Source organism: Bos indicus x Bos taurus, chromosome 23, assembly GCF_003369695.1.
Source record: "Bos indicus x Bos taurus breed Angus x Brahman F1 hybrid chromosome 23, Bos_hybrid_MaternalHap_v2.0, whole genome shotgun sequence".
NCBI classification, from domain to species: domain Eukaryota; kingdom Metazoa; phylum Chordata; class Mammalia; order Artiodactyla; family Bovidae; genus Bos; species Bos indicus x Bos taurus.
The window spans coordinates 29,715,861-29,776,808 of record NC_040098.1 but is presented as its reverse complement, the minus strand read 5'-3'; the positions used below and the strand labels follow the sequence as shown (position 1 = coordinate 29,776,808).

General features: G+C 46.1%; 4 protein-coding genes across 7 annotated transcripts in view; 2 read left to right on the top strand and 2 right to left on the bottom strand.

Annotated features, from left to right (window-relative positions):
• The first annotated feature begins 764 nt into the window (after positions 1-764).
• Positions 765-13,540, top strand: TRIM40 (tripartite motif containing 40). Its single transcript, XM_027525266.1, has 5 exons — positions 765-1,120; positions 10,656-10,751; positions 11,402-11,620; positions 11,906-11,928; positions 12,109-13,540. The coding sequence occupies exons 1-5, from the start codon at positions 776-778 to the stop codon at positions 12,350-12,352; spliced, it is 927 nt and encodes a 308-aa protein (XP_027381067.1). The 5' UTR covers positions 765-775; the 3' UTR covers positions 12,353-13,540.
• A 1,630-nt stretch (positions 13,541-15,170) lies between these two features.
• TRIM10 (tripartite motif containing 10) lies at positions 15,171-25,045 on the bottom strand. 3 transcript variants are annotated; one of them, XM_027525017.1, is made up of 8 exons: positions 24,864-25,044; positions 24,101-24,590; positions 22,209-22,304; positions 21,473-21,703; positions 20,715-20,737; positions 20,264-20,379; positions 19,063-19,095; positions 15,171-17,306 (listed from the first exon to the last, which is right to left on the bottom strand). In XM_027525017.1, the coding sequence occupies exons 2-8, from the start codon at positions 24,527-24,529 to the stop codon at positions 16,765-16,767; spliced, it is 1,470 nt and encodes a 489-aa protein (XP_027380818.1). In that variant the 5' UTR covers positions 24,530-24,590; positions 24,864-25,044; the 3' UTR covers positions 15,171-16,764. The 3 variants fall into 3 exon arrangements, with proteins under 3 accessions (XP_027380818.1, XP_027380817.1, XP_027380819.1); XM_027525016.1 differs by having other exon boundaries at positions 24,101-25,044; XM_027525018.1 differs by lacking the exon at positions 22,209-22,304 and having other exon boundaries at positions 24,101-25,045.
• Positions 25,046-27,804: 2,759 nt separating this feature from the next.
• Positions 27,805-38,386, top strand: TRIM15 (tripartite motif containing 15). Its single transcript, XM_027525214.1, has 7 exons — positions 27,805-28,298; positions 30,198-30,293; positions 33,853-34,083; positions 34,829-34,851; positions 36,061-36,176; positions 36,560-36,592; positions 37,630-38,386. The coding sequence occupies exons 1-7, from the start codon at positions 27,930-27,932 to the stop codon at positions 38,145-38,147; spliced, it is 1,386 nt and encodes a 461-aa protein (XP_027381015.1). The 5' UTR covers positions 27,805-27,929; the 3' UTR covers positions 38,148-38,386.
• Positions 38,387-53,744: 15,358 nt separating this feature from the next.
• LOC113881222 (tripartite motif-containing protein 26) overlaps positions 53,745-60,948 on the bottom strand; it is a 17,820-nt gene continuing 10,616 nt past the window's right edge. For both annotated transcript variants that reach the window (XM_027524059.1, XM_027524060.1), the window contains 4 exons: positions 57,195-57,217; positions 56,605-56,720; positions 56,332-56,364; positions 53,745-55,803 (listed from right to left, as the gene is read on the bottom strand). In XM_027524059.1, the coding sequence (XP_027379860.1) occupies positions 55,121-55,803; positions 56,332-56,364; positions 56,605-56,720; positions 57,195-57,217 (855 nt within the window). In that variant the 3' untranslated portion in view covers positions 53,745-55,120. The remainder of the gene's footprint in view (positions 55,804-56,331; positions 56,365-56,604; positions 56,721-57,194; positions 57,218-60,948) is intronic.

Genomic DNA, 60,948 nt, shown 5'->3' with positions numbered 1-60,948 from the left:
CAAGAGGCTTGGGGATGAGGGGATGAGAGTTGAATGCAGTGTTTTAAGGGACATAGGGACAGGAGAGTACTTTCTTCCTTGGGTCTTTGGAGGTGGTTTGAAAAGAAGGGAAAAGGTCTCTGGACTTTTCTCTGTCCTTTTCTTCTTCTCTGTCCCTTTGATTGTGGAATTTGTATAACCCCGAAAGAGATGCTGGTTGACAGAGATGCTGACAGAGGTGCTGATGCAAATGTCAAGTCATAATTGACAGCAGTAGCTAAACTCTTAGAGTGTGACCACGAGCCTTCAAGTATCGCAGTGTGGTTCTCGACCAGTTCCTGCAGCTTCTCTCAACTGAGGGCAAATCAGAGACTTTCAACTTTGAAGTTTACGAAGCTCTGGCTTCTGACAGGGACATTCTGGCCTCTTAACTTTGAGCTGTAAAAATATTCACAGAAAATTCTGAAGAGGAAACATGGTCTTTGAATCACCTACTTCCTCCAGGTGTATGAAAAGAGTGATTTTATGTCTAGTAAAGACTAGGAAACCAGAGAGTAATGTGAAAGATGACGTATTTCTGGAACTTGTTGCAGAATGGTGATTTCCGTGGTCCATGCTACGCTCTGTTGATGAAGAGCAGGCGGTTGCTTGAAATTGGAGGGCTGAGTTGTGTCCTCTGAGCCTCTCCGGGGCTGCCTCCTCCTTAGCTGGACTGTCAAGGGTGGCAGGCCATCCGAAGTTCCTGTGGGGAAGAAGGCCCTAGTAGACAGGACGCTGGCAGCGTGCAGTGGAGGCCATGGGCCCCCTGCGGGAGGACCGCCAGGAAGGGGGCGTCTGCCCCATCTGCCAGGAGTGCCTGAAGGAGGCAGTGCGCACCGACTGCGGCCACCTCTTCTGCCGGGCCTGCCTGGCCCAGCACCTGGAGAAGGCCTCAGCCTCTGGAGTCCACAGCTGTCCCCTCTGCCGGAAGCCCTGTTCCGAGGGGGTCCTGGGGGCCGGCTATACCTGTGACAGCCACCAGAAGAAGGTGTGCTGGTTCTGTGAGGAGAGCAGACGTCTTCTGTGCATGGAATGCCGGGTGACCCCTGAACACAAGTCTCACTGTGAACTGCCCATTGAAAATGCCATCAGCCACTACAAGGTAACGCGAGGTCATCGTCGCTATCCCCCTGCCACCACCTCCCCAAGTTACTCCTTTCTACTCCCTGTCCTTGATCCCAGGCATGTCATAGAGGTTCAATAACTGACACTTGTCTTTGTTTCTTCTGCTTCATCCTGTTTTAGACCTTTGTCTTCATTTCCCTGTGTATATCTTGCTACTGATGTTAAAGTTTCAATGTATTAATACAAAGAATCCTCAGTGAGAGGAGACACTGTCACGTGACATCAGATTCCCAGGAAGCATGACCTCCTCACACTTCTCATCTGTAGTATGAAGGAGCTGGACTAAATAAGGCAAAACCCTTTTAATATTAAGACTATATGGTTCCCTTGATTGATAGTACTAGGATATTGGCCAGAAACATAATCAGGTTTTGTTGATGTTTATTCGCTAAGTCATAGTCCGACTTTTTTCCAACCCCATGGACTGTAGCTCTCCAGGCTCCTCTGTCCATGGGATTACCCAGGCAAGAACACGGGAGTGGGTTGCCATTTCCTTTTCCAGGAGATCTTCCCAACCCAGGGATCAAACTTACATCTCCTGCTTGGCAGGGGAATTCTTCACCACTGAGCCATATTTACATATGTTACCAATTATCCTGTAAATATATTGAAACTTGGAAATTAGTACATGATTCTCTCTTTTCCTTCTTCCTTTGTCTTTTTTTCCTTCCTTCCTACAGTAACTATTTTTATCTTATTTTTAAAAACTTTTATCATCAAAGTGGTACATTCAGATAACACTGTAATGTATAAAGTCAAAACTAAAAATCTTTCTTCCTGTTTTCCCCTATTCTCGGCGCCTAGAAGTAACCATTGTTAGATTTTTGTGTATAAATCTTTCAAAAAATTGTGTGTGTGTGAACACACTGTCTAAAACACAGACATATAAGGATTCTCTACATATCTTTCTGTGACTCATTTTTATCATCTAAAAATACATCTTGGACATTATTTCATTTTCCCACCAGTACCTTTAGATCTTATGAATTCAATAACTGCATGGTGTTCAGCTCTATGAATGTACCATAAATTGGCTGGTATTGAGTTATCTATACATTACTGTTTTGTTTTGAGATCACAAGAAATGTTGCAACGAGTATCCTTCAACATTTATTTTAAAGAACTTAGAATATCCAAGATATATTTTGATGAAATAATAAGATAGCTTCCAAATTATAATCAGTTTTCCTGTCATCATTTATTACTGAATAACCCATAGTCCCCCACTGATTTGAATCCCAACTTTGTAGTATGCCATGGTGCGTATAGACTTGCATATTTTCTTGACTCTATTCTATTCTATTCTATTTCTGCCTGGGTGTAAAACCATTCTTAAAACTGTCCTTTTCCAATGTATTTTAGTGTCAGGTAGGTCTTAGAACTGTCAGAATATTCTTATTTTTCAGAATTTTTGTGGATATTTATATATGCCTATTTTGCCAATTAGCTTTAGCATTTTTCAAACCAATCTTCCCCCTCTCCCACTCCCAATTTAGTTTCCCTTTGATTGGATGGAAAATTGACATATTTTCACCATGGTGTCTTTCTATCCAATAATGAAGGATGAATTTCCAAAGCTTTCTTTTAGATTCTTGACTTTTTGAACACATTTTGAAACAGAATGAGAAAGTGAGGAGTCCAGATCAAGGGTGACTATGGGAAGAGAGAGAAATAACTCAGAAAACCAAAGAGGCCAAGTTCTCTAGTTCTAACATCATCCCCTCTAAGTGTGGGGGATCACAGGAGGGCAGAGGGAGGCCTCCCACCTGCTGATGGGCCAGTGAATATATGGGAAAATCGATTCACTCACTCAATGATTTATTCAGGTCTGCTTTGCGTATGATGTCATGCCAGGCATTGTTGGAACTATAAAGATGATTCATAATCTCTGTCCTCAAGTCTACCTTTAAATTATGACAGGGAACCTGAAGTAAATAAAGAGCAATATTTGTTTAAGAAAGACTTGAGTAAGTTCCTGCAGTGTATCAGTAACTACCATGCATGCTAGGAATACAATGCTGAACAAGTCAGATGCCATCCCTCCTGCCAGGGATTTTCCAAAGAAAGACAGGCAAGAAATCAAACAAATGACAAGTCTTGTATGATCTAGGAAGAAAACAAACAGATGGAGAGTAACGGGTGACGCATGCGGTCAGTGAGGGCCTCACGGAGGAGGTGGCACTGGTGCTGAGACCAGGGAAAAGAGAAGGCGGCCAGTGGGAAGACTGGGCAGGAGGAGATTCAGATTGGGGAGCCCCAGATCTGGAAATGTCTTGTTGTACTTGAAGAGTTTATAATTAGAGTGTGAATTGACAGCATCTACTGACAGATTAGAAGTGGGGTGAGGGAATGAAGGGAATCAAAAGATGACTTCATGAGTTTCTAGTGTGAGAAACTAGATGGATGATGGAAAGATAAGGGCTGAGGAGAACAGGTTTGAACAAAACATCAAGTTTCATTTAAGACAAGTCTAGTCCAAGTTGAGACACATCAAAGCAGGATCTTAGATATGCAGCTGGCTAAGAAATCTGAATCTCCAAAGAGAGTCTGGGGTAGTATTCCCAGAACCTAGGACAGGGTGCCATCAAAATAAAGATAATATTTAAGGGAATTCCCTGGCAGTGCAATGGTTAGGACTCCATCCTAACCCTCCCTGGTCAGGGAACTAAAATCCCACAAGTCACGCAGAGCAGTCAAAAAAACAAATGAAAGTAAATAAAATAAATTTTAAAAGATAATATTTAAAACTAAGGGAATTGCTGCAATATCCCCAGGAGAGAGTCTAGGGAGAAAAGAGTTTCCAGGGCAAGGTCCTGAGAAAGGCCATCACTTAGACATAAGATGGAGGGGGACCCAGTAAGGGAGACTTGGACTGAGCCACTAGCAAGGCTTCAGAAAAGCTAGGGAAGTGGTGTTCCAGACGCTAAGAAAGAAGTGACTGCAGAGTACATTGAATGATGCTGAGCCATCTAGTTAGATGGGCGTTGGCAAAGAAGTGGATGCTGGGCTGGGAGGGGGCACACTCTTTCCATTGAAACAGTGGGGAATGAAAGAAGGCATCTGCAAGGGGAGGGAGTCTTGCAGTTTGGGAGGAGACTCACGTGTTGTGATTTGAGCCACTGAACTGAACTGAACTGAACTGAATATTTGAGAAAGAACACCAGCTGTGTGGTTAGAGGTGGGGATGTGAAAGGTTTGAAAAGAGTGAAGCTGTGGTAGGTCAAGTTTGGAAAAGTGAATCTATCTGTGAGTGAAACTGAGTGGGACTGGAATGCGGCATGGAGCACCAACTTGATTTTTGAAACTAGGGATTTAGTGTTTTCTGTTCGAAAGTTATTATGCAGTTTTGATACTTACTGCTTTTTGATTTATTTTTAAATGTAGTAGCATCTTCACCAAATAGTAATTTTTGTCCCTGATATTCTTGCTGTCTTTTCAGAAGGGTTTTCTTATGCAATGCTTCTAAGCATGATGGAGAAGTCCATGAAAGTTTAATTGGTATCACACTAAATTTGTTGCCTACATTAAGAATTATTACTTTTATGGGCCTACATGGTCTTGACCAATAGCGGGATATATTAATATCACTAAGTGTTTTCCTTTATGTCGGTGAATCAGATGTTACACTTCTTAATTTAAATCTCATATTGAGAGTAGCCACTCCAGTTCTCTTGCCTGGAAAATCCCATGGACAGAGGAGCCTGGTAGGCTGCAGTCCAAGGGGTCGCTGAGGGTCGGACACAATGGAGCGACTTCACTTTCACTTTTCACTTTCATGCATTGGAGAAGGAAATGGCAACCCACTCCAGTGTTCTTGCCTGGAGAATCCCAGGGACACCAGAGCCTGGTGGGCTGCCGTCTATGGGGTCGCACAGAGTCGGACACGACTGAAGCAACTTAGCAGCAGCAGCAGCATATATTTTATAAGAGTAATTTTTTTGGCAATTGGTACATTGTAGATCCAAATGAGAGTCTTTGCTGAATTCATATATCCTTTAACTTAATTTCCTGACATTTTCTATATGTATGATCATGTGGACATTGTCAGGTTTAGTCATCAACACCATTTTTCTTCATAAAATATAATAGACTATACCTTTCTTATCTATATTTTGGGACTTGTTCTGTAAGGAGCATGTTTTTTGAAAATTGGTCTTTTTGGTTTTTTGGTGACTGTATAGGGAAAGGTAACTTTTTGCCTTCTAACCACTTTTTGTTTGATGCATATTGTTAGTAAGTCATTTGAGAGGATTTTCAATGTTGCTAGGTTCTCATGTTTCATCACTACTTACTGCCCTTTTTGGTCAAAATTTTTTTATTGTGAAATCACATTTTAGGATCACAGACTTTAAAAAAGCATTTATTAATTCAAAACAGATCTTGAACCATTGCTTATCTTTCAATTTGTCTTTTTTCTCTCAAACTCCCTGAGGAATATTTTAGTAAGATAAAAGTTAGTAGAATTTTGCTTTTTAATTTTAATGAGTACCTTATTCACATAATATGCACACACTAAATATTATCTTACTGCAAAACTGGATGAATAAATATTTGTTTTTAAAAAGGACTTTACCTTATTCATTTTGAATACCATAAATGATAGATCTGAATTATCTTTGATTATTTCATGCATTTATCTTTATTGCTGCTATCTTTGCTTCCTTTTTTATTTACCCAATGTTCATAGTTGACTATAAACTCTTCATTAAAGCTACTCCAGAAGACAGGACTGTGATGTTTTGAACCAGATCTCAGGAACAGGCCTGACTTTGACAGGCAGAAACAGATAGCATTTCTGGCAGAGGGAAGTAAAAGAGAGGTGTGGCTATATGGGGCGTGTTCGGGAAACCACAAGCAACTCCATTTGGCTCCTGTGAAGAAAAGGGAGAAAGTAGGGAAAGGGAACACAGAAAACATAATTGGGTTATTGGGGAGAGGGGGATCTTGGATATTGGGTTAAGGAGTTTGGACTTATCTTTGAATAAGAAACTTTTGCAGACAGGAGTAAAACAGATAAAAGACAAAACATGACTAAGATTTCAAGTTGGATGACAGGCAGAATAGTGGGTCCAAGGACAGAAATATGGCAGTCAAGAGTAGTGGATTGTGAAAGAGGGTGGGGAATAGGAAGATAAGTTTGATTACTCCAGACTGAGTTTGATTATTCCAGACTGAGTTTGATTACTCCAGACTGAGCTTGAACTGCCAATAGAGCAGTGGGAGATACTTAGGTCTCAGCTAGAAATAGGATTGACTGTTAGGACAAACATCTTTCAGGAAATTATGATAAAATCTGAAGCCTGACATAGTTCAGCAAAAGAAACGGGTTAAAGAAACAACCTCGCAATGGTCAAGGAAGGACAGGGTGTGGGAGGTGGGTAGAATGGGGTGGGGAGAATCACATCAAAGAAGAGGAGCCTGAGAAGGCACCTCTGAAGTCTCTTTCCTGGAGTTCACTGGTGACCTTGGAGAGAGCAGTTTCCAAAGAGTGATAAGAAGCAAAGGCAGATGCTGGGAAGCAAAAGGCACGAGGATGTGAAGACAGTGAGAACCGCCTACTCCTTCAAGAAATGTAGTTGTGACACCAGAGAGAGTAAATGGAAGGGGTAACACGGTGAAGGTTAATTGCTTGTTTCAACTTTGTGAGACCTGAACTTTCATGCTTATACAATTCTCCACCCCACCTGAGCCTCCACCTTCACCAGCGAGGCCCCTGAGTGAAATTCACATGCCCTTCCTTCTGTTTTATTCCTTCTCTGCTGGGAAATGCATGCAGGTAACACCCAGTGATGTGACAAATTTTTAATAAATTCTGAGTGACATCACTGTCTCTTCTGTTTACTCTTTGTTTGCTTGAATGTTCTTGCTGATGTCTCACCCATAGCCCTTTGACTTTGGTTCTATCTTCTGAATCTCAGGTCCAGAAAGAACTTTCAAAGTCATCTTATCCAACTCCAGCCTCTACCTGTACCTCTCCAGTGATGCAGGACACTTCTTTTCCAAAGAGGAAGTGAAGCAAAATGACAGGGGAAAAAAAAATATCCCCCATGAACAGCCAACAACAACGAAATCCCCTCTCCCCCATTTTTTTTCCACCTGAGTTGAGACGGATTTACTTAGTGAAACACATACTCTTCAGTTAATTGCACACTCTTATCTTTAGTCCAGGCTTCCTTTGTGGCTCAGTTGGTAAAGGATCCACCCCCAATGGGTTCGATGCCTGGGTTGGGAAGATCTCCTGGAGAAGGGAATAGCTACCCAATCCAGTATTATGGCCTGGAGACTCCCATGGTCTGTACAGTATTCTGGCCTGGAGAATTCCATGGACTGTATAGTCCATGGGATCACAAAGAGTCGGACACAACTGAGCGACTTTCACTTTCTACCTTTAGTCCACAAATCCCGTATTTGTTTTGTTTGTTCCATTTAATTTAATCACTGTTCCTCTCTCCTCCATGGGTAACTGCTTAGTGTTTGTTATATTTTCATTTGTAGACTGTTTGCAAAACACACATCGCTGCACTGTGTGTTTATATATTGAATTAACAAAATTACATGATGGGACTCATCTATTTCTTTTTTCCCCCTCAACTGGGCCCCTTGTGGGATCTTAACTTCAGAGCAGATATTGAACCTATGCCCTCTGTGGTGGAAGCGTGGAGTCTTAACCACTGGACCACCAGGAAGTCCCTACTTCTTGCTTTCCATTCTACCATGATTTGAGATCAGTTCACATTTTGTGGGTCACACGGTCCATTGTTTCTGATAGCTGCCCAGTGTTCCACAGCAGACGCCTTCCTCATTTTACCCATCCATTTCACAGGAACGGACTCTACGTGATTCCAACTCTGTTACCACAAACAGTGCTGTAGCATACACAGTATCTTAGAACCTGAGTGAGGAATTCTCTGGGATTTTTACCCAGAAACGGGACCACCAGATCATAGAGGAAAGCACACCTCGGTGGCCAAGATCCTTAACAGAATGCTATGCTATGCACCTCTCACCAGCCCGCAGTGTGGTTCTCACACCCACGTACATCCCACCTTCCCCAGGTGTTATCCGTTGTCTAATTTTTTATTAATCTGATAAGGGTCAAGTAATATTCCTTTGTATTAATTTCCATTTCTCTAATCACTGATGAGTTTGGGCATCCCTTCTTCTGTAAATTAATTGTTCATATTCTTTCCCAATTTTTCTTTTGGTTTCCTGTCTTCTTATTTATTTCTAGGCTTTCCTTTTATTTATTTATTTATGTATTAATGGCTGCACTGTGCAACTTGTGGGATCTTAGTTCACCAACCAGGGATTGAATCCAGATCCACGGCAGTGAAAGCATTGAATCTCAACCACTGGGCTGCCAGGGAGGTCCCTAGGCTTTCCTCTGATGTCCTGTATATAATAAGTCTCTTGTTGGTTTTAGACATTGCAGATATTATCTCCTAGTCTGTCATTTCTCTGTTAGTTTTGTCCATAGTGTTGTTATTGAACAGAAATATTTAATTTTTAAGGTCATCAAATTAAATCATTGTCTCACGGTTTGTGCTTTGGGGATTTTATTTAAGCCAAATTTTCCTTACCCCCAGGCCACAAATTTATTCTTTAATATTATGTTCTATTAACTTTATAGTTTTCCTTTCATGCTGTCTTTAATCCATCTAGAGTTCTGGATAAGCATATGGCTTTATTTTTCTCTGTTGTTGTAAGCCAGTTTCTCAGCACCATCTCCTACAGATTTTGTCTCCTCTCTTACTGATCTATATACTACTTTTTATTTTCTTTTCTTTCAGTTATATTGAGATATGATTGACAAACAGTAGTATAAAAGTTTAAGATGTACAGTGTAATGATGTGATGTATATTCATAACAAAATGATTATTACAGTAAGTTTGGTGAACATCCATGATCTCTTATAGACATGAAATTAAAGGAATTAAAAAAAAACTTTCTTGTGATCAGAACTCTTAGGATTTACTCTCTTAACCACTTTCATATATAACATACAGCGGTGTTGATTATATTTATCGTGTTGCACATCCATCTCTAGTACTTATTTATCTTATAACTAGAAGCTTGTACCTTTTGACTGTCTTTATCCAATTCACCCTCTTCCTATTCTCTACCTCTGATAACCACAAATCTGATTTCTTTCTTCTGTTTGTTCATTTTGAAAGTACAATTGACCTGCAGTACTATGTTAGTTCCTCTTACACAACATGCTGCTGCTGCTAAGTCGCTTCGGTCGTGTCCGACTCTGTGAGACCCCAGAGACGGCAGCCCACCAGGCTCCCCCGTCCCTGGGATTCTCCAGGCAAGAACACTGGAGTGGGTTGCCATTTCCTTCTCCAATGCATGAAAGTGAAAAGTGAAAGTGAAGTCGCTCAGTCTTGTCCGACTCTTAGCGACCCCATGGACTCAGCCCACCAGGCTCCTCTGTCCGTGGGATTTTCCAGGCAAGAGGACTGGAGTGGGGTGCCATTGCCTTCTCTGCTTACACAACATAGTGATTCAATATTTTTATACATTTCAAAATGATCACCAGGACAAGTCTAGTTACAGTATGTCACTATACAAAGATATGACACAGTTACTGACTATATCCTCCACACTGTACATTTCATACCTGTGACTCATTTCTTTGTAGTTTTTCTTTTTAAAGTCTTTTGTAAACATGGGTCTCTCCCTGAGCTCTCTCTTCTTTCATTTTCTAAATGTTCTTGCCCCAGCACCATACTGTTTTATTGCTAAAGCTTTGTACGCCCTTTTATCTAGCAGGGCAAATACATTTTGTCACCAGTCTAAAAAGGGATGACAAGGAGATTGTTTCCAGAATCTTTCGCTGTCACCCCCACCCTGTACCTTTCTTCCATTTTGAGTGATTAAAGGCCTGTGTTGATATCTTTTTCAGCTTTATTTTTGCCTCCTACATAGTTTTTCAAAAACCTGAAAGTAAATTTTTTAGAAACTGAAATCATTCATTATATCCTTAGTTTCCCGGACACAATGACCCATCCAGACACTGATTTAAGATTTAGAGAGAGGTCCCATGCCTTCCTGGGCTACAGGTTTACCTCTAAGAGAGGATTCTTGTCCATCCCAGCCAGGGTGGGGGAGTGGTACCAGAGGCTTTGCATCTCCTAAGTCAGTTCTCACTAGATTGGCTTCACTTGTTCATGAGAAGTAGTAAGAGTTGCCAGTGATCAGCACAAAACTTTTAGGTGTTGGGAGAAAAACACCCTGAAGTCAGAGTAGAAACGATTCTGTTACTATCTGTTATTCCTGTATAGTTAAGGCTTAAAAAAACCCAAACTACCTCTTTTCACCATCATTATCCATTAAATAAACTCTTGTATTTCTTCCCCCAAGGATGACACATAGAAAGCTGCCTCTTTTTAGGCAGAATTTTCCTTTAGCCTCATCCTGGGATCAGGACACCCACCACTCCCCCAATGTGTTCCGTGGGCATCACCCTCCCCCGTGGTCTCATCATCAAGCATGTCTGTCTCCCTAGGAACGACTCAACCGCAGGATCAGGAGGCTCAGAAAGGACATCTGTGAACTCCAGCGGCTCAGAACTCAGGAGGAGGAGAGACTGCAGGAGATGCAGGTGGGTTTCTTAGAGTCTCAGGAAGGACTCCAGTCTGGCCATCTGTCTGTCTGGAGCAGTCTGCTGCAAGGGGAGTGCCTGGAGGCTGGAAACATGGGTGCTGGGCTCCGTCTTGGGGTTTGTTGGCTGAGTGGCCCGGGGCAAGTCAAACGCTCTGAACTTCATGTGGTTTATATGATCAATGAAAGCCAGTCCTGCTCCACCTGGTTCAAGGCAAGAATCAGAGACAAGCAGACTATCAATTGAAAATTACTCCGTAAACCGTAGGTTTCTTTGTCTCTGACCATCTACCCTTCTATCTCTCTTGCTCACTTCAGTGTGGGGTCTCTCCTCACGTTATGACCCGAGAGGGTTAAAAGGCAGTGGGAGGATATAGCAGAGTCTGTGCGTGTGTGTGTGTGGGGGGGGGGCGGTTTGGGGGTGTGTGTAACATGCATGTGTGGATGTTCACAAGGGTGTTAGGTGGGGAGACGGTGTCCCGGCATTTTTGAAGAACATGGCTGCCTCTTTAACACCCATGACAGGTAGAGTCAATGTTTCGAAGGGAGGAGGACTGAGAAATCAGCATTCTCACTCAATGCTCAGAGGCGGAGGGCTAGGCGGAGCCTTCTGACATCAGATCTTACAGAATTCCTTTTCTGGAGTTTCAGGCAGACCATGGGACCCACAGGCTAGAGGCTGAGCTGGAGCAGCAACCCCAAACCAGAAGACAGCTGGATGCCCCCGCTCAGCAGCGGCCAGACCAGCGGAGGGATGTGTCAGCAGAGCTGTCCAGAATCCCTGGCATCTCCAGGGCATTACTTCAGTTCAGCAGCCTGGTCACTGATCTGGAGGGGATGGCCAAGAAACTGGACACCAGCCTGCTGAAGGTGCGTGGGTGCCTTCCAAAGCCTGGAATTCTCCCCAAATACTGGGCAGCCTACCTGTAGTATCCCTCTGGGAGGTGTAAGAAGAGACTTCTCTGTGACATGTGGTGGTGGCCTGTCCAAGGCTGCCCAATGCTGCTGCAGCAGAGTGGGTACACAGAAGGGGTGCACCCCTCCAGTCCTCAAGGTGGCAGTCCCGAGTGCCATCCACTAGTGGGGTGGAGAGGGGACTTGGAGGGAACAGGAACCTGAGAACTGATGGTGACTCTCACTCATTCTCTCTCCTAGGATGCCAGTGACCTACTGAACAGGTATGAGCTGTCCCATCTCCCTTCCTACCTGTGCTTCCACACACAAACCCACATCAACCTAGATGTGTGTGGGGGCTTTCTCAAGGTCAAGGAGTTCCACTGTTCCTTTAACTTGCATCTTCATGCTACATGGACAGTGGAAGAGTCAACAGAATATACTGAAGGATTTTTTGTTTCTAGGAGTGCTCCAGAGCAATTAGAGGCTATTTATCCCAACTTAGAGAAAAGAATCAATGAGTCACTTGTCCAGCCATCCTCAGCGGCTCTGACCTGTTCATCCCTGGGCCATCTCATCTCAGACTCACCTCACCCTCCTGGCTCTCCTTCCCCTAACCTGTCCAGCCTCCCATTAGGTCTGCCCGATGGCCCCTCAGACCTGCCATCTCCTGAACATGACCTCCATTCCTCGTCGCCAGAGCTCTGACCTGATGCCTGACCCTCAGACCCCTGGACAATAGTCATAGCCTCTCTCCTGAACCAGGCTTGTTCTCTGGCTCCCGCTGCAGGGGTCAGGACCCAAGACCTCTGTTTTCCTGTGAACTGATGGTAGCACCCATCTCTCACCATCTCATATTGAAATGGGAGCATCATTTGAATGGTATGAGCTCACAATGGTGAGACCACATCTGCATGTGGAGCCTGCACATCTGTTGGAAGGAACATTTCTTCTGAGCTCCTGTAGCACCTGGTATCTATACCACTCATCTGGCACTTTTATTATTTTTGTGATGGACAGACTCTACAGTGACCTCTCGTGATTCTCCCTTCATGGTGTTCATACCCTTGTGTGATCCCCTCTCCCTGAGTGTGAGCAGAACCTGTGACTTGCTTCTAATCAATGGAATATGGCAAAGGGGATGGGCTGACACTGCACGGACTGCATTACACAAATGGGACGCCTCCTGTTAACACTCTCCCTCTTGAGATTCTCCTTGCTGAACGGATGATGTGAGTGACTCTGGGGCCAGCAGGCAGCTTCCAGGAGCTGAGAGCCGCCTCCAGCCTTCAGCCAACAGGAAGCAGAGGCCCTCAGTCTTGCAGCTGCCGAAAAATTAATCCTGCCAACTGCCTAAATGAACTTGGAAGTGGATTTTTCCCCAGTCGAGTCTCCAGAAGACAACCCAGCCCAGTTGACACCTTGATTGCAACCTCATGAGACCCTAAGCAGAGAACCCAAACTTCTGATCCACAGAAACTGTGAGGTAACAGATGTCATAGAAACTATGATATAATGAATACAGATCAATGAATAGTACCTTTGTATATTAATTATTTGTGCATCACTTCTTTGGGTGAGTAATAACAGTGACCCAACCCACATCCTTCTCACTTGTCTGATGTATAAAATGAGACTATTTTTTTAAATGGGACTATTAATAATACCTACCTCATAGGGTTGTTGTGATCATTAGATGAGTTAATATATTAAAAAATATTTATTTACAGTGACTGGTCAGAGTGAGCTCTATATGTGTTCGTTATTATTACTAACATTTTTTAAATCTTTAATTCTTTCTTTGAGAACTACTTGTGTCCCCTCCAGCACCCTCACCATAGCTTCCCATGAAGCTTGGTTAGTGGTGGAGAAGTCCCATTTTCCTTATTTACATGTCTGATCTTATAATAAACTTTTCTGTTATTTGAACTAACTTGAGTGAGTTGCCATTCCTTTTACTAGAAAGAGCTGCTACAGTGTAAGCTGTGAAAAAACCAAGTGTGCACAATCCTCTGAGGGTGTTGGAGAGGGTGATGGGGAGCTTGGGGCTCTGGACTCCAGCACTTCCTGGAGGAGGGAACCTTGAGACCAGACTGTGACAAGCAGAGTGTGGAGGCTCATGGAGCTACCTTATCTTGAAGTCACCGTGTTTTAGGATCAATCCACTTCCTCTGCACTGAGTCCACACTCCAAACAAATGAACTTCAATTACCCTGCAAGTGCTGATAGACCAACACGAGTATTTTCACTCACTAGCAGTTTTATTTCTTAGTGTAAGAAATATAAATTCTATTTCTGAATCCAAGTCCCTTGTTAGGAGCATGCCCAATAATAAAATATTCACACCTACCGGGGGACCCATTTCTGAACAAGGTAGCCTGGTGGCTAAGAGCTCTTGGGTCTGACATAGATCAAAATCCTGGGTGCATGATTTTGGCTGAGCAAGTGCCCAAAATTCACCAGACCTCAGCATTTTTAACTTTAAAATGTAGATAATAATAGGAGCTACCTGGCAGGGTCACTAAGATTAAGTGACATAATACATGTAAAGTCCTTCAACAGGCCAAGATCTCTCTTTAAGTTCTAATGTATTCTTTAAATATATATACATTTTTTTTTAATTGGAGGATAATTGCTTTACAATGCTATCTTGTTTAGGCTGGGATCTTCATACACATTTACCCTAGAGGCTAATCGTCATTTTTAAAAACACAACTAAAACCAGTGAAAAATAAACAGAAAAAGACAATCCATGTTTTGGTGGAATCCCAGGTCTGGGGACTTGGGGTGTGTTTTACCATTATATAAGGACTTACATGTGCCTTTTTCTTTTTCTATTTTTTTTTTTTTTGACTACACATTTTACATGAAATACTGAACATTCCCAGGAAAAGCAATTGTACCTTCATTTTCCAATTCCTCACTCCTGATCTCCGCATGTTTTCTACTTGCTAAACTGAGGGCTTCCCTCATAGTTCAGCCCATAAAGAATCTGCCTGCAATGCAGGAGACCTGGGTTCAATTCCTGGGTCAGGAAGATCCCTTGGAGAAGGAATGGCAACCTACTCCAGTAATCTTGCCTGGAGAATCCCAGGGACAGAAGAGCCTGGCAGGTTACAGCCCAGGCGGTTGCAAGAGTAGAACATAACTTAGTGACTAAACCACCACTAAACTGGGGATAAACAACAGGGAATTCCCTGGAAGTCCTGTGGTTAGGATGCCAGCTTCACTGCCATGGGCCTGGGTTCAATCCCCAGTTGGAGAACCAAGATCTTATAAGCCTTTTGGCCAAAAGAGGAAAAAAAGAAGAGGGTAAATAACAGAACTTTTGGGGTGACTTCTAAGTCTGGGCCTCAAGACACTGGGCCTATCTCCCCTTAGAGTTTGCACCTGGATGGTTTGCTCCTCCCAGAGGCCGCAATGGGGAGATGATAGAACGTTTTACTTTATGTCTGAGCAGATTCAACAGAGACAGTATTAAAGTGAAAGGTTATTTAAGCAGAATAAATGACACACCACCAAGAACTAAAAATAAAATATAAGACAATGCTTTTATTGTACATAGGATTTAAACTTCCTTGGAATGACAGAAATCATCTTACAAACTCAAGGCAGCCACGTGTTAGTTCTTATCCCTGAACCAGCACCAGGCAGGGTGGCTTCTGGAGTCATGAACACTCAGCTTCTTCACACCATGTGCAGCCACAACTTCTGCCAATACAACCTGCTCCCCTACAAGGTCTCTACCCAAAACCACACATCTTTACAAAGTCCTGATTCTCTCCCTTCTTCTGCCCAGTCCCCCAGATGACACTTCTTATCCAGCCCTGGAGCAGTCCCAGTGCTTTGGGCTACAAGTCACAGGTCCCCCTCTGTAACTCCATTTGGGCAATTCACCCCCTGCCTCTGTCTGAGATTCCTTCCCCAGTACAAACCTTATTACAGTGCTATCTCTGCTCCCACAGCTGAGCTATTTGGGACTCATTCCTGTTCACCATCTTATTCCTTTCGTCTCATTTCTCAATGTCAGATGGTGATCAACAGATCAAGAACAGGATTTTCCTGATTTTCCAGAGGATGAGTGTGGACCTCAGGTTGTGGCTTATGTCCACAACTTCCCTGACCCCTTCCTACCAAGGCCCTGCATTTTCATCGCAGCCAGAAGAAGGCATTGAGTGGTGTCAGGGGTGGGTGTCATGAGCAATCAGCTCATGAAGACAGTGCAAATGACCCAGTATCCCATGGGTCACAGATCATCCATCCATTTCTCTGCCACACCTTCTCCCTAAGATGCTTTTTCCCCTTTTTTCCTCATTCACTATAATCATCTTTTGGTTTTATTTCTTTATTTATTTTTGTCCACACTCTGAGGCATGTGGGATCTTAGTTTGCTGACCAGGGATCAAGCCCACACCCCCTGCATTGGAAGCATGGAGTCTTAACCACTGGACCACTATACCCATCTTTTAGACTCCCCTTTCTAGAAAGCCATCCCTGACTCACCTCCTGCCTCCTAATGGGTTATACCCTTCCTCTGGGCTGTTCTAGTGCCCAGATCAGACTCCCATCACAACACTGTGCTCTCATTTCCTCCTTAGGTCACTGTCTCTTCTCATGACCTCCTTCAGATACAGGACAAGTTTTGTGGGGGTTTTATTGTTTGTTCGTTTTTTTCTTTTCCCTTTCATGTCACCAGTGGCTACCAAACTGCTTGGCTCATAATTAGCACACAACAAATATTTCCTAAGGATATGAGTAGATGAACTCTAATATTTTAGGGGAGAAAACAAGATGAAGAGAGGTGAGATGCCTAGTTTAAGATCGTATAATTCATTGCAAGGCTGAGTCTAGAACCCAAGTCTTCCTCGCTCAAATCCAGTATTCCTTCCTCTTACACAGTGCTTCTGTGCCTGGTGGAGATGGTGGTGAGGAGGGCTAGCAGTAGTCTGAGTCCCATCCATCCAGCATTGAGGAAAGGGCTTGATTAGCAGACTGAAGTTCATCCCACCTTGTCCCTCTCCAAAGTCCCGACTCTTACCACATCATCTAAAGCAGTCATTTCAACTCTCAGGTGACCCAGCCAGGGTCAAGTCCTTAGGTCCCCTCTTTGAGCCCTGTGCTTAGGACAGGGTAGCTGCACCCTCTTGGGAGCTCAGGGAGAACTTGGACCCTCGGCCCCAGAGCCCAAAGAAAGGAAAGACCTTCTGGGTGAAGGACGCAGTGAAGGTGTAAATGGGTTCCTGGGTGACGGCGTTGGCAAAGGTCACCCAGCCCACCTCGTAGTCGATGGACACCCGCACCTGCTGGGGCTGCTCCTCCAGGGTCAGTCGGGTGGGGAAGGAGCTCAGGGCTGAGACGAAGCCCCAGGCCAGCCTCACCGCCCACACCCCCTCCTCTGGCCGCATCCGAAGCTCCCCCTTCCGGCGGATGTCCTTACTGACCACGCCCAGGGTGCAGCTGCCCCCGTGAGCCAAGTCCACACTCACCACCCACGTGTGTCTCCCCCCTGTGAAGCCACCATGGGCCAGGACACAGGTGGCACGGTCAAAACGCTGGGGGTTGTCCGGCGACTTCTGCCACTTGTAGGAGAAACGAGCCTGCTGGTAGTCCTCGGACAGCAGGAGCTTGGGGTGGGAAGTCCGGGGGTCTAGAGAGATGTGCGCTGTGGGGAAAACAAAAGGGATGCAGATGTCAGCAGACACACTATCACCTTCAAGAAAGGTCTAACCACTCCCCTTGGCATTCACGTTAGCATTACTCCCAACAACGTGTAGAGTGCCTACAAACACAGGAAGCATGGGTATCTCCTGGGAACTTGCTAGTGACACTCTCAAGCTCCACCCCAGACCACCTGAGACGGAATCTGCATTTTAGCACAATCCGTAAATGATTCCTGAACCTGTTAACACCTGCTTCAGAGGATGTGTCCAGTTCAGTCGCTCAGTTGTGTCCGACTCTTTTCTGCGACCCCATGGAGTGCAGCATGCCAGGCTTCCCTGTCCATAACCAACTTCCAGAGCCAACTCAAACTCATGTCCATCGCGTCAGTGATGCCATCCAACCATCTCATCCTCTGTCGTCCCCTTTTCCTCCTGCCCTCAATCTTTCCCAGCATCAGGGTGGTACTGATGCTGACTTTTCCAATGAGTCAGTTCTTTGCATCAGATGGCCAAAGTACTGGAGCTTCAGCTTCAGCATCAGTCCTTCCAATGAATATCCAGGACTGATTTCCTTTAGGATTGACTGGTTGGATTTCCTTGCAGTCCAAGGGACTCTCAAGAGTCTTCTCCAACATAGCTTTCTTGATAGTCCAACTCTCACATCCATACATGACCACTGGAAAAACCACAGCTTTGACTAGAAAGACCTTTGTTGATAAAGTAATGTCTCTGCTTTTTAATATGCTGTCTATGTTGGCCACAGCATTAGTCAGTTGGTTAGTGTGTTAGTTTGGACATGCAGGCTCTCATCTGGTTCTCTGCAGTCCCCTGAAAAGCACTTCTGCCGCCTGCAACTTGCTGACGCCCAGAGCTGTGTGTGCCTGCTCTCATTTCCTCTGCTGACACATCACGTCCTATCCCTCCTGTATCTCAGAGGGCGGGGACATCCCCCCACCCCCAGTCCAAACTTCATGATCACTCCCTGGGTGCATATGACTCATATACTCAGTCTTCTTCGCTCCTGTCAGGCTCCCTGACTCACCCACGGGGTATTCATTTTGCCTCAGGAATCTACAATCAGGCTGTCTGAGGGCCACTTTTTGACATCAAAACTTCTGCAGATCTCTGCATAGTGCTACTTTTAGTATCCATAAGTTGAGACAAATACGTGAATTCTGATATGTCCATGAATTAGAGTCGCTTCCAAGAACCCCACGACTTCCCAGTGTCTTTGGCTGATAGACTAGGAACAATGGCCTTGAGAGGGGTCCAGAATTTATTCCTTTCCTGCCCACAGGTTGCACGCCTATCATCCATGAAACAACACCCAAGAGAGAGTGGGGGGGTCCTGACAATTCTAAGAATGTTATTCTAAATCCAGATCAAATTTCCCCTCACCCAGGAAGCCCTTCCCGATAGACCTTGGCCCAGGCTCATTTAATCTTTCTATCTTGTCAAGTGCAGATCAGAACCTGAACTTCCTGTCAGGTACATGGTATGAGTGTGTGCGTCTTCCTTCTTCATGGTTCTCAGGCAGTCCTTATAAAGGCAGTGACATATATCACTGCCATGTGTGACATTATGTGTGTGTGTACATTTATATATATATATTATATATATATATATTATATATATATATATATGTATGATATATATGTATTTGACTAGTACATTTTCCAGTGTGGAACCCAGCAAAATTATCCGTCCTTTTCAACTTTAGATTCCTCACTCCCTCCCATACTGACAGAGGCAACTTACCTGGCTCATAATCCAACTCAAAGCTGAGTTTTTCTGTAAAGAGGAAGTAAAACAAGATGCGGTTTCATTAGTCTTACAAAACCACAGAACATTTACTGATGAAGAAACTGAGGCCCCAGGAAGGGAAGGGACAAAGAGAAGAATGGCAGGTGGAACCCTCTAGACCAGTGGTTCTGAACTTGAACTTGCATCAGAGCCCCCGGAGCACTTGTTTTTGATTCAAGTGGCCCAGGGTGGGGCCGAGATTTGCATTTCTGGCAAGTTCCCAGGGCATGTTGATGCAAGCTGGGACTTCATGTTGAGCCTCACTGTCTAGCTCTGAGCAGGCAGAGACCATGTTTACGTTCAATGCCTCACACAGAGCCCAGGACATAGTAAATGCTCAAGAAACATCTACTTAATGAACAGATAAGTGGGTTAATTTGTTTCTCATTCTGCTTGGAAATAATTTAGGGGAGAGTCAAAGGTCAGCCTTTGACGAGAGTAAAATTTCCTTCTCTGCTAGGCCACTTACTTGCAGGAAGTGGACTTAGGGGAAAACTCTTCTAAGGTGACTTTTTTTGTGGGCAGGTCATTTAGAACTAGGTGGCATCATACATGATGTCATATGGGATGAGGGGGAGGTGTTGGCAGCAAGCCACTTTTCTGACTCTCATTTCAAACCCTCCATTCCCTCACCTATCACCACTCCCTGTCTCGGAAAAGGGGGTCATGGTCCCCACATGGGCAGTTCAACTCTGAGAACCAGCCTAATGGGGTGGAGGATGGGGGAAAGCCAGGGAAAGGAGGAAGGGAAGTCAGCTACCACAGGGCACAGAAAAATACTCTCAGTGGCTATTAATTAACAATTATAAAAAAAACTCATTATATATTACAAATGCCCCTATGGCTTTTTTAAATTATTGACGGTGACTAATTTTGTTAATCATTATCTTGCATGTCACTTCATGACAAGTGGTTAGATCAGTTTCATTATTTTTCAAAATAGTTAAATTTTTCTGGAAAGCTTCAGCTTTCTTATCTCACTTCCTTGTCACATTATTCTGAAAGCAGATTTTATAAAGATTGGCAAATAAGGAAAACAAGGCACTGGAAAGGCTTGAGCCTTGTCAAAGGTCACACAAGCGTAGGGAAGCAGGGCATGGAGGCCACTCGTAAGCCCAGGCTTCATGGCCACCTGTGCTCCATGGGGTCCTCTTACCCAGAAACATCTTCATCTCCCTCTGCAGCGGGAAGGCTTGCTGGGGGAAGTCCCGAATCCTCTGGCCCAGCTCCGGAGATATAGCCACTGGTTTCCGGCACCTCCTGGTTTCACATCTAGGGGCACAGAAATGGCGGGGTCTGGGATTTATCCTCCTTAGCGATGCCCCCAGACTCAGTTGGTCATCTTCTTCTAACTGAGCTTGGAGGTGCTAGTCCCCATGGGCAGACATCATTCCTCTAGGATGGACCCCCTTCCTCTCCTCACTGCCCACTCTCGGGCAGTGCCATGCTGGGTGTGTACCTATGGTTATACGTGGAAATGCAATTGAGGATGTGAAAGTTTACATGTGAGTTTTATCTGTAATGTGAGAACGTATGTTTGTTTGGCAATAACCAGGCGTGTAGTGCCTGTTTGTTTATGTATGTGGGGAAAGAAGAAACAAACTTACCTTATTAGAGTGCTTCTGATATCCTAGGAAAAAGAGAGAAAGCAGAGACTTGGTTTCCACTTCTCCTTCCCACAAGAAAAGACAAAAATACTGTATTCTCAGCCCTAGATAGAAAAGGACACCAGATCCATGGAGTCACAGCATTTTAGGGTTTATGAGGCTTCAGGGATCTTGGAGCCCAACTCCTTTATTTTATAAGATGCAGACAGTGAAGTGACCTGGCTCTCAGAGGCAAAGACAAGTTCCATCCCAAGGTCACCTGCTTCTCAGTCCCAAGTGTGTCCCCCTAAGTCATGCTGCCTTTGTGATGCCATACTGGGACCCCAGTATCTCTCCTCCAGCAAGACAAAGTGAAATAGACTAGAAAGAACTTCCTGACTGGGGGGTGGTGACACAGAGAATGGTTTGCCTTGAAAACAGCACCTGACATTTGTTTGCTTAGTGCCTGATGCTTTTCAAAGTGCTACTTTCACTTGCATTTTACTGTAGGATCCTCACAAATAAATAAAGTATTTGTGAGATAAATAAAGCATCTTCCCTATCTGAATGGATGGTAGGATGAAGAGACCACAATCAGAGCAAAGTGACCTGGGAGCTCTAGGGGAAGCAAGGATTCTTAGAATTCAGAACTTGTGGTCCTGTGACCCATCTTCCACTTGGGGTACAAAGATCTGTGAGTGAAGAAGAGATGGCTCAGGTGCTAAAGATGCCACAAAGCCTAGGCCAGCACGGTGGGTGGGGCGGAGCTCAGCTCTCACCGTCAGGAGCTCCCTCGCCGGCCTCTCCTTCTTCTCCTCCAGTTCCTCAATGAGGGTGTTGAACCGGCCGATCTCCCCAGTGACCAGGACATCAAACTCATCCCGATGCTTCAGGATGTCCTCATCCAGCTTCTCCAGCTGGTCTAATAGGATGTTCTGCTGCTCTTCCAGGAACTGGCTCAGATGTGCAAACTCAGAAATCACCTTTTGTTTCTTGGTGGCCACCTGAGTCTGAGAGGGCAGGAGAAGAAAGAGGCCAGGAAGTTATTCCTCCTCTTTTTCCCCTTCCTTTTCCTTCTTTTTCCTTGATTCACTCCCGTCTCCCTCCTGGCCCAGATCCACATCTTCCAAGGTTTGGTGGTAAAGTCAGAGCCCCCTAGTCTCCAGGTCCCCGGACAGACTTGGTTTCCTTTCCACCTGCCCTGCCACTTCCGGGAGGAGATATAAGGAAGGGGTGAGGACACCCTACTTCCTGCCGTTTACCAAGTGCACACAATGTGCATGTCACTAAGGGACAGTCGTTACAGAAATTCAATGAGATAGTAACAATTTTTAATCTTCACTTCACAGAAAAATAAACTGAGCATAGAGAGCTGTTTGAGGTCATAGAGCTAATTTGTTTCAGGATTCAAACTCAGAAGGACTTCAAAGCCCCTATATGTGATGTTTCCTTGATTTCAGATAGGCACTGGAGCCAGAGGAAGGCAAGAGGGCTAAGGAAGGGATGATGACCTACCAGGAGGACTTGTATCCTTCGATTTTCCCTCGACTGAATTTCTTGAATCTCCTCTCTCTCTTTTCTTAGACATTCAAGACACTTTTGTATTTGTTCCTGGAAAGAAGGGGCATAAAATATCTAAGATGGAGGTGGGGGAGGGATAAATTAGAAGTTTGGGATTAGCAGATACAAGCTACCATATGTAAAACAGATAAACAACAAGGACCTACCGTACAGCACAGTGAACCAAATTCAATACCTTGAAATAAATTATAATGGAAAAGAGTCTGAAAAAAATATGAATCACTTTGCTGTACACTAGAAACTAATACAAAGCTGTAAATCAACTATACTTCAATTAATTTTTAAAAAATATTTAAGATGGAAACAATGATTTGTTAAGAAGTGTCATCTCTGTCTCCTGGAATAGAGTGACCCAACGGAAGGAGTTGGGTCTCAGCTGACAAAGCTTGGGCTGTTATTGTCCTTAACAGCTGACTCTCTTTGGGTCTTTTTCCTCTTGTTTGGCTCTCCAAGAATTTTGATCAGGGCTTTCCCCCTTTAATCTGTGCCATTATAGGCTATGATTCCATGTTCCCACCTGAGCCTTCCTGTTATCAAGCTGTGTGAATGTGCTTAGTTGTTTCAGTCTTGTCTGACTCTTTGCAAATTAACGGACGGTAGCCCTCCAGGGTCCTCAGTACATGGGATTCTCCAGGCAAGAATACTGGAGTAGGTTGCCATGCCCTCCTCCAGGGGATCTTCCCAACTCTGGGATCGAACCCTCATCTCCTGTGTCTCCTGCATTCAGGCAGATTGTTTACTGCTGAGCCACCGGGGAAACCCTGTCATCAGGCTAAACACACTCTAAATTATTTTGCCTTGAATAAATGGTATCTAGGGTCTGTCCTGAATTTGATATGCCCTTCTTTGAAATTATCCTAACTTTTTCACATCTCCCAAAAGGAATACCTCCGAACAACTTCTGTTATGAATGGAATCAACTTTCTGAGTACGATCTGGAGGGAACAAGAAACATGGATGATGCAAAAAATAATCAATGATTTGTTTTAAAAACTGCTTGCTCTTGGGGACTTCCCTGGTGGTCCAGCAGTTAAGACTTTGTACTTCCACTGCAGGGGGCACAGGTTCGATCCCTGGTTGGTGAACTATTAATAAGATCCCACAGGCCACATGATGTGGCCAAAACACCCTCCCAAAACAAACAAACAAAAAATTTCTTGCTTTAGAGAAGAGTTAGGAACAGTTATACACATATAAATGGCCATAAAAATACACTGCAAAATATATTTAGAACTCTTACCAATACATGCTAATTAACTAGCTGACACATGAACACAGACACCTACTTGTAATAAAACAAGATGCATAAACAACTAAAAGCAGCATACACTCATTTAATGACGGAGAAAATTACACACTATATGTATCTACCCAACCTGCATATATGTAAACACTCATGTACTCACAAACATGAGCACTCAGTTACACATACACACTCAAATTGTCAGATCCCCCCAAACACACTGTACCCACTGGGAAACGTGCAAACATTAATACTAATACACACTATGCAATCACTTCCTCAAGTGCAAACCCAGACATCCTCAGACACACCTGACTGATCCAGGGCCCAGACACACATGCTCGTGTTTTGGTGACTCATTCACTCAACAGGTATTTGTTGAACTACTATTCTGTGTTGGCCATAAGGAAACAATATAGGACATACTTAAAACACAAACACATGACCTTGCATACCTGGGTCTATTGCCTGGCTGATGATAAAATAGAGAGTGGCCCAAATTATCCACCCCTCCGCTCTGCTTCTTTCAGTCTAGTCCCATTCGAGACACACCCCCGGAAAGCCCGCAGTTTCCCCTTCATACCCGGTAGGGCCCCGCTGCATCCTCCAGGAAGCGCACAGTGTGGGCGCGGTGCTCCCAGGCCTCCCGGCACACCACGCACAGCTGCATCTCATCGTCCTCGCAGAAGAAGTAGACCTTCTCCCCGTGCTCTGGGCAGACATCCTCCTCGTCTAAGTCCATCTGGGACACCAGCTTGAGACGCTCGATGTTTTCCACCACGTTGGCCAGCTGCCAGTTGGGCCGGAAGTTCCCTGGGCGGAAAGGCTCCTTGCAGAGTGGGCAGGTCGGGGGCTCCTCGGGGTCCGGGCTGGTGATCTCCAGGTAGCGGGTGAGGCACACTCGGCAGAAGTTGTGGCCACAGTCGATGGTGACCGGTTCTCTGAGGGTCCCTTGGCAGACGGGGCAGTTGACTTCATCTGCCAGGCTGGTCACGGAAGCAGCTGAGGCCATGGTGCTGCTGCTGCTTGTGATCTCTTCAAGGTCACCTTCTCTGCTCAGCTTGGGGGCAGGGCTGGGAGAAGAATGAGGACGCACAGCGCTCACTCACACACCCACATGCACACACGGCCAGACACAGGGGCATCCTACATACCCAGTGACAGCCTCATGGTCACACACATACACACCTGCACTTGCACACAAGAGCAAGGCACCCACTTGCACGCCTGGCAGCCAGGGTTCTGCTTTCCCCCTCCCAAAGGAACAGACACACACCTCCAGTGGCAGAAACAGAGAAATAGCAGAGGAGGGGAAGAAGAAGGGGTGACAGCCTCCCAGAGATGACCTCAGTTACTGTCTGAGTTGGTGCCCATGACCAGCAGGTTGCTGCCTCGTCCCGTCCATCCAGAGACGCTCACGGTAGAAGTATCTTAACCACCCATGGGTAGAAGAGACTGTTCTTTTGGGAGCAGGAGGGAGACTGGGTCACAGAGCAGTGATGCCACCCAGCCTCCCTGCAGTATGACCAGCTGTCTCCAGGGAGATTGAAGGTATCAGCCAACCCAGGGGAGTGTGGGGACTCAGATAAGGGTGTTGTGCCCGGGGCGGGGGCGGTGGATCAGGGCACAAGCAACTTCACCAGTGATGCTCCAACCGGCCTGCCTTTGGCTGCGCAAGGGGTTGGAATGTACTCTGCGTGGGGGAGGAGAAAGAAAAATAACACCAGCCAGAGTTTATTTACGATAACCATATTCCTCATACTGACATAAGCGGTTTAAACACGCCATCTTATTTATTTCTCTAGTCTGCTCTGTGACGTCAGTGCTGTTACGATATTAGCTGAGCTCAGCCAGTTTACTTAGCTTGCTCAAGGCACACAGAAAGGGAGGTGAGAGGCCATAATTTTCACTCAGATTTGTGAGTCTCAGAGCCATGCTGTCCAACAGAAATACCATGTGAGCCACATATGCAATTTTAAGTTCCAGTAGCCATATTTTTTTATAAGTGAAACTAATTATTGTTGTTGTTTCGTCACTCAGTCGTGTCCGACTCTTAGACTGCAGCACGCCAGGCCTCCCTGTCCTTCACCATCTCCTGGAGTTTGCCCAAGTTCATGTTCATTGCATCAGTGATGCCGGCCAGCCATCTCATCCTCTGACACCTTCTTCTCCTTCTGCCCTCGATCTTTCCCAGCACTAGGGACTTTTCTAATGAGTCGCCTGGTCACGTCAGATGACCAAAATACTAGAGCTTCCGCTTCAGTATCAGTTCTTTCAGTGAGTATTCAGGGTTGATCTCCGTTAAGATTGACTGGTTTGATCTCCTTGCTGTCCAAGGGACTTAAAGGAGTCTTGTCTAGCACCACAGTTGAAAGGCATCAATTCTTTGGCGTTCTGCCTTTATTACGGTCCAACTCTCACAACTGTACATGACCACTGGAAAGACCGCAGCTTTGACTATACAGACCTTTGTCTGCAGAGTAATGCCTCTGCTTTTCAACACACTGACTAGGTTTGTCATCACGTTCCTGCCAAGAAGCAGTCATCTTCTGATGTCAAGGCTGCAGTCACCATCCACAGTGATTTTGAAGCCCGAGAGGATATCTGTCACTCACTACTTCCACCTTTTCCCTTTCCATCTGCCATGCAGTAATGGTGCTGGATGCCATGATCTTTTTTTGACATTTAGTCTTAAGCCAGCTCTTCCACTCTTCTCCTTCATCCTCATCAAGAGACTCTTTAGTTCCCCTTCACTTTCTGCCGTTAGAGTGTTGTCATCCGCATATCTGAGGTTGTTGATGTTTCTCCTGCCTATCTTGATTCCATTGCTTGTAATTCATCCAGCCTAGCGGTTCTCATGATGTGCTCAGCATATAGATTAAACAAGCAGGGTGACAGGAAACTAATATTTAGCCCCAAATAGTACCAATGTGTGTAATCGGTAGAAAAAATTAGTCATAGACATTTTACATTCTTCTTATATGGTGCTAAAGTCTTTGAAGGGGCTTCGCTGGTGGCTCAGTGGTAAAGAATCCACCTGCCAATGCATGGGTTCCATCCCTGGGTCGTGAAGATCCCCTGGAGAAGGGCATGGCAGTCCACTCTAGTGTTCTTGCCTGGAGAATTCCATGGACAGAGGAGCCTGGAGGCTTACAGCCCGTGGGGCTGCAAAGAGTTGGACACGACTGAGCAAGTAAACAACAAGAAAGTCTGGAATCAGGGCGTATTTTACACATACGGCATTTTTCAGTTGGGACCGGCCACATTCAATGCCCAGCAGCCTCGGGCATTTAGAGGCTCTTGTGCTGGACACTGCAGCTCCAGGGACTGCACTCTTGGGGGCAGAGGGTGTAGGTGGGGGGAAGGGAAGTCGATACACAAAGTAGCTGGAGTGGAAAGGGAGTGAGACAGGGTGGAGGACTGATCTCCAGTGGGGTTATGGGAGGTGTTTTCCTTGGTTTTATACACAGATGCATGTGAGCGGATGAAGACCCATGACTGTCTGATCCCCTTGTCCTGGCTGGGAGTTCAGGAAGGGCACGCAGCTAGAAGCCAGGAGACTTGAGTAGACTGCAGCCTTGCAGCTTTCTAGCTCTGTGACTCAGGAAAGGTCACTTTACCTTTCGCTTTACATTTCCTATAATCATCACCTGCTCTCAAGGGCTGTTATCAGATTGGATGTAACAATACGAAAATACTAAGCCTTAGATAAATGTGGTTGAACCTGTTTATCTTTTTTTTTTATTGACTTTTCTAAATTGTATCAACACAGATCACTTTTATTATGCTTTTTTGCCTTCTCCTTGCTGCAGTTGAAAGCTAAAATGGAAGTGCAGAGGAGGGGTCCTGGTGGGCGATCATCACACCTGCAGCATTGAGCAAAGCCCCCAGAACAATCTCCCGGAAGTGAGCACTCCCACTCCAGCTGGACTTTGCCGCTGTGTGCACACCTGTGCACACCTCAGGGCCTGAAGTTTATGGCTCCCACCTGCTCAGCCAGACAGGAAGCAAGGTCTCCTCCCCAAATCTCCCCACCCGCCAGTGGTCAAGGGAAGGATTCCAGGAAACCCCATCTCCCTGTGACCTCATGGTGTGCTCTGTTCCCCACCCCAGGGGCCGGAAGGACTAGGACGAGGGGAGAACGGGCTGCCAGGGCCACTGTTGGGGAATGCTGGGTAATTCGAGATGCCCTGGAGTTTGAACCCACTCAGCTGATAAGTGGTAGCCGGGACTCTGGGAAGCACAAGAGGTGGAGCCAGGTGGCTTTTCTGTCCGGACACCCCTGCCTTCCCCTCTCTCAGCCTCCCATTCCTTTCCTCTGTGATTCATGTAAAGTGATTCCATTTCAGGGAAAGAGGGTTCATGGGGACTGAGGCAGAGGCCTGAGAGGACGGGCTGGGGAAGACACCGTGATGCCCGCGACCCCCTCCCACAAAGGGGCTACCTGTTCCAAGTGCAAAGGGCCCCTGGAGGATGCAGTGACCACCGCCTGCGGACACGCCTTCTGCCGGCTGTGCCTTCCTCCACCCTCCCAGATGGGGGCCCAGCCCTCCGGCAGGGTCCTTCTCTGTGCCCTCTGCGAGGAGAAGGAGCCGAGAGAAACCCTCCTGGTCCCTGTGCCCCTGGGCCCTCTCGGGGAGACTTACTGTGAGGAGCACGGCGAGAAGATCTACTTCTTCTGCAAGAATGACGCTGAGTTCCTCTGTGTGTTCTGCCGGGAGGGTCCCTCCCACCAGGCCCACGTCGTGGGCTTCCTGGACGAGGCCATCCAGCCTTACCGGGTAAGAGGCATGGGATCAGCTCGGGCCATCTAGGGCAGGACAGTGTCCCGAGGTGGTGAAGGGGATGGAGCGGAGAGCTCCAGGAAGAGCCATGGCTGGATATGGCCATGGTCCATATCAGGAGACCAACCCCAGGCTGCTGGGACCTGGGGCAGCCCCAGGCTGAGTGAGACATGGTTCCTTCCATTTGGATGTGTGGCCATTCACAGTCTTGGAGAACTTCAGCTCCAGCCCTGAAGGGACCCCACAGTGATGGAGCACAGAGCATTCTAGCCACGGCTTCACTGGGAAGGAGAGAGAGCAGCTGTCCTCCTGCAGGTCATGGGCAGGGTGGCCTTGGTCTCCCCGGATCCAGACTGGGTATGGGACCTAGCAAGGCCCCGACGGCTGGGGCTCAGAGGGGAGGCAGGATGGGGAGGTCATCCTACAAGAGCTGCTCTTCTTTTCAAGAAGTGGGGTGTGGCAGTACAGTAGTTCCTCTGGTCCTGGGGACACTATCCACTCCTATCTGCCCCTCAGGTCCCTCTTGTCACCCAGTCACCAGGTCTGGAAGTGGCTTCCCTGGAACCATCTCTCATCTTTCCCTCGGCATTATCCCCACAACCACCATGGAATCCAGGCTGTCCCCGTCTGTCACAGAGGCTCCATCAAGGGCCCTGTCTGCACTCTCACCTTTCCGGTCACCCTCCAGTCTGCTGCGAGGCAGAGCCTCCCAAATCACAAAGCCCATCATGTCGCTCCCCTGCTCACAACCATCCTGTGGATCCTGACTCTGTGTCTGAAGAAAGCCCATGCCTTTAGCATTCAAGGCCACTTGGATTCAGGATCCTGCCTTTATCTGTCAGCCACCTTCTCCAGGCACGTCCAGACAGACTGACCGTTATATACCTGCTGTTTGCTGAATTAACACTCTTTCCTGCTTCTAATACTTTTTAGTAGTTTCTTCTTCTTGGAAAGCTTTCCACTCCCCTCACTCTTTTTTTCCCCCCCCTTAGTGTTTTCTTTTTTTTGTATTGGGGTATAGCCAACTAACAATGTTGTGATAATTTCAGGTGAACAGTGAAGGGACTCAGCCATCCATATACATGCATCCATTCTTCCCCGAACTCCCCTCCCATCCAGGCTGCCACATAACATTGAGCAGAGTTCCATGTGCTATACAGCAGGACCTTGTTGGTTACCCATTTTAAATATAGCAGTGTGTACTATATATATTTAACTATTTTATATATATAAAAATATATATACTATACATATTTAAATATATCAGTATTGATCCCCAAATCCCTGACTATCCCTTCACCCCACCCTTCCCCCTGCCAGCAACTGTAAATTCACTAAGTCTGCTTCACTATTTTTTTTTTTTAAGCCATTTTACCAAATTTTAAGTGTACAGTTCAGAGGCATTAACTACCTTCCTCCCCTTCTCTTACCCAACTGGAAATTTGTCTTTCATGGCCCATTGTAACTGGTAGCTGCTTTCTACAACCTTCCCTTGCCCCTGCAGGCAGAATTGCCCCCTCTGCTGTGCACCCATCTCACTGTGTACACACCTCAATTGTTGCATTTGTCTGTATGTCATTCACTTGTGACAGACTCCATCTCTACATGGTGGTCTTTTTTTTTTTTTCTTCTTCAATTTTTGAGCTGAGCAGCATGGCTTATGGGATCTTAGTTGCCCAATCGGGGATCAAACTCTGGGCCCAGGCAGTGAGAGAGCCAAGTCCCAACCACTAGACCACCAAGAAAGTCCTGATAGTGGTCTTTTATAGACAAGAAGTGGGTCTTTTTTTTAACCTTTGACTTCTTCAGCACATGACGATGTGCCGGGAACATGGTAGACAATTGAGTCAAATCATGAACTAAGCTACCTCCTTCTGCCTATTCTTCTATCCACAGGACCGTCTCAGGAGTCGGCTGGAAGCTCTGAGCACGGAGAGAGATGAGATTGACGACATGAAGAGCCGGGAAGACCAGAAGCTCCAAGTGCTCCTGGTAAAGGCCACATCCCCATAGGCCGTCTTCTCCTTTGGGGATTTTCTTTTCTCATTTTTTGTTAATTTTCAACTCTGTTCATTTTCATCTCAGTTTTCACAGAGCTTTCTATTTGGTTGTTTTCCAAATACAGTTTTGCAGTTCTTTTTTTTTCTCCTTCAAATTAAGCTTTTTCCTGTTTTTTCCATGTCTTTAAACCTTATTGTTGGAGAAGGCAATGGCACCCCACTCCAGTACCATTGCCCGGAAAATCCCATGGATGGAGGATCCTGGTAGGCTGCAGTCCATGGGGTCACAAAGAGTCGGACACGACTGAGCGACTTCACTTTCACTTTCCACTTTCATGCATTGGAGAAGGAAATGGTAACCCACTCCAGTGTTCTTGCCTGGAGAATCCCATGGACGGAGAAACCTGGTGGGCTGCAGTCCATGGTGTCGCACAGAGTCAGACGTGACTGAAGCGACTTAGCAGCAGCAGCAGCAAACCTTATTGTTAGTATCTGAAGGTTACGTGATGTTTAATTTCTTTTAACCCTTCATCTTGGTAACTTATTTTCTTGTGCGCTTTTCTGTGGGTCTCACATTTCGGGTCCCGGTCTCACATTTCGGGTCCCACATCTGGGGTGGCTCCAGTCAGCACCTTTCTTTGTTTATTCCGAGGGGGCAGGGTGGGGACGATCCACACGGGAGTGAGGGCCATGTGATCAGTCAAGTATCTGGATGGAGCCCTGGCCTCTCAGTTTGATCGCTCTTCTGGATCCTGCTCTTAATAACTTCTGGTCCTGAGACATTCCCCAAGCTTCCCATCAGCTCCGTCGGACATTTTAAGGATTCTTGTAAACTTTGAGAATTTTTGGTTGTCTGCATTAGACAGCTTTTGGGAATAAGTATAATTTTGTTCTAAATCATCAAATATCCACCTAGCATCCACGAATAAAATGTCTCACAGAGACACTCGTGGCAGAACAGAGTCTCATAAGAAATCCTGATTTTCTTCATTTAGAACACCCCACCCCACATATCATATAATAACATTACTTGTAGAGTGTAATTATTTTCTATATATTTATTTTTGGCTGCACTGGGTCTTCGTTGCTGTGCACGGGTTTTCTCTAGTTGTGGGGGGCTCTCTAGTTTCAGTGTGTGGACTTCTCTTTGCAGTGGCTTCCCTTGTTGTAGAGCGTGGGCTTAGTTGCACTGTGGCATGTAGGATCCTCCCCGACCAGGGACTGAACCCATGTCCCCTGCATTGGCAGGCAGACTTCCAACCACTAGACCACTAGGGAAGCCCTATAATTATTTTCCTAATACTTGAAAGTGTTTTTATGGTTTGCACAAATTTCTGATGTGATAATCCTCCACTTTAATGAATAAGGCATGTACATGGCCAGAATTACTATTTTTCTTTTCTTTCTTTTAAGGGTGCATTTTCTCCTTCCACCCCAGCTTTTATTAAGGTATACTTGAGAAATAAATATGCAACATGATGTTTTGACAAATGTATACATTGTTTCGGAAAAGGCAATGGCACCCCACTCCAGTACTCTTGCCTGGAAAATCCCATGGATGGAGGAGCCTGGTAGGCTGCAGTCCATGGGGTTTCGAAGAGTCGGACACGACTGAGCAACTTCACTTTCACTTTTCACTTTCATATATTGGAGAAGGAAATGGCAACCCACTCCAGTGTTCTTGCCTGGAGAATCCCAGGGACCGGGGAGCCTGGTGGGCTGCCGTCTATGGGGTCACACAGAATCGGACACGACTGAAGCGACTTAGCAGCAGCAGCATACATTGTTTCCTGTGACCTTAAGGTAGTTTTGGTAGAATTAGGTGAATTTAGTCTTTTATCTCTAGTCTCAATGCTTCCTCCTTAGCACTCCTTTGACTCTGCAAAAGTAATATCAGTTTGGATTTGCTATTTAATCCAGTAGCTATTTAAAATGATCCTAAATTCAATTTTCTTACAGCTATATAGTACTTATTAGTTATATCTTAACTAATATTTTTATTGTCATTCCCAGTGCTGAGAAAATATGACCTATAGGATTTCTGCTGTAGGATTTCGTAAAGTAAATGATACATTTTTAGGCCTAAAACCTTGCAATATTAAAATAATATTCTGTAGTATTTGAAAGTTATGTCCATATTCTGATAAGTGCTCAAAAGTGCTTTTCATAAGTCTACCTGACTAGTCAAACTTTAGAATAAAGTTATTTAACACATTGTGTTTATTTGTTTTTAAAACTCACTTTATTTAAACAAAAATTTTACCCATTTCTCCCACTTGGAAATCCCCATTTAGGGGTTTTCTTAGCAGACTCTGGGGCAGCTTGTTATCTGGTGTCCATTGCCTGGCTGGGAAGAATGGGCAGACTGTTCTTATTCACCTCCCTGACTTGCTTCTGCCGCTGTCTCTGCAGAAGGGCATTTGGGGTCAAGTTGAGGAATCCCAGAATATCAGAGCTGGAAGTGGTTCTGGCATCTTCTAATCCAAGACCCATTTTGCCAGCCATTATTTTTCAGAGCAGAAACTTCATGTCCAGAAAAGTGATGCTCCCAAGGCCACATGGAAAAGTCCAAGCTCATGATGAAATGACTAAAGCCTGGTTCTCTTAACCCTTAATCCATTGCTCTTCCCATTACAGTCTGTCTACCTGAAAGCATTGCCTTCACATAGGAAGCCTGGGGCCAGAAAATGTATGCCAGTGTCTGCATGCTAGGACTGATCACAAGGCTGACCCCGAGGACAGTGGGCTGATGGTGTGGCAGTATCTGGCTCCCTCCCATCTCTTTTCTTGTGCTACAAAGTTCTCCAGGAGGAAATCCACACTGTGGAATCTCTGACCAAGGAGAGAGAGTCTGGGGACAGGAAGATCTCCAGCATCCCTGAATGCCCATCAAAACATGCCCTGTAGATGGCAACCTCGGTGGCTAAGACCAACACCACACCATTCTCTCACACAGTGCATGCATGTTCAGTCATGGACACGACCCCATGAACTGTAGCCCACCAGGCTTCTCTGTCTGTGGAATTTTCACAGCAAGAATACTGGATTGGGTTGCCATTTCCTTCTCCAAGGGATCTTCCCGACCCAAGGATCGAACATGTGTCTCCTGTGTCTCCTGCATTGCAGGTGGATTCTTTACCACTTGAGCCAGTAGGGAAGCCCTCTCTTCTCATAAGTTGTGCTCTAATCACAGCCTCCTCTAGCTTCAGTTGCTCTCTAAGAGATCATCTCCACCTGACTCTAGAGATGGTATGGGAGGGTTAGGATGGTATTGCAGATGTGGAAGTATGTTTGAAAATCCAGGCTCTGAGAGCATGATGTGCATTATTATTAGAATCTCTAGGCGAGATGAGAGCATGACTCTCATCCTTGGTAAGTTTATCCTGACACCTACCTACTTGTATTAATACCATAATATTATTTGGGAGGATGAATCTTGGAACTGCTTACTCCCTGACCCTTTTAATCAACAGTAAGGATATAAACGAGGCTCCGGGAACCCAGCTCTGTGAGTTTCTCCCTAACCATGCCTGTCTTTCTACCCCTTGCAGACTCAGATAGAAAGCAAGAAGCAGCAGGTGGAAGCGGCTTTTGAGAGGCTGCAGCAGGAGCTGGGGAAACAGCAGCGCCTCCTCCTGGCCAGGCTGACGGAGCTGGAGCGGCAGATATGGAAGGAGAGGGATGAGTATCTCTCCAAACTCTCTGAGGAAGTGGCCCGGCTGGGTGCCCAGGTCAAGGAGCTGGAGGAGAAGTGTCAGCAGCCAGCAAGTGAGCTTCTGCAAGTGAGAGACACCCCACCAGCTCATGGGATAGGAGAGGGAGCCCACAGGAAGGGGACACCATGCTGGGGGCTGGAAGATGCTGGAGAGAGACAGGAAAGGGAAGCGGAGATGATGTGTAATGAGAGGGACTGATGGTTATTGGGTTCCTTTGGCCCAGGGAGGTTACAGAGATGAAGTCTCAGAAGAGCTGGATGACTTTCCCATGTCACATACAGTGGTCATGCCAAAGGCTTTGGAGTCTGATGGTCTTGGGCTTCAGTGTCAGTCAGCTCTGCCAGCTGTGACACTGGCAAATCTCATAACCTCTCTAAACATGGGGAGATAATTTTGTTGCAAAGACCATAAAAAAAAATTTCATGCAAAATGCTTACCATAGTCCCTGGCTCACTGAAAGGACTCGGAAAACAGTGCCTGTTGTGATTATCACTACATTATCCTGTTTCATATCTTCTGGCTGGTAACTCAAGGCCTGGTCCCTGCTCTCCACCATCTCCTAATGGTTGGAGGCAGAACACACTCCTAGGATGAGGCTGAGACAGAGGAACCAGCTAATGAACTGACAACACAGTCCCACGTGAGTAAGGAAGCATGATGTAAATGAGCAGTCTATGAGTAGGTGATTAAACAGATCAGCTCTCTGGAGGGGAGAGTTTTGAGCTGATATGAAAAGGAAGAAAGGATGTACAGAAGCCCTGATGGGAAGGATGTATAGAAACTAAGTGCATTTTTTTTTTCCCTTTTGTAGGATATCAGAGTCAACCAGAGCAGGTAGGCCCCACTCTCCCAGACTGAAGCGGGGGAGGCATGCATTGTGGGACTGAAGGTGCAGGCTCCTACACCTCGCACCTACATGTGGTTACCCAGAGAAGCAAAAGCACTTCGACAGACACTCTGTCATCCTCTCACACACAAACAGCCCCAGTTTACTCAGGTCTGTATGCTAAGGCTCCTTTTTAAACTGGTACTGGGGACACATTTTCTTCCCCTTAGAAGTGAAGTTATAAATAATAATCATGGGGAATTCCCTGGCATAGAACTCCATGCTCTCACTGTCTAGGGCCTGGGTTCAATGGCTGATAGGGAAACTAAAACCCCACAAGCCATGTGGCACGGCCAAAATAGTAATAATTTTAAAAATTAAATAATAATTATGTTGAACTGATCCAGGAACATCTTATTTAATTCCTGAATTATTAGTGTTTGAGTCAGTATTTAACACCATGTAAAATGTCAGTCAAAGGGGAAATATTTAGTACAGAATATGAGAAGCACAAAACAGAAAGACCAGTCTATTCTTTCAATCATTTTTCCCACTCAACTTGAGACACAGTGACTAGGGAAGAGTCCTCATGTATTGTTGCCCATGTGTGTGTAGGGGGGCTGAAGTCAGGTGCCCATGAATCAGGAAGTTCTCTAAACATACTTCCAAAGAGTGTCAGAGATCTAGATCTAGAAGAGTTTTTCTGAGGTCTTCATGTCTGATGAAGAGGAGAAGTGCTTGTCAGTCACACAGAGACTGATAAGCAAAGACTGAACCGGAACCAGCATTGAGGTCTTTCTCACTGCGGTGTAGGATTTCTTTCATCTCCTTTTTTCATCCCTCTTCAACCCCTTTCCCTTTGTACCAAACATCATGCAAATTAGATTGTTTAAGGCTGTTTTTCAAATGGCACTGTACCGCCCTCTAGAGGCTAATAGGGGTGGTGATCTTTTCTCTTTTGGTCCCCAGGGGTACATTCTCTTAAAGCACCTGTATCTAATTCCTGAGAAGTGGTTACCTAGTTCCTCTTAGGTCTAGCTGAAAGGCTTCTTGCTTTAGTAACTCCACATTACCAGCAAAGATAAGAGATGTCACTCAATCTAATTATTCACCACAGATGCCAAGATTCTTGAGTCAGATTTTAGCCTCATTGGGTCTGAATGACCCGAACATTATTTTTGGAATTAGAACCTAACTGGTTACCACCTTGTCTGCAGGTGTGAGATGAAGACTTTTGTGAGTCCAGAGGCCATTTCTCCTGACCTTGTCAAAAAGATCCACGATCTCCACAGGAAAATACTCACCCTCCCAGAGATGATGAGGGCGTTCTCTGGTAAGTGAAAGGGGACAGCAACTTCCCCCATTCCCATCAGTTTCCCATCTGCCTTCCATGAAGCTCCATCTTCACCTTCCCAACCTGGCTCAAGGCGTCTCCCATCCCTTAAGCCTTCCCTTAGTGATCCTACTCTGCCCAGAGAGACCATTCCTTTGAGCATCCCCTCTCCCCAAGGATGGGAACGGCAGAGTCAGGAAGGTGAGGACATCATCTCTCTCACAGCAGAAGCCCCCTTTCTTCTGTCCTTGTCCTCACATTGTTCCCAGGACACACTGTGCTTATTTATTTGAAATAAGAACTAATAAGTCCTATAAATCTAATAATAATAAGGCCTATAAGAAGTAATAAGTCGCAGGTCTTTCTATTTTTGCTTCCCTCAGAAAATCTGGTGCATCATCTGGAAACAGAATCAGGTAAACACTTGGGGGCCTTGGGAGCCATTTTTTCATTTATCCCTTCGTGCACTCATCCATCCACTCCAAGACAGAAGGACAGAACAATTAAACATACAAACTCTGGAGCCTGGTTGCTTGGGTTCTCTGTTCTAGCTTTTGCTAGTTATGAGACACTGGCAAGTCATTAAGCTTCTTTGTCCCTCTTTGTACTATTATAATTAATATAATAGTACCCATCCCATAAGTAGTTGAAGGTAAATGAATTCATGTATTAGTAAACTTAGTATAATACCTGGCACATAGTAAGTGCTCAATTAATATTAGATTACACATACATATTATTTATTTAAAATACTTATCAAATGCTTGGTCTTTTTGCCCAAATTTGTCCTAGACTCTTTATTGACCTGGACAAATACTGTACAATTCTTTAAATAGCATTTACTTTTAAGCTTCCCTGGTGATCCAGATGGCAAAGAGTTCACCTGCAATGCAGGAGACCCAGGTTCAATCCCTGGGATGGGAAGATCCCCTGGAGAAAGGAATGGCAACCCATTCCAGTATTCTTGCCTGGAGAATTCCATGGACAGAGGAGCCTGGTAGACTACAATCCATGGGGTCACGAAGAGTCAGACACAACTTTTAAATTGGTGCTTAACTGAGAAACTATTTCCAAAAGCATCACCTTATTCTGCTTCTCAAATTTAACTTGTAGAAAACTCAACTGTGGGGGGTGGGGGGGGTCTTACTAAAATGCAGATTCTGATGCAGTAGGTCTGGGTTAGGGCCCAAGATTCTGCATTTCTAACAAGCTCCCAGGCAAGTGATGGTCCTGATTCATGGACCCCACTTTGAGAAGCAAAGCCTTGCAGCACCCCTTGCCGGTCAGGTATAGATGTCATCCTCTGCCTCCTGGAACAAAACTGAGGTTCTGAGAAGCGGGACAATGACAGGCTGCACAAGGCGGATGCTCTTTGTACCTCCCACTCACAGTGCTCCCTCTAGGGGCATTTTCGGAGCCGCCAGTTCTGATGTACACGCCTTCCTCCCAATAGGGGTCGTCACTCTGGACCCTCAGACCGCTAGCCGGAGCCTGGTCCTCTCCGAGGACAGGAAGTCTGTGAGGTACACCCGGCAGAAGCAGAACCTGCCCGACAGCCCCCTGCGCTTCGAGGGTCTCCCGGTGGTGCTGGGGTCCCCCGGCTTCTCCTCGGGACGCCATCGCTGGCAGGTGGAGGTGCAGCTGGGGGACGGCGGCGGATGCACGGTGGGGGTGGTCGGGGAGGAGGTGAGGAGGAAGGGGGAGCAGGGCCTGAGCACCGAGGAGGGCGTCTGGGCGGTGGTCCTCTCCCACCAGCAGTGCTGGGCCAGCACCTCCCCGGGGACCGACCTGCCGCTGAGCGACATCCCGCGCCACGTGGGCGTCGCCCTGGACTACGAGGCGGGGCGCGTGGCCCTGCTGGACGCCGACACCCAGGCGCCCATCTTCACCTTCACCGCCTCCTTCTCCGGCAAAGTCTTTCCCTTCTTCGCTGTCTGGAAAAAGGGTTCCTGCCTTACTTTAAAAGGCTGAAGCAGGCCTTCCGATGGGCAGTGAGGCGCCCGGGGGATCCAGCGCCGACCCTTGGACGATTCGTTAGGACATGGGATCTCCAAGTCCCTATAGTTTTGTAATTTTTTTCATTTTATTTATCGTATGTCTTTCAACTCTCGAAAGTCCCTGGTCACCCTGCTGAGGCTCCTGCCTTCTGTGCACTCCCTAGGGAAGAACCAGAGACAGGCAGGTTGCCACCAGGACACCAAAGTTGAGTAGTCAGTGGTGTTTTTTTTTTTTGGTTTGGGGGGGACTAAAATAAAACTTCTTAAAGTTTCGAAATAACTATCATGGGAAAAGCCAGAACTGTGTGGAGCTTGCATTAATGTATCAAGTTGACTGTTTTTTTTTTTTTGGACATACACATGGAGATGCTTTCGTCTCTCTGATCTTAGAGTCTCTTCATCCAGCCCCAAGTGGACCCAGGTCCCCTTTCTTTCTGGTCCTTTCTCTTGTAGAGTATGTCCTAATAAAGTGTGCAACCCACCCAGACTCCTGCGTCCCGTGTGTCTAATCGGTGCTGCTGGGGTGGACAGAAAGGCCAGTGGAATCTCTGTGACCAATACATATCCTGTCCTTTTTACTCAGGACTTGCCTGAGGGCAGGCTAGCCAGACCTTACTTTTCAATAAGAGGAGGCTTGTGTTCAGTTCCAACTCACCTCTTAAACATTTATTATTGTTACTGTTGTTATTGGACACAGAATCTGACTACACATTCAAGTAAGTTCACAAAGTATGAATCTCTGTAAGAATGATGACGATTCACACACTACCACCATCACCACCTCGACTATACTTTCTGATTCTAGCTCTCTCCTTTCAAGTTTAACACTTATATTCCCATCCTCCCATCCCAACCCTGGAAAAAAAATCTACCTTCTTCCCCTATCAGGGTCTCTCTAGTAGAAATCTATGTACAAAATTACCTTTTGTATCCTATGAGCCCTGTTCCTGAACTATGGGGTCAGATGTTTTCAAGATACTCCAAGTGCTTGTACCCTGTGTGAACCGCATTACTAAACTGTAATATGAATCATTGTGATGTGAATAATTACCGCCAATTTCAGTAGATTAATATAAGTCCTTGATACAAAAGAAGCGAATCCGAGGCTCTTCTGTCATCACAGGCAGAACCACTCTGTGTCTAACCCAGAAAAAAATCAAATTGTTTGATTGTCCAACCTAGTACTAGTAGTAGTGAAACATGAAACCTGAGTTCTGTTCACAGAGCTGAAGAATAAATTCTGCTAACTCTCGAACACTCACACAGGCAAAGTTTATTTTAGAAGATAGAGATACAAAGCCTTCAGTATAGACACTGAGAGGGGGTGAAGAGGCCCCAAAAGGCAGGGATTACAGCAGTTTTGTATCTTTACTAGTATTGATCTGTACATTTTTGGTTGGCTCATGACTTTAATATATGTCATTTTTTGACCAACTAGTTTAAATGTCTCAATGTCCAGTTTGTCAGTTTATGGTTTTCTTGGATCCCCCAGTTTCTCAGTTTCTCCAGACATTGCGACGCCATCCCTTGACCCTTTCTCAAGACCCCAGCTCATTAGTTAGGAGCTAGATGTCTGTTTAGGAGCTAATTGTAGCTAATTGTCTACCTGGAGTTTTTCTCCTTGATAAACTGGACAGCAGTTAATGATTGTCTTTTCCTGGGTCTGAATGTTTTATGATCCTCCAGACCAGGGAAGCATTCCTCTGAATGCCTGAAAATTGAGTGAGATGCTTACTTAAGAAGAGAAAAATTGAATTTAATAAAAATGAATTGAGGTCTCAAAGTCTTATACTGTCTAGCAATTTCTGCTTCAGCTGTATTACCTAATGTTTATTATAAAAGCTGTATCAATATATACTCCTGGTTTTTAAAAGATTCGAACATTTTCAGAGTGAAAAGTCCCACTCTCCTTACTTCCTCTTATCACATCTCATAAAACCCTGGTTAAACATTTTGTGTATACTGCCAGTTTTGTAGACAAGTGTATTTAACCTTTTTTTTTTAACGAACTTATGAGATTATTCCATAAATACTCTTTGCAATCCCCCTCTCATGATACGCAACACATGCCTCATTGTAACATTTGTCAAATATTACCCAAATCAAAAGTTATTTTTCAAAAATACATATCTTCCTTTGAACATTTTGACAAACCTGCGAAATACAGAGGACTTACTTTGTTTTTCTCATCCCGTGGCTGAGAAAACTGGCACAAGTTAAAGGAACTGTCTGACAGGCTTCTCAGCTGGTCTTTGTAACCTGCGGGAAGTGGAATCCTCAGGCCGGTGACCTGATGAAGAAGCTCAGACTTGCCAGACAGGTCGATGGGGCTTTGTTTCTTTTCCTCTGTCCTGAACTACTGTTTTAGACAGACAAGACTTTTTCAGTTGAGTATGAAATAGAAAAAAACAAATGAACGACTTACACTGTATTTCCAGGCCTCTAGTACTTCTCCTTTTAGGGTGGACCAGCAGACAGAGGGCTGTGGATATGCACATGTGGAGGCTCTGGGCCAAAATAAAATTGCCCTGAATGAAGAAAAGATTCAGAAGCCTGAAGTGGAGGCTTAGGAGTACATAAGCCCCAAGGATGAGGACTGGGAGCTATCTGGAGGAAAGGCAGAGGAAAATAATCCATTTGATGGCCCCACTGGAAAGTTGGAGAATATCTGTGTTGCAGTGTTTGTGCTGTAAAGCCATCCTTTATCTTCTCTGTGGGATCTTTGGCACAATCTCCATTGATCTCGATATTTCTGTCAGCACTGCAGTTTCCTGGGAACAAGAGAGTGTTGAGTTTTGTCCACTACTGAGAGTGTGCTCAGTTGCTCTGTCATGTTCGACTCACTGCAAGTCCGTGGACTGTAGCCCACCAGGCTTCTCTGTCCATGGAATTTTCCATGGCAAAATTATTGGAGCAGGTTGCCATTTCCTACTCCAGGGCATTTTCCTAACCCAGAGATCGAACCTGCGTCTCGCATCTCCTGCATTGGCAGGTGGATTCTTTACTACTACTACCACCTGGGAAGCCCGTCCCCTACTGGGCAGGAGGCAAAAAGAGATCTCACAACTTCCTTACCCATTCCTCTGTTGATGGATGTTTAGGTTGCCTCCGTGTTCCGGCTATTGTAAATAGTGCTGCAATGAACATTGGGGTGTGTGTATCTTTTTGAACCGTGATTTTCTTTCCTGGGTATATGCCCAGGAGTAGGATTGCTGGATCATATGGTAGTTCTATTTTTAGTTCTTAAAGGAAACTCCATACTGTTCTCCATAATGGCTGTATCAATTTATATTCCCACCAACAGTGTACAAGCATTCCCTTTCTCCACCTCTTCTCCGGCATTCATTGTCTGTAGATTTTTTTTTTGATGATGGTCATTCTGCAGATGTGGTGCATATATTCAATGGAATATTCAGTTCAGTTCAGTTCAGTCGTTCAGTCGTGTCCGACTCTTTGAGACCCCATGAATCACAGCACGCCAGGCCTCCCTGTCCATCACCAACTCCCGGAGTTCACTCAGACTCACGTCCATCCAGTCAGTGATGCCATCCAGCCATCTCATCCTCTGTCGTCCCCTTCTCCTCCTGCCCCCAATCCCTCCCAGCATCAGAGTCTTTTCCAATGAGTCAACTCTTCGCGTGAGGTGGCCAAAGTACTGGAGTTTCAGCTTTAGCATCATTCCTTCCAAAGAAATCCCAGGGCTGATCTCCTTCAGAATGGATTGGTTGGATCTCCTTGAAGTCCAAGGGACTCTCAAGAGTCTTCTCCAACACCACAGTTCCAAAGCATCAATTCTTCGGCACTCAGCTTTCTTCACAGTCCAACTCTCACATCCATACATGACCACCAGAAAAACCATAGCTTTGACTAGATGGACCTTTGTTGGCAAAGTAATATCTCTGCTTTTCAACATGTTATCTAGGTTGGTCATAACTTTTCTTCCAAGGAGTAAGGGTCTTTTAATTTCATGGCTGCAGTCACCATCTGCAGTGATTTAGGAGCCCCCAAAAATAAAGTTTTTTTTTTTGTTTTGACACTTTATTAATGGAATATTACTCGACCATAAAAAGGAACGAAATTGTGTAGTTTGAAGAAACATGAATGGACCTAGAGACTGTCATACAGAGTGAAATAGATCAGAAAAACCATATATTTACACTTATATGTGGAATCTAGAAAAGGGGTAGAGATGATCTAATTTGCAAAGCAGAAATAGAGACACAGACCTAGAGAACAAATGTATGGATACCAAGGGAGCAGAGGGTGGCATGGGATAATTGAGAGACTGGGCTAAAGAAAAAAAAGAGAGAGAGACAAAGATATCCCACGAAAGAGTTGCCAGGCTGCTGGATTACATACACTCAAGGTGCCTTAGTGAACTAGAGGGGTGATTATAGGGAACCTGAAGCCCAAGAATGGTGATTACGCTGGGCTGGTTGTGATGGGAACAGGAGCCATGGCAGTGCATTGTCTCTGATTCTTGCCTTGCTCTCCGTGCAGGGCCCATTTTTGAGCCTACCAGTGGGGCTTGCTGTCCTTACTCATGTCCTTTATTTTCCTGCTCATTTCAGTCCTTTCCTTTTTTCTGGCTTTCAGTGCAGAGTTAACGCAATCATATTCCTTCATTCTAGGAACATGATCATCAGCCCATGCAAGGTCTTCTTGTTTTATTTATATTTTCTCCTGTATCTCCGTTCTCACATTGTCCTCACCCCTGCAGGCAGTTACTCTTTAATGTTTTCCATGTATCCTTGGATACAGAACAATCTTTGAATATATTAATAGTACTGTACTAGACCTGTTTCTTACTTTTTAAAACCCAGTACTATGATTTTTAAAGTTTAATCATGTTGCTGTTTATACATCTAATTTATAGGTTCTAATTGCAGAATAGTATTCTACAATACACAGTACCATATTTTATCATATTTTATTTTGGCAAAGGGTTTCTGGGTTACCTCCATCTGCCTTTGGCAATAAGCAACGTGTGATGAACTTCCCTGGCGGTCCAGAGGTTCAGTCTCCGTGCTTCCATAGATCACTGGTCAGGGAACCAAGATCCCACATGCCACAGTGTGGAGAAGGGTGGGGAAGCAATACTGGGATGAAGAGCCTAGTACTCCTCCCTGCATAAGAGGCCTCAGATACAGCCCAGAAGAGGATGGCTGCTAATGCCCTCTTAATTTCTCAAGCACCACCAAATTGCTCCCTAGAACTATATCTATTACAAGGAAGAACAAATCTGACTCCATGTTGGATCTGCTTCTTTTCACTTTAACCTTTGTTCTCCATTGCTTTTGTTATTATAACCACTAAAAGGATGCTGTCTATAGCTGTAAACATACATTATGGCCTGTTTTGGGAAACCCAGCCCTTCTGCCTGAATGTTAAGCTAAGGTGCCCTTGTTCAGCTCCAAGGGAGACATTCAGACCCTGTCCACCTGTGAATGGTTGCAGAAAAGAAGAAATCAACACATTCCCTCCTTGATGCTGGTCTGGCCAGGAGATATTTTGTAAGATTTATGGCCTTTATACTATATTTCCTCACCTCTCCCAGCTCTGTTCTATAAAAGAGACTGGTGTCCAGACCCTGATAAGATGGTACTCTAGGACATTAACCTCCTGGGACACCCAGATTTCCAATAAAGTTGATATTCCTTGCCTCAACACATCATCTCCCGATTACTGGCCTGTCTTGCGGCAAGCAGACCAAGCTTCAATTTGGTAACATACCCGTTTACATTTCCACCAGAGGACCTCTGAGATTCTTGCTCCCCCATCCCCACCCCAAAAACAGGTGCTATCAAACTTGCTAATTTCTGAAAATCTCCTGACTGTAAAGTGATCTCTCACTATTGTTTTATTTTTCTCATTTTCTGACTACATGTGAGGGTGCCTATCTCTTCTGGAATTTTCTCTCAGGTCTTCTTCTCATTTTTCAGTTTTCCATCTTTTCTTTATTGATTTCCAGAATTCCTTGCGTATTTGAGACATTCATCTCCTGCTCATTTTAGACTTGAAACTGACTCATTAGCTCTGATAATGGTGTTATTCATTAGGTTAAAATCTTGAGTTTTGGTAATACATTTCATAAATTTTCACTTTGCTATTTATGTTTTTAAGGTCTTTATCATCACCACAAGATCACAACTCTTACTCTTCAGGTCCTACCTGAGCTATTCAAACTCCAAATTCCAGAGAAAGGCTTTTTTGATTGGCTCAGTGCTGATTTTTGTGCCAGATTGCAGGTCACTAGAGAGTGTGTCTGGATGACCCTTGATAATGTTAGGGGAAGCACAGTGACTGAAACCACCTACCCTGGCCAGACTCTCTAGTAACCATTCGCATGAGATGTTTTACAACAGGAGGTCCTGGTAAGGAATACAGAACTAATAAGCCACCACCAACCAGAAGAGTTCCGGAAAGGTCAAAAGGAGACACCACGTGTCCGACCACTTCCCAGAATCCCTCTCGCTAGCATCCATCTTGACTGAGCGATGCGTGAGCCACCAGGAAGGACTCTGAGTCAGAATGATTGGCCAAAGACAACCCAGAAACTAATCCCATCACCATAAAACCCGAGCCACATGGCAGAGCAGTTCTCCTGGGTTCCCTTACCCTACTGCTTTCTGCTCGGGTGCCTTCTTCCAATAAAGTCTCTTGCTTTGTCAACATGTCTCCTCGGACAATTCTTTTCTGAGTGTTAGACAAGAGCCCGCTCTTGGGGCCCTGGAGGGCTCCACCATCCCCGCCCCCGCCTTCCTACAACAATAAGGTAGCCATCTCAGGGCCAATCATTGTAGCCAGGTCCCTGGTACAGTTCAAAGCCCTTTGGCTTCATTATTAAGAAAGTCCAAACTCTCATCCTGCCAGAGGCAAGTTACATAAGGCCTCTGAATCTTAGTCTCTTTAAGTGAAAAAGATTTTATTTAAAAATGGATTAACAATATAATATGATTCTGGAACCTTATTCCAATGTGAAGTAGCAGCAGGGAGTTCAACACATCAACAATTCTCTGGACACCAGCTGGGTGTCCTACAAGTTGGCTCAGTTCTGACACTATCTACCTGGAAATAGCATTGAAGGAGGAAACAGACAGAACAGGGCCCCATCTTGAAAGCAGGACTCCATCTTGGGCCGGACTGTGGACTTTGAGCTATATGCCCATTATCTATGGAAATGACATACCAATTGGAAAATCAGACCCCAGGTTGGAAGAGCCCCAGGGCTTGTACCTAGACTCTCCATTGCCTAAAAGAATACCCTAATTATCTGTGTAACTGAATAGAATCATAAATTCTAGTTTGCTTATTGGGGTATGACCACAGGCCTATTGATAATTGTCCACTGTTAACTACCTAGGATTAAGTCATACAAATCACAGGTTAACTTGGATTGTATCTTTCTTTTCCTTTGTTCAGACTAGTTTCAGAGAATTTGGGGAGGTGGGTTTGAGCACGTACACTTAGGGTATATAAGGTTTTCACGAAAACTGGTCAGGGTCCTTGGCTAAGAGGACACTCTGCCTTGGGCCTGCCAGTGTAATAAACTGCACTCCACCATCTGCATTGTCCTGAGTGAGTTTGTTTCCCGGAACGCGTGGCTACAACATTGCAAGACTGAAGACCGTTTTGCTTTACTTCCCCACTGCATCTCCCTCTCTATCCTGCCTCTTAACTTTAGTTCCTCTCTGATCTATAAAAGCACGTGGCATCCAGACCCCAATAAGATGGTTATTTTGAGGCGCTAGCCTGTCCTCTTCTTGGTCTGCCAGCTCCCCGATTAAAGTCTCTTCCTTGCCTCAACACCTCGTCTCTTGGATTCAATGGCCTGTCGTGTGGCAAGCAGAGCGAGTTTGGACTCAGTAACATCACCAGTGAATATTATTTTTGTAAATTCTCTCCCTCCCACCCCTCATTAGAAAGAAGACACAAGAGCTAATTATCCTTATGATGACAATAAAGCCATTGCCACCAGCATCATCCCCTCATAGCAGTCTCTTTGTATAGGGATTCTGAGACGGGGTGAATGGCCCCAAGAGAAGAAACAGTTAATGCAAATAAGTCAAGGTACCCACCCTGGGAATGTGAAGGCTTCCTGTCCTGGTCTTGGTTCAGCCAATGACTTTGACCTTGGAAAAATCAACCGATTTCCCCAGGGCCTAAAGAGTAATAGGATCCCTTCCAAGACCTCATGACTTACCTCCTATCCCCAGGGAGCTGTCAATCTGAGGGACTGAAGAGTGAGTGCTGATTCTACCCCTTGTTTCTCATAGGAATGGGGACAGATTGCAGATTCTTCCTTCTAAGTCTCCTGGGAAAGCAATGACCTCATACCTTTGTGCTCAGTGAAAACCATGGGTTCTAGAAACAGGGACACCCCGATTCAGATCCTAACTCAGATTTTAGTTGTGTGACCTCAGGGAGGTTTACTTTATCTCCTTGAGCTTGTAGACTCCTGGTCTGAAAACTGGGAACAAGAACCTGATTTCAGAGGTAGGCAACAGCAAGCAGCAGTGAGCAGTAGCTGAAAGCAAGACCTTCGTTCCCTGGACCGCAAGTCCTTACCACTGGACCACAGGGGTCAGCAGTTACGTCTGAGTCTCTAGTTCTTGCCTGCTTTGTCAAAAACAAATGCAGGTGAAGAGGCAGAAGGTAAAAGTAGAAAGTTTATCAAAAAGAAAATTATATTGCAGAAAGACAGGCGAACTCAGAGAGAGAGAGAGAGAGAGAGAGACACCTTTGGGAAGTTTAAATCTATTAGGAGGCAGTCTTCCACGTATTTGTCTTCTTTTGGCCAACTGTATTTTTTTGACCCCATGGTTAATTTGCCTCTGGACCCTTCCCTGGATACTCACGCATCCTTCAGTTAAGATGGATCCCCTGGTTGGGCCAGTGGGGGCTACTCTTTAGTTGCAATACACAGGCTTCTCATTGTGGTGGCTTCTCTTCCTGTGGAGCACGGGCTCCAAGGAGTGGGGGCTTCAGTAGTTGCGGCTTCTGGGCTCCAGAGCACAGGCTCAATAGTTGTGTTGCACGAGCTTAGTTGCCCCATGGGATGTGGGGTCTTTGCAGACCGGGAATTGAACCCACTCTCCTGCCTTGACAGGCAGATTCTGTACCACTGAGCCACCAGGGAAGGCCCTGTTGCTGGTTTTTATACTGAGGTGTAGCTTGTGGAACCCTGCACCAAGGTCACAGGATAAAAATCTCTGGAACTGACCAAGCCCCAAAAGCAATAGTTGCCATGAGCCTCCAGATCAAAACCAGCCAGTTCCCTGACCCCATATTATGTAAAATACCCACGCTACCATCCACCCTATAGCATCCTAACTAATCACCTAATGCCACCATTTCAGTAGAAATTTTCTCTGTCTTAAGGCTATAAAAATTGACTGCAAGTCTTTGAAAGTGTTAGCTCTCCTTTGAGCCGGGGTGCTGTTCTAACAGCCTCTCCCACTCTGCTGCTAGGTCGCTTCAGTCGTGTCCGACTCTGTGAGACCCCAGAGACGGCAGCCCACTAGCCTCCCCCATCCCTGGGACTCTCCAGGCTGGAGTGGGTTGCCATTTCCTTCTCCAATGCATGAAAGTGAAAAGTGAAAGTGAAGTCACTCAGTCGTGTCTGACTCTTAGTGACACCATGGACTGCAGCCCACCAGGCTTCTCCGTCCATGGGATTTTCCAGGCAAGAGTACTGGAGTGGGGTTCCATTGCCTTCTCCGTCTCCCACTCTAGTAAACTTTATTCTCCTCTCATTGTGCCTCACATCTGGAAATTCTTTTCCAACCCCCACACAGACCACAACATAGATCTCAAAATATAGACAGGAGTTCAGTCATAAACATACAGTCCTAGGGCCCATTTGAAGCAGGAGTGCTTCAGGATTTGTAACAGGGGCTGCTGATGAATGGACAGCCTGGGGCTCATCATCTCACCCCAGGTGTGAACAGGCAGCCAGTTGTAAATACCTAGCTTGGAGCCCATCTATCTCCTACCTCAAATCCACTCTAGGATTACTATCAGAAATCAATACATGTAAAAGTGCTGGGCACATTGCCTGGTGCAGTGTAAGTGTCAACAACGCTGCTGTGTGTGCTCAGTCGCTCAGTCATGTCCAACTCTTTGCAACCCCATGGACTTAGCCTACTAGTCTCCTCTGTCCATGGGATATTCCAGGCAGGAATACTAGAGTGGTCACTATTTCCTACTCCAGGGGATCTCCCCAACCCCAGGGATTCTAACATCTCCTGCATTGGTCTGGAAAGCCCTGCTGCTGCTAACAATGACTTAAAATCTTAGAGCTGGGAAGAGCCTCAAGGGATGATCAGATCCAGGCTTCTATCTTCAGCCAGAATCTGATGTCCATTTTACAGATAAGGCAATTGAAATAAAGAAAATTTAAGTACTGAGAAAATAGGTATTCCTCCAATAAACAAGACCCGGGCTTCTATCTTCAGCCAGAATCTGATGTCCATTTTACAGATAAGGCAATTGAAATAAAGAAAATTTAAGTATTGAGAAAATAGGTATTTCCTCCAATAAACAAGAGCTGTTTAAATAAAAGACCTTTTTTTCCCCCCTAAGGAAGTCAAGAACTATCGGGGCTGTGTTCCTCAAAGGCCCCATTCTCTCCCCACTGAAGCACACACCATGATCATAGAGGCACTGTGGACTTGCTACAGGAGTTTTTGAAATTTTCATCTTAAATTTACAGCTGATGAGTAGAACTCATCCTGAGCTTCACCATATTGTAAGCTAACCATTGTGTTATAAAAACAAAAATAACATTTCTTCCAGTTGCACTGTGAGTTAAGTGGTCAGTTAGAACTGTTCTTTCAGTTTCACAAGAAAACAGATGAGTATACTGACATGCTCAAAGAATTTTCATTTTGCTCTTTAAATCCTTGGTGGCTGTGAGAAATGGAATATTTCCTACCACATCAGTAGATAAGAATGTCACAGTCACCGGTGACTACAGCCCTCAGATGTGAGCTGGTGAGCCCTAAAGGAACTCAGGAAGGAGAATACCTGCTATCTAGCAGCCACCAGATTACAGTCGCTCCCTGCAGTGAGCCCTGAGAAAAGGAAGCTTAGGATGTGAAAACGGGATAATGGCCCCAGACAGCTGAGGTGTCTATCAAAGGAATGATTTCAGTGAGTCTAGACTTTTGCATCTTCCCTTACTTTAGAAAAGTGCTAAATTCCTTAACTAGGGACATCTGGTTTTCTTTAATTAACAATAATCTTTTGATGGTCAGACTACTTGCCCTTTGCTATAAAACTTATCTACATAACCTGGCTCCTCCCCTCGCCTTTCTGGAGCAGTCTTCTCAGGGTTACCTGAGATCCTGTCTCCCGGGCTTGGAGTCCTAAAAATTTCCATAGAATAAAATGTAACTCTCAACTTTTAGGTTTTGGAAAACTCACACTTAATGCCTCTTAAAATATTACTTCTCTCAATTTCTCTCTTCTCTCCTCCCGGAACTCTTGTAAGTTGTCGACATCTATGTCGACATCTCTGGGAGGAATGAAGAGAGAAATTGAGAGAAGTAATATTTTAAGAGACATTAAGTGTGAGTTTTTCAGAACTGATAAAAGCTACCAAGCATAGATTCAAGAAACACAGGTGCTGAACAGGATAAAGACAAGCCTACCCCTAGAACAGAACGTGAACAAAAGACAGACAGGGAAATCTGAAAAGTAGTGAGAAGGAGAACATATCCCAAGGAGCAAGCAAGTCAAACATCAGCAGACTTCTCAACAGCAACAAGGGAGTTTGTGGAAGAGTCCCTGACCTTCTGATAGAAATGCCATTAAACTAAACGACCACTCAGTTAAACTCTAGCTCCAAAATGAGAAAAGAAAATGTAGTTTACCACAAACCTTTGCTGAGAGATCTCCTAACATTTTCCTCTCAGGAAGAGCAAAGTTAAACCCAGGAGGAAGAGGGAGGTGATGCAAGAGGCAGCCATAAGCAGAGACAGAAGCAGAATGACATAGTGACTAATTGGGGGTATATTACAACAAAGTGTGTACAAGATTGTCTTCAGACATCAAAGTGTAATTTCAGACATCAAAATATTAAAGAAAAGCTATATGGGAAGCGAAAGTATTCATAGTTTACCTTATGACTCAGGTATAGAATCGCTTGGACATAACATGATAAAGAACATATTTAGTACTTATCTAACTGATGCTAGGCCTACACTGAAGGGATGGGAATAGGTGGTGAGTTTGTGTGTGTGTGTGTGATAAGGAACAGGGAGAACAGAGCTAAATCTTCCTTCTCCACAGTGCAAAGCTAGATAGAGCCCCAAATCCATGCTGTTTACAAAAAATGAAGGTGAACAGTGAAGCAGTCTGCCAAAAAGGATGAACTGGGTAACTGGGGAGAGGAATAGGGCAAGGCACTGTTTAAAAAACAAACAAACTTAAAAGAATACACAAAATTTAAAAATTCAAAACATCTGTTGAGTAAATCTTGCTGGCAACTTTCTGTGCTAAGATGGCATCATACATTTTTATTATCACACATTTTTATTATTTTGCAAGGGTCTTATATGCTGACAATTTATCTTCTATAGTTTATTTTAGACATATGACACTCATAACTCATTAAAACAATGACCTGAAGGCATTAACATTTTGCTCAAATGGAAATATTCCCTATTTAGTAAGTATTAGCTTTTATATCAGAGAAGGCAATAGCACCCCACTCCAGTACTCTTGCCTGGAGAACCCCAGGGACAGAGGAGCCTGGTAGGCTGCAGTCCATGGGGTCGCTAGGAGTCAGAAACCACAGAGCGACTTCACTTTCACTTTTCACTTTCATGCATTGGAGAAGGAAATAGCAACCCACTCCAGTGTTCTTGCCTGGAGAATCCCAGGGACGGGGGAGCCTGGTGGGCTGCCGTCTATGGGGTTGTACAGAGTCAGACATGAGTGAAGCGACTTAGCAGCAGCAGCTTTTATATAGTAATCACTTTAGAAAGTTAAAAAAGTCTCTCATTGTATAAAAGCTCTTTTTAAGAAAGGATAAAAGGCATTTTGAGAATGATGAAATTATTTTATAAATAATTAGTAGTGTATTTTAGGGTACAGCTCATATTAACCAACAAAATAAATTTAAATTTTCAAGGATATGCTAGTAATCAGAGAAGACAAATATCATAAGATATCATTTATATGTGGAATCAGTTCAGTTCAGTCTCTCAGTTGTGTCCGACTCTTTGCAACCCCATGAATCGCAGCACACCAGGCCTCCCTGTCCATCACCAACTCCCAGAGTTTACTCAAACTCATGTCCATCGAGTCGGTGATGCCATCCAGCCATCTCATCCTTTGTTGTCCCCTTTTCCTCCTGCCCCCAATCCCTCCCAGCATCAGGGTCTTTTCAGTAAGTCAGCTCTTCGCATCAGGTGGCCAAAGTATTAGACTTTCAGCTTTAGCATCTGTCCTTCCAATGAACACCCAGGACTGATCTCCTTTAGAATGGACTAGTTGGATCTCCTTGCAGTCCAAGGGACTCTCAAGAGTCTTCTCCAACAGCACAGTTCAAAAGCATCAATTCTTCGGTGCTCAGCTTTCTTTATAGTCCAACTCTCACACCCATACATGACCGCTGGAAAAACCACAGCCTTGACTAGACAGACCTTTGTTGACAAAGTAATGTCTTTGCTTTTTAATGTGCTATCCAGGTTGGTCATAACCTTCCTTCCAAGAAATAAGAGCCTTTTAATTTCATGACTGCAATCACCATCTTCAGTGATTTTGGAGCCCCCAAAAATAAAGTCTGACACTGTTTCCACTGTTTCCCCATCTATTTGCCATAAAGTGATGGGACCAGATGCCATGATCTTAATTTTCTGAATGTTGAGCTTTAAGCCAACTTTTTCACTCTCCACTTTCACTTTCATCAAGAGGCTTTTTAGTTCCTCTTCACTTTCTGCCATAAGGGTGGTGTCATCTGCATATCTGAGGTTATTGATACTTCTCCCAGCAATCTTGATTCCAGCTTGTGCTTCTTTCAGCCCAGCGTTTCTCATGAAAGTGACTCAGTTATACATAAATCTGTTTTTCAGATTGTTTTCTCATGTTATCATAGAATATTGAGTAGAGCTCAATATTACTAAAGAGCCTCTTGAGAAAAGTGAAAGAGAAGAGTGAAAAAGTTGGCTTAAAGCTCAACATTCAGAAAATTAAGATCATGGCATCTGGTCCCATCACTTCATGGCAAATAGATGGGAAAACAGTGGCTAACTTTATTTTGGGGGGCTCCAAAATCACTGCAGATAATGACTGCAGTCATGAAATTAAAAGACACTTATTCCTTGGAAGGAAAGTTATGACCAACCTAGACAGCACATTAAAAAGCAGAGGTATTTGCCAACAAAGGTCAGTCTAGTCAAGGCTATGGTTTTTCCAGTAGTCATGTATGGATGTGAGAGTTAAGACTATAAAGAAAGCTGAGCACCAAAGAATTGAAGCTTTTGAACTGTGGTGTTGGAGAAGACGTGAGAGACCCTTGGACTGCAAGGAGATCCAACCAGTCAATCCTAAAGATCATCAGTCCTGGGTGTTGATTGGAAGGACTGAAGCTGAAACCAATACTTTGGCCACCTGATGCGAAGAGCTGACTGACCCTGAAAAGACCCTGATGCTGGTAAAGATTGAAGGCAGGAGAAGGGGACAACAGAGGATGAGGTGGTTGGATGGCATCACTGACTCAATAGACATGAGTTTGGGTAAACTCTGGGAGTTGGTGATGGACAGGGAGGCATGGTGTGCTGTGGTCCATGGGGTCGCAAAGAGTCGGACATGACTGAGCGACTAAACTGAACTGAACTGAATCACTTTACTGCACACCTGAAACTAACATTCTCTCAAGATTCAAATGTGAATTAAGACCTTACTATAATTAATGCATAACATTTCTAGGAATCAACACATTTTGCATATATGTATTTAGAAAGAAAAAATAAAATCTTTTAAAAAGGAAAAACATTAATGAGCCCACATGTGAGTTCAAGGAGGAAATATGGTCTTTGCCATTTAGTATAATCTTAGAGGTACTTTCTGTAATCCTTTCCTACCTTTAGATGACAATTTAAAAAAATCAAAAAAGAGCAGACAAGAAATGGTCAAACAACTGAATGTAAGGAGGGAGAATTGGCTCTGTAGGTTATATCTCCGTTGGGGCACTCTTATTTTTCAGGGAAGGATTGTGGGGGTGCTGTACAGATGTCACCCTTCTCATGGGAGCCCCTGCTCTACAGAAGCTAGATTTCAGCACTGGGTCACCACTGCAGGAGAGGAAGAACAAGCTGGAACCTTGGCATTGGCTGGTCTGTGCCCCAGGTGAAGCTCTTCTTTGGGGACTTCCAGCAATGACAGCATGTGTGTGCAGGCTGAGGGCAGTGAGCAAAGCTGCAGTTTTAAAGGACCCAGAAGAGGCACTGTAGAAAAACCTTGGCCTACTGCCAAGGTTCCTATCAATGGAACCTTTGTGTGGCCACAGACTGTGAAGGTCTGGTGATATCTGAGTCACAATTAAATATATATGAATCCAGGCTGTTCATTCAGCAAGTTTTTATTGAGCACCTACTCTGTGCGCAGCACTGAACTAGGTGTCATGGAGAATACAAGAGAAGTAGAAGACATGGTATCCGTCCTCGATGAGCTTACAAAACTAGAGGCAGAAATCAGAATGTACACGTGACTCAGGCAGCATGTGAAATATACAAAGAGCGCAACTTCAGACAATGAGGCAGCTAAGAGACCCCGAGATCCACAGCAGCTGGGAACAGTCTCCTAGAGCAGGGGAGGGGTTAAAATTAGTCAGCGGGAGATTGGCAGAATGCCTGGAATGGATAAGAATAAAGGCTGCGAGGTAATCTGGTAATTCAGCACAAGCTTGTGCTAAACTGTGGGCATGAGCGGAGCCTGGACAGAGGCTGGGACTGGGGGCTGGGCCCATGGGCAACGAGGATACGCTGTGATCCCTCTCGACAGGCAGACCTGGGGCGTTGCTGGGGACCCTTGCTGCCCTTCTCACAGCCTCACTCCTAGGAAAATCTGGATATTGAGGAAAGCTAGTGACAGAAACTTAATATTCCGCTGTAGCACCCACAAGGGCTTCCAAGGCAGGGGAGGTTTTGACTGAGTATTTGCCTTGGTGCTTCTATATGAACCAACCAAGAGCAGGATATTCTGGATTCTTTTAGAGACTCTCTTCACAAGGACCAACTCAGATAATTTACTGACCACTGACCACAACTGTTACCCTAAAGACATATATGTATCTAGATTAATTCCCCTGAAACCACAGATGGCTTCAGGGAGCCCCGCCTCCTAGTGATGGAAACCTCAGCCCTGGTCTCAGAGAAGCATGGACTCTGCCCTGTACCTTAAAAGGAGATGCTTTCTACTTGCACTCCAGGCGGCTTAACTGACCTGGGACATTTTCATGTACATTTAACTCTGAGTTGGGGTGGCGGGAGGCGTGCTCAAAGTGCTACGGAGGCAGGCAGCAGAAGGGGATTTGGGCAAAGGGGAAGCCATAGGATTGGAGGGCAGTAAAATGGCCTTGGGGGTAATAGTCAACTGGTCTTTCCCAAGAACAGCTGGTACGGGATGCCATTTGGGACGAGGGAGGGCAGAGCTGGGTCAAAGGCAGTGGGGAGGAGGAGGGTGGAGCCCTCGTGGACTTCAGAGTCGGAAGTCAGCACAGGAACCCCAGGGGCAGGGAGAAGAGCCCCAGGGCAGGATGGATAGAAGAGCGCTGAAGAGGTCCCGAAGGGGCCACAGCCACAGGGAGGGAACGGCAACGGACATGGGGCCCCTTCTCTCGCCTGCTCCAGGTGCTCTGGCCAGACCCGCCTCTCCTGTCACAGAGCCCAGGATTCCAGAGAAGAGAAGCGTCGGTGGGTGTGGGCCTGGAGCTGGGGCTCAGGGTCTCAGCAGGAGGCGTGTTCCCGGCCACTTGAGCCACAGGAAGGGGAGCAGGCGCCGGGTGAAGGTGGCAGTGAAGGTGTAGATGAGTTCTTGTGACTCCGCGTTGGTGAAAGTCACGGTGCCCCCTTCGTAATCCAGGGCGATGCCCACTCTCCGGGGCCGCAGTGCTGGGAAGAGCTCAGCCTCAGGGCTGGTGTTGGCCCAGATGCCGGCGGAGGAGAGGCGCAGCGCCCACACACCATCCTCCGGCCGCAGGGAGAGGTCTCCCTTCCTCTTCACCGAGTCTCTGGCCACCCCTACCAAGCAGCTTTCCAGAACTTCCTCCTCCTCCTCCTCCGCTTCTTCCTCTTCATCCCCCAGCGACTCCTCATCCTCGTCCGTCTCCCAGTCGTCATATCCGTCCCGGTAGCCGGCCTCCTCTTCCTCCTCCTCCTCCTCCCCTTCTTCCGCCTCGTCCCCCTCGTCTTCATCCTCGGACCAGCCCTCCCTCTCCACCTCCACCTCCCAGTAGACTTTGCCCCAGGTGAAGCCCTTACTGCCCAGCACCCCCGGCTCACAGTCAAACTGCTGGGGGTACAGGTACGCGCCCTGGTACAGGCCGCTGTAGGTCACACACTTCCAGTCCTCCGACAGCTGCAGGTACCCGCTGGCCGACTGTGGGTCAAGGGTGACGCTCACTGTGGGGACAGAGGAAGAAGCAACGGTGTCACCAGCAGGCCGGGAGGGGACCCCAGTCTCCACGGCAGGGCTGCCACGCTGCATGATCCAAGGGGTATGTGCCACACCTGTGGCAGTGTGAGCAGGCCCCTCGTGGGTCTGCGGTGAAGGCAGGGCCAAAGGGAGCACACGATGGGGCCTGGGACAGAGAGGTCTCTGGTCTTACGAAGCCACGGCAGTTTGCTCCGAATACAGGAGCCACATGATCAGGCACATGCGAAGAAGTCAGTCACAGGGACTCAGTCAAAGGACAGGTGGCAGGACTTCTGAGGACAAAATAACCAACCTTGGGGCAGGAGGGGCCAGACTATCAAGCGGAGGCCTCTCCTCCCACCTGAAGAGCAGCAGACGGGTCAGAAAATACAAGGCGGGGCTGCAGATGTGCGGCTGGGAGACCGCCCTGCTGGACGTGAGGGCGGGCAGGCGGGGGCAGCACAACCCTGTGGGGAGAGCACTCTTTGTCTGAGAACAACCCTTTGGATACTCACCGGTCTTATATTCTAAGTCTCTCAGCAGCTTCCCTGGAGAGGAAAAATGGACAGCAATGACCCTTGAGCTCAGCAAACTTAGGAGCCTATTTCTCACAGTAATTGTCAGTACTAATTTTGTGCCAAGGGTCCATCTGTGAAGAAGATGGAGAAAGAAAACCCCAGGAGACCTCAGAGGAATGAGGTCAGAGACACACAATAAGGAACTAGATACCCTCTTCTCAAAGCAGCACCCAATCCTGATCCCACCCCAAGACCCTCCCCAACCCTTACCCTGGAATTCTCGCAGGCCCCGTTGCAGAGACTGAAGTTTATCTGAGAACTCTCCTGTCTTTTTTTTAACTACTCGAGCAATGGGTTTCCCAATCCAGAACTTCTTCCGTGGATACCTGAGATGACAGACAAACCTGTTACTTAGCTCCTCTTACACTTCTCTCAATCTTTGTGACAATTTATGAAGGAGGAGGGATAGGTATGATTATCCCAGGTAACAGAGAAACAGGCCCTCAAAGGTACTCAGTCCAAGGCTGAGCCAGGACTGACGACCACCAGCAGACTCAACATCCAGAGCCCTTTTGTCTACCAAGGTGTGTCCCTGAACCATCCTGTCCGGTCGCAGACGCGGATAGTGGGCCCAGGAGTGGAGATTACACAGAGAACTTGCCCTAGTACAGACCAAGTCTCCACCAGTTCTCAAGGATGTGCACTTGCTTCCAGGAGACAAGGTCATTGTGATGAACCCTGGGATGTGGGTACGTCTAACCCCGTATCACATGCTACTAATTCGGATCATGGCCAAGGAACAAGGGAAGGGACACGGGCACAAGGGAATGAGGCACACTGTGAAAACGAAACTCTGTTACCTGTTTAAGAAGTCTCTGGTGTCCTGGAAGGGAAGAAAGTACAAGCATCAGTGTGAATTGAACACTTCGTTCATATGTATCAACACTATTAGAGACCAGGCTGCATCAATGAACAAATAGTTTTTTCCTTATGAAGCTGACATTCTAGCGGCAGCAAAGGATAAAACAGAAAACAAACAAAATAATCACAATGACAGAGTGAATGGAGGGGGGCCAGGGGATGACTGAGCCAGTTTCTCTGAGAGGATGACACTTGTGCTCAGATGTGAAGAGTGGCAGGAAAGCAGGGTGCGCAAGGGCTTGGCAAAGGTGGCAGGGGCTGAATCATGCAGGGCTGGGCAGGCACAGTAAGGAGTTCAAATTCTGTGCCACATTCAGAAGAAAGCCACCAAAGAGTTTCAAATAGGGGAGTTATTGTATGTGATCTGCTTCAAAGTGACTGAGACTGCTAAGAACCCTCTAGAATCCATTCTCCCCTTCTTCCTTGTAGTAACAGAATCTGTGAAGTAACAGCTGGGCAGAGCATTACCAAAGACTACATTTCCCAGATCCCTTTGTAACCAGGTGTGGTCATGTGACTAAGTTCTAGCCAATGGGATGTAAAAGGAAGCAATGGCTATAATTTTGGGGTTGTGCCCTTAAAAAAAAAAATTCCATTCTTCTTCCCCTTTTTGCTTGGTTCAGGTTTGGAAACAAGGGTGAGCCCAACTTTGGCTACACAGCTGAGGACAACATCCCTTAAGGTTAGTGAAGCCACCAGATGAAAGTAACCAGCTCCCTGGCTGACCACATGGACAGCTGCCCTGACAGCTCTAGACCCCTCGTGTCTGAACTGTCACTGGGAGAGAAATAATTTGTTTGGCATAGCAGCTAGCCAAAATCCTAAGTGATCAGGCTCTTGGCCATCCTGTACAGAATGGATTAAAAGAAGCAATGCCAACATGGGGGGCAGATTGGAGACTGTTTTGTGGACCGGCAAGAGTAATGATGCCCTGACTAGGGCAGTACAGTGTGGCCAGGGAGGCAGCACACGCCAGGTGTGGAACAGACTGGGCATTCTGGTAAAGGACAACTACGGACAGGCCACAGTCTGTGCAGGATGGAGAATGGTGCTACCTGAGTGGCGGGACATGGTAGAATGGGGAGGGGGTTCTTGTGAGATGCTGGTCATTTCCTTTTTGTGAGCTAAAGCCTCCATAACACTTTATTTTTTTATTTTTTGTTTAATTTTTGCTTTCCTTTCACGTATTCCACAAATATTAAGTGCTTCCTGTGTGTCAGGTGCCACTCCAGAAGTGGGGATAGAGCAAGAAAAAAGAGACACAAATCTCTTAACAGGGGGAAGCAGAGAGCAAAGAATCAACCTAACAAATCCATGAGATGATGCCATTAAGTGATGAGTGCTATAGGAGAGAGTAGCCTGGAGGGGTACTGGGTAAGGGTGGGGGCAGAGTGACCTCTGAGAGAGTGAAATTTGGGAAACAAATGAAATCACGGACTGTTTCAGCAAATTCTCAGGAAGAACTTGGGGTCTTGCTCCCAAGAGGCCATCAAACAGGTGAGAGCTACATGGGTGTGCCACCATGAAGCAACTGCCCAGAGACTTGTTGCCCGTCTACTCGGCCCCTCAAAACAAGTCCAAGCCAGTTCCAGAGTGGTGATAAATCTGAGACAACAGCTCTGCCAGGAAAGTAAAAGTCGCTCAGTCGTGTCCGACTCTTTGCGACCTCATGAACTATACAGCCTGTGGAATTCTCCAGACCAGAATACTGGAGTGGGCAGTCTTTCCCTTTTCCAGGGGATCTTTCCAACCCAGGGATCAAACCCAGGCCTCCTGCATTACAGGAGGATTCTTTACCAGCTGAGCCGCAAGGGATACGTGGCATAAAAAGGCAAATAAATGGGCAGGAGGTGGGCAGGATTAGGGAGCGAAGAGGGTGCATGGTGGGACACAGGAGTTACTACTGCAGTCTCACAGAGAGAGACTGAGGCTCATCTAAGCGCAGGTTGTGAGCCGCCCAGAGAGGACGGGGCCCAGAGCACCAGTGCAGGAGCCCGTCTCCCAAAGGCTGCACAAGGGGAGACCTGGAAGTCCTGAGATGACCTGCAGCCTCACACGCGGGGCCTCCACAGGGAAGCCACCTGCCCATGGCTCCTGGAGGCCTCCCCCACCACCTCCAGCTCCTGGGGCTGTGGTGAAAGAGGCAGTCAGAGCAGCAAGCCTGGGGCAGGAGTCACAGCAATGCTGGGTAGTAAGAATCTGAAGGTTCTTCATGGGTGTGGATGGCCCCCAACAGTGGAAGGCAGAGTCACCAATTGCCACTCGACCCTGCAAGGCCCACCCTGGGCTGAACCAGGGAGCTGGTTCCTGGTACCCTCGAGGTGCCCCCACTTCCCCTAGCTCCCTTAAACCTCCTCCTGACAGTGCCGCTCCAGAGATCTTTCCTGTTCTATCACCTCTGTCAAAAGGCCTCTGTATTTATCTCCTGTCCTGCTGCTTGTCCCTCACCTCTATTTCTTTACCAGATTTTGGATCAGGACCCCCATCTTAGTAGGGCCTCATCCTTACTGTCCACTGACAGTCATCTCTGGGGAAATACTAACACCAGGGCAGGAGTTAGCTGTCCCATTCCCTTCAGCAAAGGCAGACCCAAACACACACTGACAAAACTCACCAGCATCACACTCCCGTGCTGACCTCCAGAAGACACCCACTTTCTCTCCCTCTCCCCTCCCACCCAGCCCCAGGGGTACCTTCTATCTGAGTGGTCTCAGAGGCTCTGAAGGCTGGGCCTCTGTCGGTCCACAAAGCTCTTCCAGGAGGACTGGGGAGAAGCTCCCCTCTGGGCAGACGCAACCAGATCCCCGCGCCCCAGCACCCTAGCTGTGCCCCTCTCTGTTGCACAACAAGTGCATACCCACACGGTGGCAGTGGCTGGCCGGTGGCAGTGGCTGGCCGCTGTGGGGAGAGGAAGGATGTGCACCCCTGAAGGGGAGGGAGAGAGGGAGAGGGGAGACAGCAAGTGATCTAGTCAGAGAGACAAACCTGAGGGAACAGAATGACAGAGGAGGAAAGGAAGGAGCCAGAGAGACATTCTGGACAAAGTGAGAGAAAAGAAGAGCAAGAGGCCGGAGGCCTGGGAGTCAGGACACCCGGGCTGGAGCTCTGACTCACTTCCTGATCTGCCCCACAGCCTGGGACGAACTCTTCCACCCTCTGGTCCTCTGAGACTTCATCACTGAGGGCTGGAGCGGAAGAGTTCATAATGCTTGAGTCAGAATCCACAATGACAGAGAGGCAGGCAGGGGCCACCTGTACGGCACACGTACCTGGGGGCCTCACCATCTCCCCTGACATCCCGCCACCGGCTTGCCCTGCCACGGGCCAGGGCCAGCGTTTCCCTAGACATCCTGGGTGGTCCCGCTGCCGACAGACAGGCCAGCCACCCCGCACCATGCAAGTAGAGGAGCTCATTATACAGGCCTTCTCCCGGCCTGTGGGGTCGGGGGCAGAGGGATCACACATGCTCCACCCAAAGGCAGTTCAAAGCCCTGTTCAAGGCAGTGTGACTCCTTTGGGAGGCTCCCGGTAGAAGGGGTTGTGGTGTCATTTCAACTTAGCAACCATCCATGACTCCAACCCATGACCCTCCCTTTTTCAGCATCAAAGCTGCCTCCTCCAGGAGGTGCCCCAGAGGCACCCTGCCTGCTCTCCACCCGATTCCCCGAGGCTGATGTCACAGGCCCAGAGAAA

What these genes read in the sequence shown, in the direction of transcription:
- TRIM40 (XM_027525266.1), top strand. Translation starts at nt 776, where the DNA reads ATGGGCCCCCTGCGGGAGGACCGCCAGGAAGGGGGCGTCTGCCCCATC. An exon ending in ATGCCATCAGCCACTACAAG is followed by an intron (nt 1,121 to 10,655) that starts GTAACGCGAGGT and finishes CTGTCTCCCTAG; the next exon opens with GAACGACTCAACCGCAGGAT. An exon ending in TGGACACCAGCCTGCTGAAG is followed by an intron (nt 11,621 to 11,905) that starts GTGCGTGGGTGC and finishes TCTCTCTCCTAG; the next exon opens with GATGCCAGTGACCTACTGAA.
- TRIM10 (XM_027525016.1), bottom strand. Translation starts at nt 24,529, where the DNA reads ATGGCCTCAGCTGCTTCCGTGACCAGCCTGGCAGATGAAGTCAACTGC. An exon ending in GGAGATGAAGATGTTTCTGG is followed by an intron (nt 19,096 to 20,263) that starts GTAAGAGGACCC and finishes TCCTCTTTACAG; the next exon opens with AAAAACTCAGCTTTGAGTTG. An exon ending in TGAGTTGGATTATGAGCCAG is followed by an intron (nt 17,307 to 19,062) that starts GTAAGTTGCCTC and finishes TTTTCCCCACAG; the next exon opens with CGCACATCTCTCTAGACCCC.
- TRIM15 (XM_027525214.1), top strand. Translation starts at nt 27,930, where the DNA reads ATGCCCGCGACCCCCTCCCACAAAGGGGCTACCTGTTCCAAGTGCAAA. An exon ending in AGAAGCTCCAAGTGCTCCTG is followed by an intron (nt 30,294 to 33,852) that starts GTAAAGGCCACA and finishes TACCCCTTGCAG; the next exon opens with ACTCAGATAGAAAGCAAGAA. An exon ending in CAGCAAGTGAGCTTCTGCAA is followed by an intron (nt 34,084 to 34,828) that starts GTGAGAGACACC and finishes TCCCTTTTGTAG; the next exon opens with GATATCAGAGTCAACCAGAG.